The sequence below is a fragment of the Paramisgurnus dabryanus genome, chromosome 24 (genome assembly GCF_030506205.2).
Source record: "Paramisgurnus dabryanus chromosome 24, PD_genome_1.1, whole genome shotgun sequence".
NCBI lineage: Eukaryota > Metazoa > Chordata > Actinopteri > Cypriniformes > Cobitidae > Paramisgurnus > Paramisgurnus dabryanus.
Window position 1 is genome coordinate 30024004 of NC_133360.1, and position 58732 is coordinate 30082735.

At 36.6% G+C, this 58732-nt stretch overlaps 2 protein-coding genes across 4 annotated transcripts; both read left to right on the forward strand.

Moving 5' to 3' along the window:
• The first annotated feature begins 4489 nt into the window (after nucleotides 1-4489).
• LOC135741188 (snRNA-activating protein complex subunit 4-like) lies at nucleotides 4490-26369 on the forward strand. 3 transcript variants are annotated; one of them, XM_065259863.2, is made up of 25 exons: nucleotides 4490-4611; nucleotides 4797-4944; nucleotides 6043-6083; nucleotides 6161-6263; nucleotides 6700-6725; nucleotides 6811-6948; nucleotides 7081-7209; nucleotides 7323-7401; nucleotides 7497-7578; nucleotides 7740-7841; nucleotides 7918-7990; nucleotides 8074-8238; nucleotides 9707-9857; nucleotides 10985-11091; nucleotides 11642-11736; nucleotides 13588-13682; nucleotides 14043-14125; nucleotides 16078-16572; nucleotides 16661-16747; nucleotides 18009-18156; nucleotides 18503-18573; nucleotides 18665-18730; nucleotides 18932-18962; nucleotides 19111-20738; nucleotides 21015-25590. In XM_065259863.2, the coding sequence occupies exons 2-25, from the start codon at nucleotides 4821-4823 to the stop codon at nucleotides 21141-21143; spliced, it is 4248 nt and encodes a 1415-aa protein (XP_065115935.1). In that variant the 5' UTR covers nucleotides 4490-4611; nucleotides 4797-4820; the 3' UTR covers nucleotides 21144-25590. The 3 variants fall into 3 exon arrangements, with proteins under 3 accessions (XP_065115935.1, XP_065115936.1, XP_065115937.1); XM_065259864.2 differs by lacking the exon at nucleotides 21015-25590 and adding an exon at nucleotides 25598-26369 and having other exon boundaries at nucleotides 4525-4944; XM_065259865.2 differs by lacking the exons at nucleotides 4490-4611; nucleotides 4797-4944; nucleotides 6043-6083; ... (1 more) ...; nucleotides 6700-6725; nucleotides 6811-6948 and having other exon boundaries at nucleotides 7157-7209; nucleotides 7323-7385.
• A 511-nt stretch (nucleotides 26370-26880) lies between these two features.
• card9 (caspase recruitment domain family, member 9) lies at nucleotides 26881-45908 on the forward strand. The gene is made up of 10 exons (XM_065259866.2): nucleotides 26881-27148; nucleotides 27347-27484; nucleotides 27652-27977; nucleotides 36919-37098; nucleotides 37184-37324; nucleotides 37890-38015; nucleotides 38139-38327; nucleotides 38436-38471; nucleotides 43357-43445; nucleotides 43555-45908. Exons 1-10 carry the CDS (start codon nucleotides 26947-26949, stop codon nucleotides 43646-43648), a joined length of 1521 nt encoding a protein of 506 aa, XP_065115938.1. The 5' UTR covers nucleotides 26881-26946; the 3' UTR covers nucleotides 43649-45908.
• The last annotated feature ends 12824 nt before the right edge of the window (nucleotides 45909-58732 follow it).

A 58732-nucleotide genomic window follows, 5' to 3' on the forward strand; every position in this document is an offset into this window, starting at 1 on the left:
TTTACCCAACATAAAAAGATCACTTCTTATTTACCCACCATAATAACAACATGACAAAGCTCATACACTCGTTTCTAAAAGTAATTTAAAGGGATAGTTCACTCAAAAATAATAATGCTGTCATCATTTATTCACCCTCATGTTGTTACAAGCCTGTATATATTTCTTTGTTCTGATGAACACAATGGGAGATATTTTGAGAAATGTTTGTAACTAAACCGTTTGTGGACCCCATTCACTTCCATACTATTCTTTTCTCCTACTTTGAAAGTCAATGGGGTCCACGAACATTTTGGTTACAAACGTTCCTCAAAATATCTGCCTTCGTGTTCATCAGAACAAAGAAATGTATATGGGTTTGTAACAGCATGAAAATTAGCAAATGATGACAGATTTTTTATTTTTGGGTGAACTAAACCTCTCCTAAATAAATCTCTTCTAAAACAAAATAATAAGGGTGTGTGTGTGTGAAATAAATAATTTACACTTTGAGCTTACAGAAAACAAAATTGAAATGGTTTTGCTACACAGATTTAAAATATAAAATGTTTTCTTGAATTTATTGTTTCTCTTCAGCAGATATGAACTTTATTAACCCACTGGAGAGATTTGATTTGGTTTTAAAATGAATGCTTTTGTTCATGAAGCTTTAATGTCCCACATAATGACGGCGTACATTGTTATAAAAGTCTTGTTATAAAAGTCAGATCAAGAAAGGAAGTCACGTACATCTGGGACTGCGTGAAGATAAGAAAATTAGGAAAGAGGAATCTGAGTATAAGGTTTATGACCGCTTTCTCCAACAGGCCTTTCTCTCCAGTATGAACTCGCTCGTGAATCTCTTTTCACAGTGTGAACACACGTATGGTTTTTCTCCAGTGTGGATTCTTCAGTGCTCCTTCAGAGCTTCAGTTGACATAAATGATTTTCCACATGAGGGCACAAACTGTATGTGACCCTCGACCACAAAACCAGTTGTAAGTCACACGGGTATATTTGTAGAAATACATTGCATGGGTCAAAATTATCAATTATATATATTTTGTGAAGATCATATTCCATAAAAATATTTTGTCAATTTTCTACCATACTTTATCTGCTCACAAAAATAAACAAAATTGGCCTGAAACTCGCTTACAAACGTCACATTCAGGTTTTTATGTAAAAACTTACAACTTTCCCAATTCAGTCCACGAGGTCATTTCAGCAGTAAGCCTGTAGGGAGCTAATATTCATTAGTAATAATATGATTTGTTAAGGACTTCATTTGGACTTTGAACTTTAAATATGATCTGAATATTTTTATTTTTTTATTCTATTTTTAAATAGTTGTATCTCTGCAAAATATTGTCCAATCCTGACAAAGCTTTCCATCAATGGTCTTTCTTCAAAGTGATATTGATGCTTTTGTGAAACTCTTTCCACATGGCAAAGTTTTTATCCCAAATTAATTCTCAAGTGTTCTTCAAGGACTGATTTTCGTAAAAAACCTTTTCCACACTGAAGGCAAGTGAAAGGTTTCTATCCAGTATGGTTTGTTATGTGACTCTTAAGCTGTCTTCTCTCTTTAAAACTCTCTCCACACTGAGGGCAGGTGTAAGGTTTCTCTCCAGTGTGAGTTCTTACATGAGACATAAGGCTCTCTTTACGTCTAAAAGTCCTTTCACACTGAGAGCAACTGAAAGGTCTCTCTCCAGTGTGATGTGTTATGTGGATCTTAAGATGATCTTTCTGTGTAAAACGCTTTTCACATTGAGGGCAGATGAAAGGTTTCTCTCCAGTGTGAATCCTAACATGAGCTATAAGGGTTTTTTTTCGCGTAAAACTCTTTCCACACTGCTGGCACGTGTAACGTCTCCCTTTATTGGTAAAGTTGATGTCATCACTATGGTGTCCAGGTATTGTACAACCGTCACCACATAGATGGGAAACATAACTTTTAGTTCCTCTTTTTTTAGTTGATGTTTGTAAACAATCAGAAGATTTGTCTTCAGTGATGACATCACGAGGCTCCTCCACTTCATTCAGTACCCGTGTTTCCTCCTTTGCTTCCATCGCATCTAAAACAAACAACACTAAATCATCAGTGATGTTTTTAAAAACATTTTTGTAATGTTTTAGAAATGGATAACACTTTACAGTTCCCTTTTGAGGGAATTCAACGGTACGCCATGAAATGACACTTTGGAGAACAGTGTGCAGCGTTCACACATCTGAATGAAACTAGTCCCTCTTATAGGCGGCGATAGATGACTTTACAACCGCGACAGACCCTGGAAGGCATAAAGGGGGAGTCGCACAGCACCCTACAGCTTCTGTCACTCTGCGAAGCGCTGTGATATGGTCTGTTAAAATGGTATCTGCCAATCTGTGTATCAGTCATAAAGCTAGTTTAAAATAGTTTAATGGCTAGTGAGCAGTTAAAACGATGTCTTGTCCCCTATCGCTGAAGTCGCTCCGCTCCTGGGCAGCTTTGTTTGATTATGAGGGCAATATAAGCACTCCTCACGGGGCAGGCCCAGAGTCTGCCGAGGCAACGCAGCGTCTCACATCGTGGGGACTACAAATGGAGGTAGCTGAGGTGTCTGAGATGGCTTTAGCCCTCGCTATCTAGTTTCTTTGGGCCCGGGAGGGGTTTGGATACCTGCACTGGGCCTTCTTCCGCCCCGACCGTGAGCCCTTTGCGACACTCAAGCTCTGAGGAGGTGGAAATTGTAAATGTAGACGAATCACAGCCATATGATGAGACATGCACACACAGAAAATATCATTTAAATCATCCAGCAAACTGGGTGAGAGATAAAAAATGGGTGCAGCCTCAGCGCCGGGGGCTTCTCTTTATTTCTGATCTACACCATGACGGCAAGCGTCATCATTTAAACCTCCAACTTTATCCACTTAATTATGTCATACTAAATCTAGTTTAGTAGTTTAAATAGCCGCAGGTCGGACTGGTGCATCCCTGCATACTATGGGTATCCTTTAGGCATACCAGGCTGACCTTCAGAGGTGGAGTTAATACACTGGGTCTATTAGTAATAATATTTTATTACAAGCTAAGTTTAAATTGATGATTGTATCAAAACACCAACTACATGACTCATTTTACAATCTTATCATGTTATTTAGACAAAAATATTTTAAGTTGCATGAGGAAGCTGGCGTCTTGATTTACACACACTTTCATGTCACTGCAGTAAAGGCTTATTGCACTATTATAGTTAACAATTATTACTGATTGACTGATGGTTCATTTAAACAAGCATCGAATTTGGGGAATTGTATAAACCGATATCCCTAGTTTCACTACAGAGCTTAACCATAGGATTTGTATTAAAACTATATTTATGCAAATGTTAAAAAACATTTACTATACTAAAACAAACATGTTTGCAAAACTTTTAAACACTATATATTAAAACTATGGTTAATTTCCTAGGAAAAGAAGGCAGAACCAAATAATTAAGTTCATCCTAATGTGGCACTTAAAAAATTTCTTTGCCAGCGGCTGCTTAGTTGATTATTTTGTCTGGAGCCCTGGAAACAAACAGGAGATAGTCGGCTGTTAAGATTATCTTGTTTTCGTTTTGCATTCATTCATACTTTACTCAGTACATAAACAAACATGATTGTAACTATTGTGTACTTTTCCTTGTAAACAAACTGACTTTAACTAACAAGTGAAGTAGGACATTGAGACGCTTTAAAAATAAGAGTGCAGTAAACAAAGTGATTTGAAGTATAAACGAGTGAAATGTAAATAATAAAGCAGATGATGATGATAATCTTTGTTGTACACATCCTCGTTTTAAACTAAAGACTGAATTAATTTCCTCTTCTTTCTCTATAAGATTAGCAGTAAATAAATTCATGTTTGTCCTAATCTTTATATCTGATCTGATCACAGTCTGCAGTGTTTCAGTCAGGATCACACATATAACGTTAGTACAGAACTTAACGATATATTGTCATTTAAAATACTCGTGCACACCTCATGTGAAAGTGTACTGAAATATTACCACTTGTTTAAATAATGATAAAGAGTGAAAGTATAATTATTACCAATGCTTGTATGTGGATTTATTTTCCTGCTCTGCTCGCTGCTGTCAGTCCGTCTCTTCTTCTTCTTCTTGAGTTTTAATGGCGGTTGGCAAACAACTTTTGGTTTCATTACCGTAACCTAGTGATCAGGAGTGTGGGTCAGGATCTATCAATCTATATTCTTTCTTTTATATAATCCTGTATCTTTTAAATAGCCTATGTAGGAAAATGTTACAAATATTTTTGAATGTGCGTAAAAGAGACAGGCAGTAATTATTTATTTGATTTCTTAAAGGCTGGACTAAACTGTAAGACAAAGTTAGAACAGAAGGTGGCAGTAATGCAACAAATTGGATGCAAGCTGCCTTTAACAAGAAGATGAAGAAGAAGAGTCGAACAAAAGTAGTCGAACTTTTATTTTGAAATCAGAATTGATGACGCACTATTAACGCGCGATTGACAGGACGCAAACATAACGTTAATGCTGAGTTTTATGAAGTGCCAGATTTTTCTTAACAGTTAAAAAGAATGTTATTACTCGCTGCTGCTATGTTGAAATGGTCGCTATAGGTAGGTTTTCGGTATCGTTTGTCAGTAATGTGTAAACGGTTTGCACTTGATGGCTACACATGATAAAAGTTGTGATGTCTTTATTGCTTGCATGACAACAGCAGCCGTCCGTACTGAATCTACCAGCAGGACAAGAAGTTAAAAGTCTGTGGTTCAGTGTTGTAATTCAGTCATTTTAAATCCAGTTTTTAGCTTTCACGTTGTCTATCATGGCATCAAATGACTTGCTGGTAGAGAGAGACAAAATCCAAAGGGAGATTTTTGCTCTTGAGAATTCTCTGCGGTCAGACGGAGGAAACATCACAGACCTGCTGTCACTCGATTCTAGTAGCGGTAAGTCACAGAGATTAACTTATGTGTTAAATTACCTGACATTTTAATTACACCGTTACACTAAAATTGTGTATGCAGTAATATAGAGTTTTCTGAAACGGTTTATTTCAGACTGTTCTTTATTAACACGATAACATTTTAAGGTAACACTTTACAAAAAGGTTGTATTTGTTAACATTAATACAGTTCGTGAAAAAAACAAGTTACCAATTTTAATTAAAATAAATGCATTGGTAAAGGCTGAAATTAAGCATGAACTAAAATTAATAAATTGTACAATTATTGTTGAAATGTTAGTTTATGTTGGTTAATCCTTTAACTAATGTAAACTACTATGGTAGGGAAGGCAATTTAAGAGAGGCTAGCCATAGTTTTAAAAGATTTCATCCTAGCTTTACAAAAGCCATGCCTCCTCCAAAACACATGAACTGGCTTTTAGCTATTTCTTGGTCCAGACATCTCATCTTTAGTGTACAAATGCAAGACGTCACATTATGCTGTTTAGTTTGTTTAGTTTTGTAAGGAATGGATATGGAAATGTGCAGATGTGAATGTGTGTTGTTTGTAAGGTTTTACGATTTGTCACTGATTACACAAGAGCACATATTACAATAAGTTAAAAGTGCCCATAGTTACTAAATGACCATTATTAGTGTTCAAAATAGGCATCACTTTGACACTTACCACTGCGTTCTAAAACCCTCAGACCCCAGGGGGTTAAACGAGATTTAAAAAATTATTCTGGAATACTAACGGTTAAATATTTAACTGGTAATCGTTACATCTTAATAGTGGAAATATGGATTGCCGTAAAAACTTGTCTTTGGGAGAGAAGCGTTTTCTGTTAATTGAGAAACTGTCAGTGGAGGGGAAAGAGTTAAATAGAGACTGACTGTAAACATGCAGAAGTAGTATTCAAAAACAGTGCACTATAGACAGTGGAAAAGCTAGGGCTGTGCAAAAAATTGATAAAGCGAACTATCGTGGTACTTATTTCCACGTTACCGTATCGGTATTTCAATCTCTACTATCGATATTTGGTAAATATAACCATTGTTGTTTGTATTTATACTGTAACATGAATTTTTTTTATGACAGATGATGAATCTGTTGACAGTGGACCTGCAGTTGATGAAGCGGTGAGAATCTAGAAATATCACCCATTAGATGTTACCTTTTTTATTGTTTCTAACTTCTGATTGCTTCTAAATTCAAGGTGCACGATGATCTAGAGACAGAGCGCCAACGGATTCAGAGAGAGATCGAGGAATTAGAGAATACACTTGGTGTTAATGCAGAACTGTTTGATATTGAGGCAGGTAAGTCATTTTTGGTTAATTATTTAGTTTATTTGAATTGCCGATGCTGACAATGAGAAAGAGATGTAGCATATATAAAATTCTGATGAATGAAAGAAAATGAATATTTATTATGCACAATATTTACAAATTCAATTTAATTTATTCAGTTTTAAATTTTTCAAAAAATTGATCAATACAGAGTCCAAGTCAGATACTCGTATATTTCTGTTGGTGTAGTTCAAGTACATTAAGGAACACATTATGATATCGGTGAGGAACATTTGTGTTGTTTTCCTGCTTAAAATAAGGAACTAACATTATCAATAAACATATTTGTTATATTTAATTATGTATTTAAAAACTGCAAGGCAACATTGGACCACAAAGACAGATTGAAACCTTGGACTTTTTTCTGAATTATCATGGATAATTTGTCTTATTTCTTCCTGTTAAGGAGAGAGTGAACACGACAGTGATTTTGTAAGTTACACCTTCATTTCTTTGATGTGTGTATGCGTTTCACATTTAAAACCGTAATATGAATATATTGTTTTGTCCTCCTCAGAGCAATGAGGACAGAGTTGAATTGAATCTTCCTCAAAATATAGACACTTGCCTACAAATGAATTTGGTCTATCAGGAGGTGCTTAAAGAAAAACTATCTGAGCTGGAGAAGCTTCTGAGAGACAACCAGCAGCAGCAGGTGAAGAACAAACACATCTAGACTGTGGTTTATTTAAACTGAGACGTAATGAAATAATAATAAGAAGAAGTCCTTGAAGAAGATCACATCTCAGTGCCCGGGCCGTTAATGAAATAAAGTTTATCTCCACAGAAAGAGATTGAATGTCAGTTGTCTGGTCCAACCAGCTGTAGCTCTTCTTCGCCTGGAGGAATCCCTATTCAGAAACTATTTCTTGGATATTTCATGAAGCCTTATTTCAAAGACAAACTCACTGGTTTGGTATGTAACAATAAGACTGGAAAACATAAACATGTCTGCTAGGAGAAGAACTGTTGGTGAAGTAAAGTGACATCTAAGAAATAATTACTGGTTATTTATCTGTTTGCGTCAAGGGACCTCCATCAAATGATGAAACCAAAGAGAGGTTGAGTCATGGCACCAGACCCATTTGTGAGGTGAAAATAAGGAGATGTATGTTTTGAGAGATCATGTACTTCAAATCACTATTCATTAACGTAATGATTTTTGATTCAAATAAAGTTGATCTTTGTGGTTTTGTCTTTCAGGGGAGGTTTGGCAGAAGGCTTTGCTGACCAATGCTGTGGCCACAGACACTATGAAACAAATGCTAAAGCCCAAACTTTCCAAGTTAGTTCTGGTGGAAGAAAACAAAACAAAAAAAAAACCTAAATATATGGACATTTAGATGATTTCCTCTTAATACTATTAAAACAGGATTATACTTGTATAATGTATGTGTTAGGATTTTTTAAATTTTAAAAGCAATGGTGTTTTGGCTGTTTTCATAGGCTGGACTACCTGAGTGGCAAAATGTCTAAAGCTAATGATGAGGAAAAAGAGGAGATGAAAAAACAAATAGATTTAATACAACAAGATATTGCAGAGATTAGGTAAGGACTCGTCTCAGAGGAACATCTTTATCAAAAGTGTAACGTGTAATTGATCAAACTCGCATTTATACCTTAGTGCAATGAGAGAAGAACAGCTGCTGGGTGATCGCAATGACGACCACGACTGGGAGAAAATATCCAACGTTGATGTAAGTGACACAAATACTTAATTCACATTTGATACTGCTCAATACAATTTGGCAATTTTCACAAAAAACTTTTTGTTTAATAGTTTGAAGGTTTGCGCCATGCTGAGGATTTGAAAAGATTCTGGCAAAACTACTTGCACCCCTCCATTAACAAGACCGTATGGAAACAAGAGGAAATTGATCAGCTGAGAGAAGTTGTACAAGAATACAACTGTTGTCATTGGGATGAAATTGCAGAGGCTCTTGGGGTAAAGCCGACCAAATGCATGCATGCACCTTTCATAATGCTTGCTGGGCAATAAAACATTTATACTAAACTATGTATAAGGATGAAACTCTCACTCATATGATAATAGAACATATATGGCTGTCATGATTATAAGATTTACCTGACAATTAACTGTATAATAAAATGTAATTGGCCCCAGTACATACTGCAGCTTAATTCAGTTATTGCTTCACCTTTTAGGGGCGGTTTCCCAGACAGGGTTTAGTTAGGGCTTAGTTATATAAAGAGATTTAAGTAAAGTTATTGCTGTTTAAAACACACTTGGCATCACACACATGATTTTATGGTAAAATGAAAATTCTCCGCGTCAGTCCACGAGCTTTTAAACCATAAACAAAGCACTGTCACTATAATTGAGCGTGAGCAGCGCAGCAAAAATAGAACCGACCCGAAACGATCGCAGCACTGCTGCTTCAGTGCCACTCCTGCTACGCAAGCATACGCTTCTCACGTGCATGCTCTAACTTGTTAACATTGGCGCTGAAAAAAACACGCGTTCTGTTAACGTCTAACGAATTGTTGGATAGTGTTTCATGAAGCTTTAATAAAGCGAATATACTTGTTTGTTGATCACCTTTTTATATTTTTAGAAAATATTATAAAATGCAAAACAATTGAAAAAAAAAATGGTTTATGAACGACCCATCACTTACAGTTGTCTAGTTATTAAAGGAACAGTATGTAAGAAATTTATATCAATTAATCATAAAATGGCCCTGATATGTCACTAGACATTAAGAAATCATTTTATATACTAATATCACTCACAACAGTGGTCTGGTCAGGATATTGTCATTTAAAAAGTGGAGTTGTAGCCCTCAACTGATGTTTATGTTGTCATTTTGTGTATTGGCCACCAGCTGTGTGATTGCAGTACCAGTTTTAGCCACAATCCTACATACTGTTCCTTTAAAAAAAAATGTGAGTTTTGAGAAAATACGTTTTTTTTTTTCTGTTGTAAGGGACTCTGTGGTGCACTTTAAAAGACCAAAATAATGCGAGCAGGACACTTTAACCAATTTAAATGCGGTTGTTACCGCCCAAACCTTGCTTTGTGAATGGGGCCATTGTCCTTTTTCAAGCTTTGATAATTCTCAAGGACTTGTCATACATGGTTTTTCTGTGCATCTTTCTTTAACTAATTGTCACAAATAATTGGGATTATTTAATTTACTCCATTGTAAATTATCTTTGCAGATAAAAAAGCTTATAACTTAAAAGCTTATAATTTATGTATTCTACGAGTAATTTATTCTGACAAGAAAATATACTGCAGAGCAAAAAGTGGATGTAGGGTTGTTGCAGATACTACACATCCCCATGTTTTTTTTTTATATAATTTTGTTTATCTGAAATAATCATAACAAAGTAACTACATAATTGTCACAGCCCTAATAACATTTGTTAAATTTTTCTTTGATCCCTAGACCAAGAGAACAGCTTTCATGTGTTTCCAGACTTATCAACGCTACATTTCAAAGACTTTCAGAAGGAGAGAGTGGACTACAGAGGAAGACGAGATCCTGAGAGAACTTGTGAACAAAATGAGAGTCGGCAACTTCATTCCTTACATGCAGAGTGAGTCTCATCTAGTGGTGTTGTATAGAAACAGTAAATAATGACAATAGTTTTTATTTTTGGGTGCACTATCACTTTAAGTAGAAAATTTTATTACTTCACTACTGTCCACCTCTGCTCCAGTCACTGTTTACTTTCCTTTTTTGAATAAAGTTAAGGTTCAATTGTTTGGTTAACGACCTTACGGTATTTTCCAGACTATAAGATGCTCCGGAGTATAAGTGGCATCAATCAAAAATGCGTCGTGAAGACGAAAAACATTTATTTAGAAATGTATTTCACAAAATCCAAGACGTAGAACAGAAATTTAGTCTAGAAGGGGCAAGTTATTTAACTAAGCAATAGCAGACAGAACAGCAGGGTGAATAGATGTCAATACATTAACGTAACATTATTAGTTATTTAAATGATACAAAAAAGCATACAGAAACTTACCTGGAAGGCTGAATAGGCCGAATGAACAGAACAAGACAATGCGCATGAAGTTCGCAGGCTCGTCATTCCACATCACTGAATTCATTGAATTACATAAATACAGGAGCAGCGTATAGCGGATGTCTCTTAATGATGTCTCTTGGTTCATATATGTCAAAATTAATTCACACTGATTTACAAGTCGCGCCTGACAAGAAGTTGATAGACAAACTATGAAAAAAATTGCGACTTCTAGTCTAGAAAATATGGTGTATATTCAGTGATCCTCCACCAAGTAAAAAATTCTTGCAGTGTTGAATTAATTCTGCCAACAAACCAGTATTTCTGAATGGCTTGGATTAAGCGGATTTGATGTATTTGATAACCTGGCTTATTCTACGTGCTTTTCCATGTGAACACTTTATATACAGGTCTGTAAGCAGAAAGTGATTGTTTGAGAATCAGATTATGGTTAGTGACCAATTACAGTTAAGAGAATTCATTTTGTGCTTGCGAAAAATTGTTTATTGTGGTTGTTGATAGTAGTAAATCAAAGTAATTTAACCCATTCTCAGAGATTTTCTAGGGAGGAGAAAACTAAGATACAATAACATTTTAAATTGACAGACATCATTTACTTTGGATTTTTGGTATTTGTAAATTTTATCTTGCATTTTGGAAAGCGTAAATCGTGGTATTTTTGATTTCCGTAGTGTCGTACTTCATGATGGGTCGTGATGCATCACAACTATCATACCGCTGGACCTCTACTCTCGATCCATCTATAAAGAAAGGCCCTTGGTCAAAGGAAGAAGACCAGGTATAAAGTAGCATCTTTTTGGGTAGTTCTACTCTAATTTAAAGCTACTAAGTTAAAAAGTGAATTAATAATATCTTCCCATTTGCCTAATGTCTTCGATAGAAGACAAAATTATATTTTTTTCAGAAGTTGTTTGAATCTCATAAACATGTCTTTTTGCATTTTAATGTGTCAGAATTAGGGATGTGATGAGTAATGGCGTTTCCCATTAAAAATATCGGTCTGAAATCGATTCTAAATCGCAAGGCTCTGATTCTGCGTTTCACGCATAGCGTGTACTTTTCATGAAATACCTGAAACAATTTGAGTAACGGCAATACAAATACGCTTATAGACATTTCCTGGAATAGCGTTTGTAATGGTACTTCTTATGTGCAAATGTAGTTTCTGCACAAGAGCGCCCTCTGGCTTTTGGATGTGCCGGCATTTTACCGTAATTCATTTAAATTCATTTATTGAGAAAATGAGCATTTGCACCATTAATCGTCCCAGCCCTAGCCACAGCCTAAACCACAATTTCACAACTTTAGTAAACTTCTCTTGTTATCAGTTGTTGAGGAATGCTGTCGCTAAGTACGGCGCCAAAGAATGGGGGAAAATCAGAGCGGAAGTGCCAGGCAGGACAGACGGCGCTTGTCGTGACAGGTATGGCTCTTTTTAACTTAAAATAATACATTGATTACTTTTTTTTTTTGGAAAAATATCGCCACCTTGAAAAGTTTTGTCTGCATTCTGAGTAGTTTTCAGCTACTCCGCTTCAAAGTTTTTGCATTCAATATAGCAAAAACAATTTGGGGGAACAATCTCTTTTATATATAATTATGACAGAGACCCTTAATCTATTCCAAATATAAAATATTAAAATTCTTTTAGATTTGTAAATGTTTTTTTTTTTTTTAAGAAGACGTCATCTGCAGATAAAACCTTTTAATTCTAAAATCACTTTCTGCTTAGATTATAAAGTTATATATGGCATAACATTCATTGAATTCATTTAATATCAAATTTTCATTCACATCATATTTAAGAAACACAAACAGTTTACTTATGATTTGGTTTTAAAACATAAAATTAGTATTGGCATTTGCCTTTAAAGCTTAATATTTAAATTTAAGACTATAACCTGCAAAAAAATCCAACCGTTTCTGCATAGTTATTTTATAAAGTTAACTAAGTACAAGTACACAGGACGGATTAAGTTTAAATATAACATTCCTGGTACAAAGCAAATGGACTACAAAGCTGAAATATATAAAAACAAGTATGTGTGAGAAAGAAAGCTGATCCTGATTGGTCCTCTTGTGTGCATTCAAAGTGTTGATTTGATCACACTTATAAAACCAAGTTAGAGTTTGACTTTGTAGATAGAAATCAAAAAAGGTTTTATGTACACAAAATTTACACTGCTTGTAATAAACATCACAAAGTTAATAAGTCACAGAATAAGAATATATGAATAACTTAAATTTGACTAAAATGTCAGCTAGAACAGTTTATTATTCCAAGATGACCATAAAAACATCTATAGACACTGTATGTCTAAGAAGGCTATGTAAAATAAAAATAAATCAGTGGAAAAAGTAATAGACATATTTTAAACGGTTCATTTAATTGTTTTGAAATGTAGTTAAATAAAACAATACATTTTAAATGAAACCATTAATACTGCATACATATTTAAAATGGTTTATTTAATTTATGTTCTAAAACATAAATAAATAAAACAATAAAAAGGTACATTAATAAATCATTTTCAATGCAAGTTTAAATCGCATTTTATTAAAGCATTTGCAATTTTTTGTCTTTGTTTGTCAGTTGCTTTTCTCTGTTTTGTCAATTCAGTTGAAAAATGCCATTGGACAGTAGGGCTGCACGATAAATTGCATGTGATAGTCATGGGCATTTCGTCAGTAAAGCCGGTTCCTTGATTATTAGTAAATCTACATGAACTGCTTTCAGATGGAGCAGCATTTACTACACAAAGCTAGTTTACTCATTCACTGACAAGCTGGGCCATGTTGCATACAAATCACAGACGATATGTCAGAAAACTGCAACTTGACTTTTGTCTTGGTTACAAATAAAGTTCATATTTACAGATGAACTGTGTTTGTATGTCCATTAGGTAACAGTGACAAATGCATGGAAGCGCTGTTTTAATCTCATTCATTCATGAGCTGCTGTATGGTGGTGATTTGAATGTTTAATGAGCGAAAAGAGCAGACGCCAGTTCACTCGTCTGCATTTCAACTGTGAAAGCTAAAGCAGGAGCATGCATGTGTATGTGCATTCATACGTGATGTGTGATGTGCTGAAGCAAAGATGACAATTGACGTCGAATAGTGGTGCAACAATGAAGAAATGGTGCAAAACGCAACGTTAGAGATCTTTCTGTTGTAAGAAGTCTGAGACTATTGTGGAACAAATAAGACTGTAGTAATGCACGGGAAACATTACTTGGGCCATTCAGTAATTCAAATCTTTGATTTATCTCAGGTATCTTGATTGTCTTCAGGCGAATGTCAAAAAGGGTGCTTGGAGCAGAGAGGAGGTGGAGCTACTAAAAGAAAAAGTTGAGAAATATGGCGTTGGTAAGTTGTAAGTGTTTTGTTGGGAAGGTGTTTTACGCTGGCCTGTCTACACTGTTACAACATCCTATCAGCTTGAAGAAGTCCTGTTTGTATCTTTTATTATTACACTTCAGACATTTTTATATTTGGTTATTTTATTTTGTTAAGTAATAAAATAACTTCATTGCATTGCAGTTTTTGGTCCTATAAAAATGTCTTAAATAGCACATGCTGCTAAAGTCATAATTTTGATACTCAGATTCTGCAAAAAACAATCAAGTAACATTTAGTTTTAGACTAAATTTTGTATGGATTTGTATTTAAAGATCATCCTGAGGTGACGTTCAGCTCTGTTTCTCTTTCTCTTGTTTTAAACCTTAGGCAAGTGGACAAAAATTGCTTCAGAGATCCCAAACCGTGTTGATGCCCAGTGCCTGAACAAGTGGAAGCAACTAACCCAACCTGTAGGCTCATTACATTACATTGATATATATATAATAGGGCTGGAGCTATAGTTTATTTTGCCGTATGGAATAGATGATTGATTTCTAGGGCCTGCGCTTTTATCAAAATAAACTCTTAGAGCAGCTCTGGAGATTAGGTTTATATGTTCACCTACTCGTATAATAAAGCCATGAGTGTCACACGTGTAGTATTTATGCCTGGTATGACCGTATATTACGTTACCGTGAAATAAAATGTCAGACATTACCGATTTTTCTATTCCAGCTATACAGTGGAATGTAAATGTAAGTGGGCGTGGCTAACTCTGTCCTCCCGCATTTTAGACTGAGTGTGACGGAGAAACGTGTAAAATAATTCACTCATAACAAGTTATTTGTGTAATTTCATAATGAACACCGGTGAATCCACCACAGGTCTCTCTCTTTCTCTCTCTCTCTCTCTCTCTCTCTCTCTCTCTCTCTCTCTCTCTCTCGCGCGCTCTCTCTATCTCTCTCTCTCTCTCTATCTCTGTGCTTATACAGCAGCGGGTCTCTCGTGTAAGGTCTCTCGAGGCACGCACAAGAAGCTACTTCTCTACATGAAAAAAGCTCTTCTCGCACATAACGCTAATAGGTGTAAAGGTTTCTCAACTTTAATCAAGCTAAGACAAAACTCGCATTTATGTCAGTGACACGTGCGCTACTGGAGTGATGTAGTTTGACGCACTATTTGCTTATAGTACAAACATCTTTGATGTTTAAGTCTAACAGACAGTAAAGAGCAACAAGATTTTAAAACCAACTCCGTGGTCATCACATCATAGTCCCTGTAATATTTATAATATCTATATCTAGAGATCTGTCTCTCATATACGGTTTGTGCATACATTCATACCTGTTCATTTGGCATATTGCCTACTCATATTGCCAACTTTTTTTAATAGTCCATAAAATTAATAACTCAATTAAAAACAAGTTTTTGTCTATCAAGACTTAATCTGTTGTTATACCACGGGTCTGTTGAACCCTTTATTCTGATCCATATTATTTTTCTGTAAACCACACACCTAACCTTTTAAATGTCTTAAAAATAGACACCAGACCAATGTTTGTGGTAACTGAGGTAAAAGAGGAATAATTGATTCTGGTCCTTTGAATTATTTAAAAATAATGCACACCTGCGCTTTAACTCAGCTTCATGTTGTGCCGCATTAACACCTTGGTGGGCATTATTATTTAATTTAATGGCCTGTCATCAGTTATTCCTTACTTATCTGCTGGCTAATTTCACTTCAACACTAACTTTAACTTACCCATATTTTAAAACTGTGGTCAGTATTTAGTTAAAAGCTATAGTGATTGACAAATTTCTATAATTTAAAAACAATATAAAATGAAAAACGTATATACTATGAAATATATCATTACCGTGAAATAAAATGACTGTGAAATAAATTTTTGGTCATACCGCCCACCCCTAGTAGTATGTTAAAACGCAAAACTTGTTCACTGAATAGACACACAGCACACGCAGATGACACATTTTAAAAAGCAGACTTTAATCCATAACCCAACTAAGGCATCAATTCTGCTGTGGAAATTTAAGGCTTTAAATATATGAACTCAATGCAGGGAGGAAACAAGATTGAAGGGCAAAAATAGTGAAGTAGTGTTGATCCATTGATTATCATAACCACACACACACACACACACACACACACACACACACACACACACACACACACACACACACACACACACACACACATGCAGTGATAAAGTATTGTGCGTCAGTAATAATGTTGTGTGGGGAAACACAGTAATCCCTCTGTAATTTAAGGGACTAAACCTCCAGTACAAAAAAATCTAGACTCATTATTTGCCTCAATGATTTTTTGTATTCAAATTACTAGAGAAATGGTTAGAGCCCAACAATAAAATAATCAACACTTTGTTGTTGTTTTTTTGTTTAGAATCTAGGCAATAGCAGAAAAAGGAAACGAGTTCGAAAAGTGAAGTTAGTAGTTAAACCAGAAACAAAGAGACGAAAGGTGACACAGAAAAAAAGTAAAGATCTTGAAATCACTTCAAGCTCCGAGGATGAAAAGAAGGTGAAAGTTGAATATATGGATAGTGATGCTGAAGCAGAAGTCCCTTCAGATGAGGATCTACCAGAGGAAACACAAGTCAAGGACTACATACAGCCAGACATAAAGGATTGGATTCCTTTAAATACAAATCCATCGGTTTGTCCTGTAGGAACTGTTAGGACTATATGGGTGAGTCTGTCCACCAATGTGGATGATATAAAGGAACCTAATAAACCAACTACCAGTGGCCGCAATCGATCACAGAACAGCATCTGTCCTCCAGTCAAGCCCAGTCCGGTCCGCAACACCAGTTTAGACCATTTTGGAAACGTGGAGAGAACTTACGTGGGGATTGATACTAACGTCTTGCTAAACCCGGTATGATTTGTTTTATTCCACTTTTAAGTTAAATTAGTGCCAGCTATATGTTATTGTACTAATACTGAATCTTATTTTATAAATGTAGGCTGACAATGAGAAAACCTTGATTAAGGTGCCTGTGAATGATGTTAAACACTTAATGCAGTGGAAGGCAACACCTGTAAATAAGAAGGTATAGTATGTTTATCACAGGATGATCACTGATATAATATTAAAATATGAGACATTACATTATAATTATAAAGGGACAAACACAGAAAAGTGCAGATGAAAGTGAGGTACATTGGTGGTTTTCCAGACATGGCTTAAAGCGCACCTATTCCTAAAACAGTGTTATTTTGTGCATTTAGTATAATACATTGTGTTCCCATGATTTATGGTAATAAACTCGTTATTTTCAATATACCGTACATTTTTGTAGCTCCAGATTTCACTCTCTTCTTGAAATGCACGGATTTGAAAATCTCTGTGTCCCTGATTGGCCAGCTAATCTGTATGTTGTGATTGGCCTGAAAACCTCGTCAGCCAGAAATGTGAAGCTCCTTACCGTGTTTGAAAGATTTGTGCACGATGCAACAAGAAAACTGTCGTATACAATTCATGTGTTTATTGTAGTGAAAGAAAAGAGATTTACGTTGGAGACTATCCTTTTTTTTTTTTGCATATCATTTACTAATACACACTTAGACGCCAAAGGAAATGTAAAATCTTTATATATCACTTTTAATATATATATAAAACGTTTATTTATATCTTTGTTCTACCTCATTGTAAGAAAAAATTATGTGGATGTAGAAAATCTTTAGTTTATTGTACTAAATAAACATTGACAAAGCACATCATACTTTGGGTCCAGCGGAGTAAGATTGAACCCTGAGCAAAGTCAGTCTTAACACTTTATACCGTTTCAAACCTGTTTACCCACTCCTAATGCTAATAAGGTATCTCTTTTAAACGTAAACCAAACTGTGTGTAAAAAACCCATGTCTTTTATTATCATAGACCCTCTTTGACCCGTGTTGGTTCTCAAATTCTCACCTTGGCTCCCATACTACTATTAAGAAATATCACTTCAGGTTATATTATTAGTATATTGATTAAACTGAGATTAACTCTATGATTATTAAGCCTTTTAGAGGGATGAGCTTGATTTAACAGCTGAGTTGGAGTTGAATCTGTGTCAAGGCGTGGTAATGGCACAGTGGATAAGACACACGCCTTTTGTGTGAGAGACCTGGGTTTGAATCCACTGTGACACACCATTGTGTCCATGAGCAAGACACTTAACCCATAGTTGATCCAGAGGCGTGCGATCTCTGACATATATAGCAATTTTAATGAATAAATGTAAATGTAAGGCAGACTTTAAATTCTTACACTCATTGTTCTTCATACTGTAATATTAATGCTATACTTATTTTCATGGTCTAAAGGACAAAAGGAAATTTCCAGAAGATAAGAAGAAAAGAAGACGAGCCCAGAACTGTTCCAGCATTAACTGTGAGCTGCTTAAAGCGATCACCCCATGGATTGGTAATGTGATACTGCCTGTGGAAGCAAATAAAAAGAAGCTTTGTGAAGGTACAGACCATCGTTCAGTTCATTTATCACAAACTTGATCATTTTTATTTATGACCTGAAACTGGACAATTACACAGAATTTAAATAACCATCATTCACAAAGTTATTTTGTTTTTTTATATTATTAGGAATTCATTTTTCTTTGTTTAAAAGTTGCCAGTTGTCTCCTTTTCTACTGCAATTTACAGAAAAAAGGGTCACTGCATTTTAGGCATAAAATCAATCGTTTGATGTTATTTTCATGTTATTTTTCCAGCTCTGTTTAGCACATAATTCACATAATTTCTGTGAGAATCAGTTTATACCTTTTGTCATATTATATTTCTATATGTATATCATTTTACAGCTGATATCATTGGAACAAAAGCAGCCGAGATCCTTCTCCAGAAGACACCAGTGTTTTCATTTTTCATCAAAGTAAATCTAAACTCTTTTGTTGTCTTTTTTGTCTCCTTGTAATTGTGATTGTTCATGTTGAGTTTTATATGGCTGTGTTGTCTCTAAACAGGTTCTCCACATTGATGCAGAGGGTTGCAAGAATGTCATTAAAGTTCGACAAAAGAGAAGACTGCGGGTATTTCTCTAAAAATAATGTTTTAAGCACAGATGTATTTTTAATCAAGCATTGTAAAATCACCTCCATGTTAATCTAAGTTTCTTGCCATAGAAGACAAAATTTTGTAAATTTCTTCATTGTTTTAAATGTGATTATTTCATTGGTCTAAACTTTTCACTCCATCCTGCTAACAGTTTTTTCCATTTTTATTTTTTCCAGATGCCAGGGTCTGAATCCAAACCCAAAACAGGTATTTTAGGTTACACTTTTCCTTGTTATATTTTTATATGCATATTTTTTTTAAATTGTTTTAAATTTAAACTTCATAGAAAACCTTAAGAACTTTCTGACAAAATATACACTTGTTTTTAAAGAGAAATATTTTTTTGTATGTTTAGTTCTTCCTAACACAGTGTTAGCGACACTTCAGGAGCGAAAATGTATGAAAAATGGGAGCAAGGAACATGCAGGACTTCTTCAACATCCACCGTCTTTGCCTTCTGTTCGCCCTCAGGAGATGACAACACCTGCTTCGATTTATCCCAGCTCGATTGTCATCGCGCAGCCAAACATGCAGGGGACCGAGCAGCCTTTACTGCTTAATGGACAAAAAATATCTGTATTACCAAAGTCGCCACCGCAAGCTATTCTTCTGCCATTAATACAGTTGGCAGCACCAGTGCAACCTGTCGCAACCACAACCTCCAGATCGCCGAAACGAGTGATCCAACGTCAATGTAAACCCACAAAAAAAGCACAAGCCTTAATGGAAGAAGCTAAAGCTAAAAGTTGTAAAAAGGAGGCACTGCAACAAGTCTGGTCCAATAAGAGTACTGGGCTTTCTACTGTTAAATTCCAGACACAGCCGGTTAATTGGATTTTCACTCCTGGAACGTCGATACAGGTGACTGAAATGCTTTCTGCTAACTTACCAGGCAACCAGATGTTGATCGTGCCAAAAAACTCCCCCATAAATGCCAGCACTCTTCCAGGCACATTAACCAATCTATGTCTAAACCCATTACCTAACCCCTGTATCAATTCCCCTTTCCTAAAGCCTTCTTCCTCCATAAACATTACCTCTGCAGGCATCCAGACACCTCTTACTAATACCTCAGTGGAAAACAAAACTATGCATAGCAGTGCCCTTCAGATGTCACCCCAAGCTTCTGTCTCTGTGCACCACAAAGATTTGATTGTACATAATGAAGTCCTTGGGCCAACGGTCTCTTCAAATGACTCTGGTGTAGATCTGCCGCCTTCATCCTCTTCTAAAGGAACCGTTTTAGGACACCATCTATCATCAACCTTACCCAGCTACTCTTCTGCTGCCACAAATGTTTTTAGTCTTGTGCCTTCGCCATCTGACTTGAATGTACCAAGTTTGGTTAGTGCACCAGTTGTGTCAAAGCCTCAAGTTCTTTCTGAAAGTATCTGTGCTCCTACAACTGTTCAACAGTCAGCTGTCATTCAACAGCAGTCTACTTCTCTTCACCATGTATCTCAATCAACAGTGCCTCAAGTTGGAAAACCAAGTGAACCATCAATCTCTAATCCTGATCTTCCCTCTGATACTTTGAGCTTGGATACAAACTTATTATTTTTTGATCCTCAATCTGAAGTAAATGACTGGATGAATGGAAACGGTGGAATTTCACTGCCACATCTAGAGATCACTTTGCCTTACCTCCCACCATCTGCTGCCAGTGTCAAAAAACTGACTTCATTGCTCAAGGCTAAACAATCTCTGCTTACAGCTGCAGCACATATCTTACCGCACGACTACCAGAATGGCAAAGGAGAGAAAGAACAAGAAGAGGCCATTCGCAAACTGATTTCAGAAAGGTTTGCCACAAATCCAGCATACCTGTGGTTAAAAGCTCGATTCTTGTCATGCTTTACTTTACCTGCCCTTTTAGCCACCATAAACCCATACAAGGATTGGGAATTGCCCGATTCACTTCTACGTAACGATGATCGAGTTGTGGACAAGCATGTGGGAGAAAATAATGAGGCACCAGCTGCAGTAAGTTAACACTTTAAATGACGATTCTTCTAAAAAAAAATAACATTTTGTCACTATTTACTCACGCCTGCACATTTACTGTAAAAAAAAAGATTTTTTTGGTTCAACCTAAAAAAAATATTTGTTTGTGCTGCCTTAAAAAAAATCTATTTAAGTCAAAAAACTGAGATTTTTTAATTAAATTAACTCAAAATTGTAAGTTTAATTGAAATTGAATTTTTAGGAAGAATGAACACTTACTTTTTTAGGTTGAACAAACAAATCGTTTTGTTACAGTGTTCATACCCCTTTTGGCTTTCTTTTTCTTGGGATCCAAAGCAGGGAATTTTCAAAAACTGTTGTTTTGGGACAGATGTGGCTATTGTGCGTCAGGATCCTGTCATTTCACTTGATGTAATAACATGACTGGGATAAGGAAGATAAGTAAAGTTACCAGGATTAAGTTCAGTCCAGATGCGTAACAACGACAACAGGCGTGCTTCCTCAACCTCCTCAAATATATAATACAACAGTAATTAAAAAAACTTAGATCTCCACACATGGACATTCAATTCGTAACACATCTCCACTCCTTATCATCATGAAACAAAGTTTTATTATCGTATATATTTCACTTTGCATTCACAGTATACTCTAAAACACAATAAAAACATGCAATAGTTTTAAAACAATCTTTTATTGGAGTGCCTTTTTATAGTGTACAAATGTTTTTTTACCAACAGCCATTCATTTTACCTATAGTCATGATGTAGTGTTTAAGATTTTTACTTCTACATTGCTTACAATTGGAGTGAATTGTGACCGTTTCTTTGTTATTAAATGGTTTAATTCCATTACAACTTACTCAGCTTAACTCATGTGCCGCCAGCCTTTTTCACAAAACCCATTCCGGGAAAAAAATTCTTCTAAAAATATATAAACATACAAATATATCAAATGAAAAGAACAGACTTTCTGCTTTCAATCAAACAAACAAAACAGGAAAAGCGTTTCATTCTATCTTTATTTTTTTCTCTTCTTTTACATATGGATATTTTTTTTAAAAGCTAAAATATTTGCATTTTTGTGAAGGAATTTTGTTAGATATCAGATTCAGAGCGATTATCAGAACATACACAGAGTTTAAAATTAGTAAATAAAGTTTTGACTTCAGTTTTTTATAAATGGGTAAGTGTGCCGTCTAGTGGATAATCAAAGAATTACAGATAACCATAAGAACTCATCAGGAACGCGTTTTTTATGCAAATGTTTTCTTTTAATTGACGAGATAACTCATCAATGGCGGGGATAACCATGGAATACCTAAGTTTTTTTTAGGTCAAGTAGTAATAATAAACACATTAATTCAGCTCCTGCGCATGTGCACAGTTTAGCAAACGACTCCATATACAGACCCTTCCCCGGAGAGTTTTTATCCATTGATGATTGATTCTTTTAACTGTGCTCAATCTTGTTTTCCAATATCTTTGATTACGGTAAATAATAACTAAATTATAAGGCAATTTGCATTTTTTTGTAAACTATTACTTTAAAACTTTAAAAGTACACTTAAAACTTACATTTAAATAAATCCATGCATCATATTATGTAAATTTATACAACAGGTCTGTTGAATGCTTTATTCTGATGACAATACCACCTTTGGTGTGCATTATTTTCGAATTAATTCATTGGACTGTCGTCATTTTTTTCTTACTTACACTTAAGAAACTTTAATTCCAAGACTTACACAAAATAATACATTTCAATTTTTAAACAAAAAATACAATGTTTTGGCTCAGAAGAAAAAAAAGAGGAAGTGTGAGTAAATAATGGTGTATTTTCAATGTTTTGGTTAATCAACTTTTAACATTAAAGAAACTTACCCCTGGTTTCACAAACAAGGGTTTAGCCTGTAGTCCTAAACTAAGACACATGTTTGGGCTGTCTCAAATGAAAATGGCTTATTTTAAGATCTGTCAGTGCAAGTTAGTGTCACCAAATCAGTGGCGTAGCGTCTGGGCATGCAGGGTATGCACGTGCAAATGGGCCCGGGCCAATAGGGGCAGGGACGTGCACAGGGGGGTTGCTCAGGTTGCCCTGGCAACTGCCCATATGCCCTTCTCGACTCAAGTTGCCCTTCCGAGGTGGAATTTTTTTTACTTTTACTTCGTTTACATTGTGCAGCGTTCCTTCGTTACTGTATTTTAATTAATTACGAAATATATATTTTATTTTTAAATTGCTGTCTCGTGTTTCTGAGGCATTCGCGAATTAATGAGTCGTTTGAGTCGATTCCTTACAAAGTGTTGCAAATAAATGAGTCTTTTGAATCGATTCTTTACAAAGCAAATGGGCCAAACGTTTTGAATTGGTTCGCGAATCAGTTTGAATAAATTGTTCAGATCGCTGCAAACACGGAATCGTCTGATGCTGTTTTACTCGTAGCCTAAGTAGAAACACGCAGAATATAAACAGTTTTGGGTGACGTGGATATGAATTTACCAATCTTTTAACTAAAAGCAAAACTTCACACATGTACCCGCCATTACATACACGCAACCTGTTCGTCGTCAGACACAGTTAAACGCGTGCAACCTCCAGAAGCATTGTAGCACAGACTGAAGAAAATCCATTGATGATTGACGTCTGATTCGCTGTATACTGTACTGATGTAAGTGATTCTCACAACACACACGTGACATGACAACGTAAACATGAGTTTTGTTTAAAATCATTTTTATGTAAGTGGAAACTGTCAATGTCCTCAGACCATCTTAGGAGATTTCTAACTTTATACATATGCAAAACTGTTGTCAGTTTACTTGTCTGATATTTCAGCTATAAGCTACATCAACATTGAGACTAGAGTTAATTTGTAATGCTTGTCTATTCTGTGTTTGTATTCTTTTTTCTGTACTGTTTGTGTATGTTGCAGTTTTACACATACTGTATAAGTGCCCTTCATCCTCTGTTTGCTGTGGAGTCAAGAAATGTCTAAACATTAAAAGATGAACAATATACAAAAGTACAGAATCTGTCACATTTTTTTTTTTAATGGGCACTGAGCTGTGTCCTGATTGGTTACACATGAAAAGCATAAAATGTGTAGGATCAGTTTGATTCACTTATGTGCATTTGTGTACAACACACATAAGTCAGCATTTAATCCTGTTGTTCTTTGTTGTTAAAGCATGTATGTGTTGAAACATAAACAAAGGTTAATAAAATGTGACATTCTAAACTTCTGACATACTGATATTTATCTTACCAATATCTGGTCTCCACAGCAAAAAGAAAAATCTTGTCTTTACAGTTCTGATACTTATGGAGGGCACTGTATTGTGTGTGTGTGTGTGTGTGTGTGTGTGTGTGTGCGCATGCATGTATGTATACCTAGATTTATTTTTTCATGAGTAACTAGTAACTCGCTACTTGAGTATTATTTTCATTGCATACTTTTTACTTCTACTTGAGTAATTATTTCTTTACTCACTTGTACTTTTACTTAAGTAAAGTTACTGACTACTCTTTCCACCTCTGTTAAAATCTTCATAAACCCATGCTGAGTTTGCCATGTTAGCCTAAATAATCAGACAGATAGCAGCTAGCTATCATAGCTTGCAGACAAGCAGCCGAGGCTACTATTTTTTTGGTAGGCATTAGGCAAACATGTTTGGTGATTTTAATAAAGACCCTGTTATTCTCAGTACTTCATATAGGCCGTACGTTTTTTTTTCAGGGGGGTGCCCTTTTTTTTAGGACAGAGCAACTGCCCCAAAAAATTCTTGTGCACGTCCCTGAATAGGGGGCCCGGCCCTGGGCCCGCCCCAGCTTTTCATTAAATTTTTTTTCAATTAAATTTTTTTTGGCAGCAATGAATATATTTTTGTATGCATATCATGTGTAGTGATTTCTTATTTCTCCGTAATGTCTAATTTCTACGTCATTTCTTGTTTGCGTTTATTATTATTTTTGCACTCCGCGGCTGCCATAGACTACTTCGCCATAATTTTTTTACATGACACCGTGCCAAAAAAGACAAGAAAACACAGTGTGAGAGGTTACTACAGTATAGCGGCTATCTACATGAACATTATACCCAGCAAGCAATTTGGGCTAAAACCAGGCTAAATTTGGGCTGTCAGTGAAAATCTAATAGACGTCTACCATAGCCCAAGAGTAGACAATATGTATAAGTTTAAAACAAATGAAAGCAAACACCTTGAACACCTGTTGACTTTGCCTACATGTTGGAATATCATACATCTTCAAGTTTTTTTGGCAAAAATGGCATGTAACCAAATTCAAGGCTATTTAGGGTAGAAGTGGGTTACTCATAGCCGGTCTATATCGGGTCTATAGTTAGCCGTCATTTCAACGTCTTGGTTTTTGCTTGCTGGGTAAGGATGGACAAATATAAACATAAAAGTGGGGTCTCAAATAGAAGGCGGAGAAGTTAGTCACGAGTCAAAAACTACCCAAAACATTTAGTTTTTCTTTATTTAAATCTACCCTTTAAAGTAAAAAGTAAAGTAAAAATATTTGACTACCTTATTAAAAGTATATGTTGTTAACAGACCTACGCGCCACAGTTAACAGTGCCAACAGGCAAGGTTGGGGGGGCTTTGGCTTAAGGGGGACCGTACATTTTTTTTGCATATTGGCCTGGGACTCACTTGCTACGCCACTGCACCAAATTGTCTGAAGATACACACTAGCAACACACTTCTTTTTCTAAGGCATGTTAATAAAAGATGCTTAAACATCTTAATTAAGTCCTAATCCTGGCTGTAGCCAAGCCTTGTCTGTGAAACCAAGCCTTAGTTTTGTTTCTTGTTTGTTTGGTTTATTTTTGTGTTTGTTTTTTTCTCTTTCAGAAGAATGATCTGACTTCAAATGAAACTGAAGCTTTGGAAACATAATTCTCAGGAATCTATACAAACAGGCAAATGTTCAAAAGGTTGATCACTTCTTCAGCCTTAATGCTAGGGTAATTGTTAGGATTAAAGCAAAGTTGTGTAATGCTTTTAACATTTCTTTTCCTAGTTATCAGAGACCAATTAGAAGCATGTTTTGTTAGGGAAATTAAAAATATGTTCTGGCTATTCTGACTCAAGAAAAAATAGGGTCATGGTTTTGTACATACTGTAATCACATTAAATGGTTTTTAAATTGTGTTAAAGTTTTTGCTCCTGTTATGTTTTGTTTTTAAATAAAAGGATTTTATTTTGAATGATTGCTGTGCTTTTGTATTATATGATCATGATGTTGTTTCCCATACAGAGCTTAAGCTTAGTGCCAGACTAAATGCATGTTTAAACTGTCTGATTGAAAACATCTTGCACTGGCAAATCCCCCAAAACAACATGACAATAAATATTTTAATTATAAAGCATATTATTCGGTAACACAAAAAATGTTCTTCATTAACATAATTGTGTTCTCTACCTTTCACAAATAATTATTTTAACTTATTTTTTATTATTGCCTTTTTTTGCTGAAAATCGCATATTTGTAAAATGTGCTGCTATGTCTGAGTGCATTATATGTTGTTATTTAAACAGAGTAAAAAATATCTTCTAATAGTCATATAAATGAATAAATGTCTAAGTTTGATTTTTTTTAATAAACACATCAGTGATTACCTTTCTTATGGCTACCAGGTTAACAGTTTTCTCTATTTTTCTATTTACCACACAGAGGTAGTTTTCCACACAAAAAAAGACATTTTCATTCTTAAAATATACATCCTTAATGTCTAATCATGTATGATTAATTAAAAATTAGCTTGGGCATCGTGGCTTCTCTTTGCTATGGTTTTGACCGTTTCAAATGGTTATGGTAATAAGATTTTTTTTTTTAAATATTCAAAATTGTGGTAAATTGTCAGGAAAAAGTTTGAAATGTATGCCTTTAAACATATCAGACTGTGTTTTAATGAATAAAAAGAATAAAAAAAATCATGTTTGACATCTTAAAACCAAGATTTAATGAGAATCACCCGTCTGTATGTTTATGTTCACTGGAAACCAAAAGTTTACAAGTGTGACAGTTTATTGTGAAATTAAGGGACATTTAAGGAACTGAAATGCCAACTGGAAAAGGGAACTTCTGCAACCACAAGGTATAGCGAACTTCATTTCCTTTTTGGGTTTCCAGTCAAGCTCTTCTAACGTTCGTTAGACCTTAACCTTCCTATCAAACAGTCCTATTGACAGTACTGGTCATGTCTGATGACCCAGTGCATTTTAATTTGGAGGATGAGGATGAGTGCTGGGTACGGCTGGAAGACTACAGAATGCTTCTCATCAAGACAATCGAGCCGTCAAGAATAACACCTTATTTGAGGCAGTGTAAGGTGCTGAGCAGTGAGGATGAGGAGCAAATCTACAACGACCCCAATCTGGTTATAAGACGCCGAAAAGTTGGTAAGAGATTTTAGACGGCTTGAAGTTCTGGTAAACTGTTGCACAATTACAAACATGCATGTGGGAAACGACAAAGTAAGAATCCTTATAATGTATAGCCTAAAATGTCATTTGTAATTATTTTAACAGCATCAAACAGGGTTTGTTTTGTTATGGAATAGTACTTGAGTACTAGCTACTGTTTACGTTTGGTCATAGGGGTTCTGCTGGACATTTTACAAAGAACCGGTCTCAAAGGGTATGAAGCTTTTCTAGAGAGCTTGGAGCTAGACTATCCAGACCTTTATCGCAAAATCACCGGCAAAGAGCCGGCTCGGGTCTTCTCTGTACTTATTGGTGAGTTGTACTATAAATAATTCTAGTAAATGTATGAGTAATAACGATAACTCTTTACATCTATAATAATAAAGTAAGAGTTAGGAAGTATTTTTACACACATTGTCTTTGGTTGTAAACGTTTGTTGAACTAGCTATGAGGAAGTCAACCTTTTCTGTCCTTTTAGACACTGCAGGTGAATGTGGCCTCACTCAGTTCCTCATGAATGAGGTGTCTCGCCTACAGAAGCTCATACATGATGAGCGAAAGGCGAGGCTGGAGGTATCTGCACAGGCCGCAGAGCAGCTTGACACCATCCGCCAGCTGAAACATTGCGAGAGTGAGCTTCACAAACAGCAGGAGCGAGGGCAGCGCATCCGAGAGGAGCGTGAGCGTGTTAGTGAGGAGGCGCGTCGATTGAGAGATGAGAATTACAGTCTGATGCACAGTCTGACTCGACTGAGCGAAGAGAAAAACTGTGCGCAAATGTGTAACAGGGACCTCCAGCTAGAGGTGATCCAGCTCACTTAATCTGTCACATATAGCCTTGAACTACAGAAATTGTATTTTGCCTAAAATGATTAGGTATAGCATTATTGGTTAGTCATTAACAGTTATTTCCCAAACAAAATTTCCCCTAAAATTAATTGCAGCAGGGGTGTAGTCAGAAGGTCAAAGGTGGCGGCGTCACATTTTCCATGCAGTTTTAGACCCGGAATGTTAAGCGCCCCATATTCAGCTTATTCATCAAACCATTGTAGGTATTACAACTCGTGAGATCAACCAATAAGAGGTGCTTCCAAATTTCAAAAGCGTTTTGATTTAAATTATTAGAGCATATCTGCCGTTTTTTCGTGGGTGCTCAAGACAAAATTACTCCGTTGAGTGTGTTTATTTAATTTTCACCGGCATTTGCAACTAAAAATAAATGAGTTGTCAAATGAAAAGCTAACATAAAATTACTCTAAAAAGATAACATTTATCCGGAATAGCAGAAGATGCTCCCGTGGCTCACTTTTAAGGAGAACACTAAAACAAGAAACAATGCATTAGCCGGATTCAGATATTCTACTTTGATGAAACATTGTGTTGCTTATGAAATTTGTGTTCCTTTACGAATTAGCGTAACGATATACTATACGTCTGCACAACTAAAAACGTGTTTTAACTAATTCTGATCTTGTTTATGTTGGTTATTTTGGTTATGTTATTCACTTTGTACTGCAAAGTTTTCTCAATTGTGAATGAGACATGGGATGTGGATGGATGTCTGGTCTGTGCGTGTTCATGTGCTTTGGAGGAGGTGTGGCTTTGGATAGGGATTTGAATGGAGAGTGGGATCGTGATTTCAGTGCTAGTAGGCTACCGCTAGCATTTTTCAAAATCATATACCCTGCCATTAACGCTTGTTCGGGACAAGAGATTTTTTTGGATGGGCTAGTGATAGAGAATTTTACTTGAGTAACTTGAAAATGCCTACCACAAAATCTCAAACTTACTGCCACAAATAGATTTTTGAACAATTTGTTTTTCACTCTCTCACATGACATGTACACACACCTGTGGCATCAGTCACACCGATGTGACTCTGTCCCCTCATTTAAGCCTGATTATACTTGATGGACTTATGGTCAATTTCAGGTGTGGAGCCTCGTGTTTGTGCTCAGTACGCGTCGTGGTGTACACGGAATTTTTGTAACATGCAAGGCTCTGCATCTTACCTGACTGCGCTTTAGTTACCCGCTATTCACCGATCCCCCCATCGGATGTGCTGCTACAAATAAACTCTAACTGTGCGTTCACACCAGCCACTGTAGAGGTGGCAAAAACGCGCTGTTCGCGTGTTGTTGGATGCTTGAACATTTTGAGTACTCAAGACATTTATACGGAAATTCGCGTCATGGGAGGGGCTTCTGTGACTTCGCTCGCTCCCTGTAATCACGTCACTAGTAGAGCAAAGCAAGCTCCTGATTGGTTAACGCTGCGCCAATATCCACCAAAGTGCAGATTTTTTATCTTACGCATTTCCCGCGGCAACGCTCAATTCACGCGGAACGCGCCATCCGCTGCGCGCCCTATGGAAGGTATTTTTGGACTTTTTTAAATTAATTAATTAAATTATAAAATAATTAATTAAATTATAAAATAAAAAATAAAATCGCAAAATATGTCCCAAATTTGAAAATGAAATGCTAAAATAAAAACTAAAACATTATATTAAATTATTTCATTTTCATTTTTAACGTGATGAAGCATCATTCCGGCCAAATTGAAAAATTAAATTAAATTGATGATTTGACATTTCATTTTCAATATAATCTTGAGTCAAGACAGACAATATTAAAATAAAAAGGCAAGCTTGAAAAGGAATCTGTAAATAAATTTTTTTAAAGGCTTTTTATTCATGCCCAAGCAATAATAGGGACAAAATTAAAATGTAAAGTTCAGTTTTAATTCTATGTTCTGTTTTTCTTTTTCATTTTCATTTTCGTGTTCACTTTTATTTTCAACTTGTATGCAAATTCAATGTTAATCAGTGGGTGGGGTTTACTTGCTAAAAAAAAATGGGATTGGCTGAAGTGTTGCCAACTCAGCGACTGTGTTGCTTCCCAACTTAGCGACCTTATTGCTACAATTTTTTTCAATTTAAAGAACTTTATTGGCATGATTGTGTCACTTACAATATTGCCAAAGCATTATACATAAAACGAGAAACATACAATAACACAATATTAACAAACATTAAGGTGCAAATAAGCTAAGGTGCTGGGTGATGGATGAAGTACTACTGCAAAATAAAATAAAATAGAATCAGAGGATATTTACAATATAAAGTAGACTTTGAAATATAAACATATGAAGTATACAAATGTACATTTATGGAGGCACATGAGAGGTAAAATAAAAGTAGGGGAGAGTGGGGTAAAGTGAGACATTTTTTACATTTGCTCCCCTCTAAGCGAGCTAAAATGATATATCAGTCAAATTTACACATTTCCCCCACTACATCTAGCGACTTTTAAACCATTTAGACAAACTTAGCGACTGTTTGGATGAATCTTAGCTTCATATCTGCACATATAGGCTACTGTGTCGCTTGTACCGGCCCACGATTGCTGGGTGGCGCGGTCACGGTGAAATGTGCGCCTGGCGTCTACCCTCTGTGCATTTTCTGAGCAGTGAACAATTTACGAACTGACGCGTGGATGAGATTCGCATGCATTGTTTACATTTCAAACACTAAAAGTGTCTGGTCCGCTGTTATGTATGTGTGTATTTTCACACATCTGATCCAGTGAGGCATCAGTTTAACGAGCTGAAGACATACACCGACCAGTCACTTACTTTTATATGAACATTATCTGTTTATTCAGCCTATGTGTTGTCTTTACAAGTATCGTATCAGGACTTGCGTCCTCTGTGAAATGCAAGTCTTTCAGGGTCTACCCTGTACACTGCACTGGACACAACATACAGTTCTGACCGCTGAAGCAAGCACATAAAGGCTGTGACGATAACGCGTTACTGCATCACCGCAGTAGCCGTTTCACATGGTACGCGGCAACCGCGAGTGTTTAGTTCTTTTTCAATAGGAGACGTGCGGAAAGCGGCAAAACGGGGGCGGTTACAGAGGGGAAGCGGAGTTGGTCCACACGCCTTGCTCGTGCACCCAAAATCCTATTCCTTCTCCGGACATGGTACTTCATGACAGGCACCGTTGAAGATAAACATATTTGCACTAAATGCTGCACAAAACGCTTCCAATACAAGAGAAAAGCTGAAGCCGCTCGGCGATTTTGCCGCTTACCGCGTACGGCCATACGTGAGATGCCAGCTGCGGTGATGTCACGGCCGCAACCTTCTTAAACATGAAGCGTGTCATGCACAGGTGCTCTGATTTCTTGAACGGTACCGACTCACTCCCTGGTTTTAAACCCCTGCGCGAATAACATCATCTCTGCAAGGAAATGTCAGTGCAATGCAAGTTCATGTGCAAGGAGTCCGAGCCACGCGCATTATTTCTTGTTCAAGGAGAAGCAGGCACTGTGTGTTGGTGATGATAATAATAGCATAATAATAATTTGAAACTATAATGGGCAAACATGACAACTATCGTTATGAAGGCAGGTGAGCGCTTACCGACAGCGCGACTCGTTATTTGGTTGAATGCTGTGTTTATATCTGGAGCTGCTGTAAGTGAATTTCTCCAGCTCGGGTTAAAAAAAAGTCTTCTTGATGATGTAAATGGACAGCTGAAATTGAAAGCATTGATTGGAGTATCCATAAGTTTTGCGCAGTTATTTACGGAATGATGCAATAGGCTATTTCGTTTTGTATCCACTTTGAAAAAATCGAATTAAACATACTAATCATAGGTATGTGACAAAAAAAAAAAATTCTAGAAAATTCATATATAATAACCATATGATAGATAATAAAACAAACTTTAAATTTTTTTTAATGATTAAAATCGGATAATTATTAAGAAAGTTATGGCATTTTTAAACTCGAAAATTGGGGGTCATTTTTGTACCCAATTAACACAGGAAAACTATGAAAAACTGTGACCTCTTCCGCTTGACCAAACACTTCAAAATATCATAACTTCCTCATATCTTGGCCTATTTGCATAATTCAAACACAAAATTGTAGGTAATTAACAGCCCAACAAAGTTAAGATGACATCTTTTTAAAAGGTATATATAAGAATTTTATTATTTATGATTAACCACTAATTAATGAAACCGAGAGCATCAATTCTTTCATATGAAATCAAAGCCCTCTCAAATAAAAGCTATATTTTTATATATTAAAGAAACATTTCATTGTTTCTTTAATATTTCTTAATTGACTAATAATGCTGGCGAGCAATTTAAATGGTCAGATGTTATTAATACATTAATTGATGATTATGTTATTTATCATTAATAAATCAATAAATGCATGCATGTTGCATGCATGTATTTATTTATATGTTTGACAAAATCATGCCAATAATGTAATCTAGAGATTCTAATCCTTCGTTCTGTATGATTACTTTGAAAAATACTGCACGGATTGATGAAAACGGAGAAGTTTTGGAAGCGGGCGATTCTGCTTTTGAACAACGTCACTTGCGGATCTTAAAAAAGCACATGCGAATGTTACAATCAATCCCAAACTTCACCTAATTCAAGTTAAATGTATATTCTATAAAAAGTATTTGGTTTGAAACAAAAAATACTCGCCTTCATAAAGGATTTAAATGCCAAACACGAGACAAATTTTGCTTCGCTTATAACTTTTTTCTTACGACAGCAATCTTGGAAATTCGAACGTGAGAATCAACGTGAGGAAGTAATTTATGTCACTAGTATATGGGCTTTAGAGGTATTCACAAAGCAAAGATATGACAGATTTCCTAAGTCACCAACGCGTCTGGCGCTGAATACCTGCTGGGAACACAGCCGTGGGAACAAAGCGCTCGTGCGTATTACGTAATTTTGTCACATACCTACTAATCATAATAACATTAAAAACTATTTATTTTCGATATCTTTTGAGTTTAATATCAATTATGGAACCGTTTTTGTCATTGTTTTTAACCCATTTTTTGTACAATAAATTATTCAGCGTTTCAACAAGTTTGGAGAAGTGCGTTTCTATCCACGGAAAGTTAACCGAAAAACTATGTCTAAAGAAATAGGAATCAGGTTTTGCACAACTCACCAGAAACAATCTTAAACTGCATATTCTTTCTACAGCTTTTCAGGTTGTTATTCTATGAAATGTATTGTATAAAATGGGCTATAAACGGTGACATAAAAGTTCTATAATCAATAGTATATTCAAAAGATATAAAAAACAAAAGTTAACATAAAGAAATACATATTATTTCATGCTGTTATTGCTAATATAATTTGTCGTTTTAATGATATATAAGATTACTGCTTTCCTGGGGTGGGTTGTTGTGCTGTAACCGCGTGATTTTGTTGCTTCTTCACCGCGGTAAAACAAAATCCTGTACGGTCACAGCCCTACTCACAAATCAGCGTAACACATGAGGATGAAGGGTTTAAATTGGGCCGAAGCTGAGCCCCGTCACAAAGGCTGAAGGTCTGTTCTGTACCAGTGTGCCCGCTGCAAAAGTAAGTGACGTGTCTATGTATGTCCATTCTCATGAAATGCATACAAATAACACGCAGTGTGATTATCGTGCTATACATAAGCCAAATTCCAATTTTGCGAGCATATGATACGCCAATACTTTCCGGAATTTGGCATATGTATTGCACGATAATCACACTGTGCTATGTGTATGCATTTGATGAGAATGACTGACGCCTCACCGGATCAAATGTGTGAAAATACGCACATATATAACAGTGGACCAGCCCCTTTTTATTGTTTGTTCCTCCTTTGACATGTAAACAATGTTCGCGAATCTCATCCACGCGTCAGCTCGTACAGTCTAATATGTTGCTGCTCAGCATGTACAGAGACACCAGACGCACATTTCACCGAGACAGCGCCACCCAGCACTCGTGGGCCGGTACATGCGACACAGTAGCTTCTCTGTACAGATGTGAAGCTAGGATTAATCCAAACAGTCGCTAAGTTTGTCTAAATGGGTCTAAAAGTCGCTAGATGTAGTCGCTAAGTTGGCAAAACAGTCGCTGACTTGGCAACACTGCTTCACATATATGCTGCTTCAGCCATTCCCCTTTTTATGAGCAAGTAAACCCCACCCACTGATTAACATTGAATTTGCATACAAGTTGAAAACGAAAATGAAAACGAAAACGAAAATGAAAAAGAAAATGAAAACCAATAAATAAAAGAGAACATAAAATTAAAACTGAACTTTATTTTAATTTTGTCCCTATTATTGCTTGGGCATGAATAAAAAGCCCTTAAAAAAATATATTTACAGATTCCTTTTCAAGCTTGCCTTTTTATTTTAATATTGTCAGTCTTGACTGAAGATTATATTGAAAATGAAATGTGAAATCATCAATTTAATTTAATTTTTCAATTTGGCCGGAATGATGCTTCATCACGTTAAAAATGAAAATTAAATAATTTAATATAATGTTTAAATTTTTATTTTAGCATTTCATTTTCAAATTTGGGACATATTTTGCGATTTTATTTTTTATTTTATAATTTAATTAATTATTTTATAATTTAATTAATTATTTTATAATTTAATTAATTATTTTATAATTTAATTAATTAATTTAAAAAAGACCAAAAAAACCTTCCATACCGCGCCTACCGTGTTGCCGAATGCCTATTCACGTCTTTGCATTGATTTAACAGGTAAATCACCCGCACTTGCCGCATCTTTCCGTGTCTGGTGTGAATGCCACATAAATCTGTGTTGAAATTTTTTTATATCAATACAAAAAAATAAATAATAAAAACAACAGTTTTTATTTATGATATAGCTTTGTTCAATGTCATATGTCAATCATGATATATCTGTTACAGAGCCCCCTGTCATGCCCATGTACCAGCCTAATGGCCCATGACTTTTACATGTGTGCCAATTTTAGAATTTAAATTTATCGGTTTTATGTCTACAATTTGATTTTAGTTTTGTTAATGTCTTATTTTAACACATTGGGATTTTTCCATAATGTGTTTTTTTTCCAAAATATCCAAGAATTTCAACCAAATCTTTAAGAATAGTTTAAAAAGTGTGTAACAAAACAACATGTGAGATCATGTTGCATGCAACACTTAACAAGATGCATACTATGTTAATTAGCTCCTTACTATTACTTTTTATGTTGAGATATCAATGAAGCCTTTATCTTGCCAATTTTATCTTTTAGGCCATATGTCCGATCATGTCATGTAAGGTCATTCAACCAAATTTCATGACAAAATAAAGTCTCAACCAGAGTTCACAAGAGTTAATGGAAATATATTATTAAAATAGTTTGAAAAAGTTTACTGAAAATGCACAAATTCCAAAAAGACTGACTTCCTCTTGGGCGGATGTGGTGTCTTGTGCATATACACTTGTAATGGTTATACTTCTGTTAAAGGGAAAATTCACAATTTTGTCATCATTTCCTCACTCTCATGTTTTCACAAACCTGTATAAATGTCTTTGTTCTGATGAACATCAATTAAGATATTTTGATGAATGTTCGTAATCAAACACTTTTGATGTGTACCCAGCATTAAGTAAATAGTTGTTTCCGATCTGACTTGCCTTACTACTAATGCTACACAATACCACAGCAGTGATAGATATTGATATTGATATTGATACCTAACCCTACTGAGCCAATCAGGACTACATTTTAGATTTTTTCTTTTAAATGAAACGTTGTCTTAAGTGAAACGTGTGAAATTTCATAATTTTCAACTACAGTATCGTATGCCCCTTAAATCACTGTGGGAACATTCCATGAAAAGCCCATATTCCATCAAACATGGTCAACTTACTGTTGTCAACCACAGTCTGGTAATCTTGACTCTTCATGATGTGGACAATGATCATTCAACTACAGTGCAAATTCAAGCAACTTTACACTAACCATTGCCTGCGTTTGGTGGCATTGCTCAGGTCCATTTATACTCCCAAGCCTGTTCGCTACAGAACTTTAATTTAACTTTAATTTTTCACCTGGGTCTGGGGTAGCGTTCAGTCACTGCTGTGTTGACACTGAACGATGGATCGTGACAGGGGGTTTATCACTGCATGACTTTACCATAGGAAAAATTGCCGACAACTTTTTCCCGGTCCTCAAACTACAACTAAAAAACCAAATGCATGCGAGAAGAGACAAGAAAACAACGAGAAGGCACGCGTGCAAGAATTATTATTAAAAATGGTAGCCAGCAAGAAGCTTGCAATACAACTTACATGTGTGCACATTTGTGGCGAAAAGAAGAAAAATAAAATAGAAGCTCTTTTCTGAACCAAAGCTTATATTATGGTCTGTACCTTCATAACTTCTCCCTGAACTTCCAGCTGTCATGTACTGTATGTTGCTCTCTCATTGGTTGTAGGTAAACGCCAATGTTATTTTCAGTCAGAACACACGGCACTATTTTGAATTGCCGACAGGACCAGATATCTAGCTTGAAAGATATCTCAGGAGTGTCTGCGATTCCCTCGCGTGTTTGATAATTCACACTGTGTGATTGTCACTTGCTTACAGGAGCACCGATTTGCCTATGATTTTGGGCATTTGTCTGCGATTTCTCAAAACATGTCAACAAGTTAAAACCAGGGATAAAATCTTGCAGTCTGAACTTGTAATAAGGAAACAATAGGACTTCGCACCTATGGAGCTTAGGTCCAAATAATGATCCTTAAAAAAACACCAGGGGCTTTCAGCCTTTTTCAGGGGCTTGTTATTGTTTATTTATTTATTAGTTGGTATGTTAGAGCAATGTTTAAAGTAAAGCATTTAAAGTAATAAAAATATTCGCTCTGTTTTCTTTTCATAAGATTGAAAGACTCAAGCACAGCTTAATGAATGCAGAGAGCGATTCAAAGATACAGCGGAAAAAGACAATAACTTTGAAAAATGCCATGGAGCAGAGGCCGAGTCAAGAGATGATTTGGCAGCTGCAAAGAGAAAATGATCTTCTTACAGCACGTATCCAAGAGCTTGAAAGTGCTTCCAAAGTAAATCGATGTCACTAATTCACTTCTGTGCATAACACAAGACGAATCAAAATAAATAAGATAATATACACTTTTTTCCCCACAGGCAACTCCAGCACATGTAAAACTTGATGAACAGTCACTAGCAGATTTCAAGCAACAAAATCAGGCACAATACCAGAAGCTGGTGAATGATCTCTACAATGTACGCAAAGATCTGCATGATACGCAAGAGCTACGTGATAAGGTGGTTATACTTTTATACATGCTGGATCTTAACTCTTTACCTGCCAGCATTTTTTTTAAAGTTGCCAGCCAGCGGCAGCATTTTTCATGATTTTAATTAAAGTTTAATGCCTTCCAGAAACTGTTCTTCTTAAAATATATAAATAAACAATATATCAAATGAAAGAACAGACCCTCTGCTTTAAAACAAAAAAGTTTCATCATAACTTCATTAGATCTCTCTTTATCACCTCTCAAATATGGGTAGGTTTCTTTAAAAACAACAAATTTTGAGCAAAAAGCTGAGATAATTGCATTTTTGTGAAGGACTTTTGATAGAGACCAGATGCAGAGCGATCCTCAAAACTTGAACGGACATACAGCCGTTTGCCCTAGGGCGATACTTCAGGGTTTTATAAGTTGTGGAAGAGCATGGATTGGCATGGATGCGTTATCTCTTAATTGACGAGTTAACTTGTCAATGGCGAGGACAGAGTTAATGACATTTATTTTGATTTATTTTTTATAGTATGTATCAATTTTAATATAAATAAAGTTATGAGATAAATAAAATTTTGGAATTGTAGTTTCAAGAGGAGAAGGATGAGTTGGCATTGATGTGCACCATGCTAAAAAAGGATTCCAAAATGTATTGTGACCGAATGGAAGACATCCTGAAGCAGCTGGAAGAGGTCATTAAAGAAAGAGACAGGGTATCAAACTACTTTATTTTTGCCTGGCAATGAATAGCATTTGTATGCTGTAAATATTCTATTGTATGTGAAAGATGAAATGAGGCCAGTGTGTGGGACATGAACTTGATCTCTTTTTGATAGGCTATTGCTACAAGAGAGGAGTACCATTTGGAGAGCTCAAAAAATCTCCATGAGAAGGACAATTACCGGAAACAGATCCGAGAGATGGGAGAACGTTATGATGAACTTCAAGTCCAGTTGTTCCATGCTCAAGGAGAAGTTCTTGGCCTCCAAGCAAAACTACGCAAACAAAACAATCTAATTCATTTGGTATGTGCAGTGCAAAGAAATGTACATGAATGACACAGATTTTCAAAGGGGTTCAGATTTATTCATATTAGGATGTTTTACTATTATTATGATTTTTTTATTTCTCAGAACTCAGAAGAAAGCCCTTTGATGAGTTCATTTGAGGTAATGTAATTAGTTTTTATTAGTTTTAAATGAAAATACACTCTTTAGAATTCCCTGAAAATTTTGATTACCAGACATTACATCCTGCAAAAACTAATTTCAGGGAGGTACCTCACTGCCCCCCCAAAATAATCTTCCTACGGGAGCCGAGAAAGGACATGGACTTTTATTTTTTTATAGTCTTTATGCATGGTGGAAAGTGCGCTCGGATGAGGCCACGGAGATGGGTAGGCACCAGGCCCGGTACTAGGCTTGCTGGACTGGGCAACCCAGTCTCACCCCATTTCATCAATATTTGACGACACTTGACCATTCGTCAATATGTGACGCGGAGGGTATACCTTTCGCGTCATTTTTTGACGAACTGGGGACTTCAATACTATTACGTCCGTTGCATTCTCTTCTCCTATTTTCTTACCAATTTCGCGTCGGTTTAGGGTTAGATTTACATAATGACATCCCTACCCAAACCTAACTCTAACCCCAACGCCAGGTGACAACTGTTTCTAACCCCAACGCCAGGTGACAACTGTTTAATTTCGCGTACACTGTTTAATTTCGCGTACACGGTTTAATTTTGCGTAATCTAACCCTAAACCGACGCGAAATTGGTAAGAAAATAGGAGAAGAGAATGCAACGGACGTAATAGTATTGAAGTCCCCAGTTCGTCAAAAAATGACGCGAAAGGTATACCCTCCGCGTCACATATTGACGAATGGTCAAGTGTCGTCAAATATTGACGAAATGGGGTGAGACTGTGTTAGACTGGGGGGGCAGTCAGGATTTTTGGGTGGGCAGCCATTTCTCGACTAAAATGATTCATACACTAAAATTATGGATGTTTCAATCCAATATTACTTTGCATGTCTTATAATAAAAGGCAATTTATATGTCATTTTGCACGTTCACATTTTAAAAGTAGATGCAATTAGATTAATGATTTATAATGTTATAATGATTAAACTAGTTTGACACATTTAGTCACAGTTAATGAAATCAGGCAAGCAGGTGATATAAATATAAAGCTGTACATATAGCTATATTTTATTAATGTTTACACTGCATTTAATCTATTATTTTACTTATAGATAAATTAAAGCCATTCTTATACCTACCCTACCCAACATATGCCTTTATTCTAAATAAACACTTGTTAGGAACTTTATTTCCACTTCTCAAACATTTTCTTCATGTAAAATAATGTATTTTCAATGTGATATATGTGATAAGCTGTATTGTCATTAATTCCTGACCCTATCATTGCTGTTGCAGCAACCTCAAATATCACAACAAAGCACAATGCTTTAAATAATATATTGTTGCATCATGTAAGCAATTTGACATGCATGACAAATTCGTCAAAGGTTATCCTGTTTGCCTATAACAGCACCAGACAAAAGCACAAGCCCTAAAATACTGTAAGTGTGATTTGCGACCAGACCAAAGATAAATCACACTGCTTTGTTTATAACACAGCAAATTAGATATTATAATACAACGCAACATTATAAAATACAATGTTTTACCTTACGATGACCTTGCGGAGTGAAAGCTCCTCTTGAACTTAAAAGTCTGTAGATTTTTGCGTGTGAAGTTTTTCTCAAACGCGAGCTGAATGAGCTGATGAATGACGATGACACAACCGCTAAAATTTGATTTTAAAACTGAACTGCACGCGATGCTCAGCTGTTACAATACTGTATATTTACTGTATAACCATCTTATATAATTTATATCTACTATATAGTATGCCACAACCAAACTGCATATTCTAATTTTAATAAACAGAACTACGTCTAAAACAAACACATTAAATGCTGCTGGAGACTTGCCATTGGCTGTTGTATTTGCATGAATAAATAATGAGGTGAGTCTAAGAAAGGATAAGGGGCTATTTTGGGCATGTTTTACTATAAAAAAAGTTTTAATTTAATATGTGTTGGGTTATTACGTTTATGTAATACTAAATTGCATTGTTTTTGATATATACTTTAAAGATGCGTTTTTTTTTAGTTACCGTCATAAAGAACAGTAGTACTTTTCCTGTGACTTAAATAATGCTGAAAAGACCTCCAATGTTTGAATAAGCTAATCAGACGTTAGTGGGCGGGAGCTGTAAAGAGCGATAGCGCTTGCCTAAAGAAGACGTTTTTTGTGTAAAGAGACTCCGTTATTTTAAGGTTGGCTGGACATTTTTGGGGGGGCACAAGGAAAATCTGGGGGGCAATGCCCCCCCAGCCCCCCTGTAGACCCGGCCCTGGTAGGCACAGAGAGTAATGAAATTAAAGTCCAAAATTCACGTCCCTCTTGCCAATAGGGGGTGCTGCAGCAGCCCCACTTCCCGTGACCATGCACCTGGACCAGATAGTGACAGCAGCTCTTGAAGGCTGAAATCAGGACGATCACATTAACCAGCATCAGACCATAATAATAAACACGATACATATCAAAGCACTATTAAATGAATTAATAAACTTTAATTACGTTTTACATTGCATTGCTAAATTGACGTTAGCCTACATTTTTACCGTAGTTGAAGCAGACGGATATACCTGTATAGCTAGCTAAGAATTTGTCAGCCTCCCATCTGCGGCGCATTAGTTTGACTTCAAGACGGACACATTATTAATTAATTTGTTATCTCGATAAAAACAATATTTGTTATGTCATTATAACAAATTAATTATTTCGTTATCTTTTCATTATCAACAAAGTTTGTTTTCTCGAGATAACTAATTAATTACTTTGTAATAACACTGCTGCTGTGTGTGTGTGTATGATAACCTTGATTAGTTCATTACTGATAACAAACCCACATTATACTCAAATTCACAGTCACATATATATAGTACATTTCATGCTTTAAGAACAGTTATATGCACAGTTCTGATCATGCTTACGCAGAGAATCTACTGGTAGAATATCAATACTATACAGGACCATCCTCAGTGCTAAATAAACACTTTGTATATTTATTATCCACAACCAGGTGTTAAAAACGATTAGTAATAATATAATACGACTCTGAATAACAAAACACAGACTTAACGTTACGATGGGTTCCAGTGTTAAGAGAGTGATTTTCCTCCTGCTTTGCTCAAAACAAATGCATTCTAATGACAAAAGCTCGCCCGGAGTAGCATGCGTGCATGGAGTTGGGAGGGGGGACTATCGTGCTGGGGCATGATTTGGATAATGTGGGCATGCAGTGTTATCTCCTAAATGCATTCAAGTTCATCATAATGCACAGCTGCCAATAGATGCCAGTAGCTACATTGAGGTCTCATTTAATGCTAGTGACGGACTTTTCAACAACCTTGAAAAAATATACTGTTAAAATTAATGATCTCTATCCACTAGAACGCTATCGCTTTTAATGTAATGGCTAATTTGAAACAATTATTTATCAAACAGATGGAATTTGAAATAAAGGCCTGTCTCTAATAAAAGCCTGCTTCAAATAAAAGCCTGTTACCTTCGGCAGTTTAGGTAAATAAAAGCCCCGGTCTTTATTTGAGGAATTACGCTATAATATAATATAATATAATATAATATAATATAATATAATATAATATAATATAATATAATATAATATAATATAATATAATATATATAACAGCAAAATCAGTGTTGAAGTTAATGAAGTTAATTTTTTATGATTTGTCTTAAAATTGGTGTTTACCCTATAAAAGAAAACTCAGACTAATGCTTGATACAGTGTTATTGGAAGACTTCACAAATCAGAGCATTTTCAAAGATCGCGCTGATGATGCTGGCTATATGCGGCTGTCCAAGGTGGAAAGTTCTGTCATTGTCTCTCCTCCTCCAGTTGCACTGATTTGTGAACTTTGGTGTGCTATGACCCGTTTTTTAGACGATAATTTAATGTTGAACAATTTTTTGATTTCTGGATGTGTTTTTTTCTCAGACACAACTGAATTCCACTGGTAACATGTTCTCATGCAGATTTTTTCTTTTGTAAGTCATTCCTCCCGCACTAATTAAACCAAACAGTATGTGTTACTTGGATTCAACCTCATCCACCAGTAACTCAATTTCTGTGACTGTACAGTTCCTCTTTTTTCGCTCTCATTTTTGCGTTGAAGGAAAAAGCACAACCATGTGACTTTTAAAAAGAGGTGTTGTCACCATATATGGTTCATTGGAGGACGTTTCGGGAAGCAAATGACCATGAACGTGCACGAGCATTGTACTTAAGAACACGCGGGATTTATCAACAATGATTACTTACTGATGTTCGTAAGAACCAAGTGCGCACATTTGATAAATATTTATAAATACTTGTTGGAAAATTATACATTGGCTAAAAGCAAGATATTTGAGTGATTGTCTTTTTGCTTTATGAATATTAACTCTCAACTTAAACACATTGAAATTTACAAAGGCAATGAACTTAAATAGTTATAGTAATCCAACAAACAGCGTAGAGTGTTAATGTAGCAATGAAGTAAATTTGACAAAGGGTAAACTTAATTTTTCAGTGACCTTTTGTTGTGGAATTTTTACCTTGTTGAACACATGAATAATTATAGTCAGAACCCAACACAGTTTGAAATGATTTTAATAACTTGCAAGAGGCACTTCCGTCTGCACAATTCAGACTGTGCAGAGAAAAGGCAAACTTCAACTCTGCGTTCACACTTTTATACTTAGCTGCTAGACATTTTCACATCCATATCACTATATGTAATGTAGCTGACTAAACTTAAGGTCAAGAAAGATACAAATTTGCTTAGTTAACTTATGCAGCTTATACAATAAAACTCTTTATAAACTGCAATAATTGCTCAAATCATAAAACAGTAGAAATAAGTAAAGATACAATTTTCCATGACACTTTTTGTGTTTTTTTTTTTCCTGCAGCCTAGCATCTTTCCGAAAACTGTGTCCTCTGAGGAGGACATCCCAAATAACTGCATACTTAAAGGACGATACAACATCTATAATGGGAGGTGGGTTTTTTTTATTATACCCTTAAATAATGTAACCATTACATGGCAGTCATTTCAATTAAATAATCACTGTATTTTATATTATCTTGATTTGGTCTTATGATGACAGGAAACGTGCTGTAAGAACAAAAAGGTTCACAGTTAAAGAGAATGTGCAGTGCATCCTGGACAACACTACCGGGAGTGATACAGATGGGTTGTGACATACAGCTGTGGACAAGACAAAGAACTGTAACTTTCTTTAAAAGGCATGTGTGCAGTTTGAAGGGAATCTGGCATGGCTTTGCATTCAGAGACCATAAAAAGTTTCACTGCTTTGTTTACTGTAATTTTCATGATTATAAACTGCCACAGTTGCTGTTGTTCACTAAAAAATTTGAATGACATGCATTAAATATTAAATCGATGCATTAGCTTTTGTTTTGCCCTTATCAATAGCAAAAAAAAAAAAAAAAAATTCAACTAAATACTAGGGGTTAGTTTTGCAAAAACGATGCAGGGTTAATAGTAACTCTTATTTAGTCATGTGTGTATTCACTTGTGCGGCACATTTCAGAAGCATCGATTTGCTAAAGATAAGTGCCTCGTTTATTTATGAGCTGCATGCAAGTGTCCGCTTTCAGGTAATATCACATTATTTGACTGCTTTAAACATGATAAAGGTCCCGAAAACGTAGAAGACACATTAGCGATTATGTGAATAATTTCATTAGAACACTTTTAAAATAACTTAAAAAATAAAAACTATTCCAAAAAAACTCTCTTACACTATATCTGTTTACATGTTTCTTTGGTCTTGGTCATAATAGAGTTGCACCACCTGCAGGGTGAAATTCAGGCTTCCAAGGGTCCCTCCTTGACATTGAGAAACACCTCACATTTGCTCAGTTCACTACTCCAACGAATTCTTATTCTGATTTCTCTTAGATCCTTATCTTTGTATATATATAACAAAATGTTGCCACCTACAGGACATATCATGAATTACAATGTCACCACATCACTATTTTTTCATGAGAGCCACACTGATAGGTCAGGGTCAATAGGAGAGCCGCCTTTACCACAAAGTATAAAAAGTTACCAGTCAGTCCAGTCATAAATAGCATGTCTGCTTATCAATCTGTCAATCTTTTGCAATGCAATAAATACAAGGGCAAATCATTCTTTGTCATTTACCAGTCAAATTTGTAACTGAGACAATATGATTTGATCCTTTATTGACAAAAACAGGATTTTAATGCTAAGCATTCTTATAATATGCTTATGCAGTAATCCCCAAACCACCAGGGGTCACATTTCTCGTAATTTCATCCGGTGCTGCACAGAACGGTTGGCGACCATGTATGATCTTGGACGACAGCTTTCCTGTCCCAGTAGTTTGAATATCCAAATCTCACAATGTCATCCTTTGATAATTGGTTACATTTTTTGGTTGTCTTATCATAGTTTGCCTTCTGTCTTTATTCATGATAAAAGAAAATAGAGCAATGTTCTATAGACAGTTACATTTGCAGACTCCATATATCATTAAGATCATTATTTCAGTTAACTGAGCATTACATTCCAGAAAACTTGTCAGATTCTACAAGCATGTAACTATTTTCATGTTTTTGTATAACAATACTCCCCTCAGCAACAATGTTTTTTTCTCTTTTAAGTTATCTAATTTTGTGTTCTTTTTTGGACAGTTTACAGTGCTGTATTATCTATATTACTGTCAATTTCAATAAAAAACTGAGGATTACATTTCCAAGCCATTCATATATTACAATGATGTACACAAAAATAACAATCAACTTTACACTGCGTTCCAAATTATTATGCACATGCCCTTTTTGTTTATTTTTCAAATACATTCAGTAAGTTTACAAATTTTATTTTACCCTCAACAGTAATAATACATTGTGGATGTTATTCTATTTAAATTAAATAAAAATGTCGAAAGATACTTTAATACTTTGAAAAATATGCAACATGTGCAATTTATCAAATTTATAATGATATAATGGATAATTTCTGGGTTGTTTCCTTTGTCTTAAGACAACGTTTGCGGTTTGATCCAAAAACAGATATTTCTCAAATGTGCTGCATGCACAAACATTGTCCAAAAAACAAAAATGTAAAATAAATAATGCATTTACACAAGTTACATAATAATATATGAGCATATCTTTGACATGACTTTAACTCTCCCATTTATTAAACTTAGTGATACAAATATAGGTTTTGTCTTTATTTCACTTGAAGACGCTAGTATTACATCCCTTAGTTTATGTTTCGAATTATAGGGCTGTCCATCTCACAGATCTTTCATATAAGGATGCTCCACAGGCTCTTAATAGAACTAAGGTCAGAGGATGATGGTGGTAATACCTTGATTTCCTTCTTATTTTATGCCCATATGAATTCAAATAGTCAGTGATGGTTTTTGCAGCAGGGGGTGGCAGGGTGGTCATTATAATGGGTAATTTTTTAAAAATGTGTTAGGATATCAATAAAACACACACTGTGCAAAATTTTTAATTTTTCCTACAAATTCAAGAGGTTGCACCTTTGAATATTTCCGAAATCACATATTTTTGTAAAAACTGTACCATTTAAAAACGCACAACACACACAAAACTTGTTTCTTGGAGGGTAACTTTGTTCCAGTTATTTCATTCTCTTTTAATCCAAGTTACCATATAGGGGACTTGCTTTGTGTTGCTTCAGCCATTGTCTCAGTGTATGTTGTCTATTGTGCTTCATTCACATTGAATTTTTATTGCATTGAAAGACATATCACAACTAAAACAGGAGTTTTAATTGCATGGAGCATGGTCAAATAAGTCCATTGCTGCCATAAGTATATATTATTAAATAATTATACATTCTAGCACAATGTATCACATAACACGAGAATGTGTTAAACTTCACTTGTAGATGTCTTTTTGACACCATCATGGACCCTAAAGGCACCTACCATCTTACTAATATTCCAGTCCCACCTCCTCCTAATGTTTTATTCTTGTTTGAACATAGTGGCTATTCACCAACAATCCAGAATGGCATTAATCTATACTAATCAGTGTATTATGGCATGTCAATGAATAGAACTGTTTGAAAATAGTTTTTTTTTTGTATTCTGAGCTCACAGCAAATGTTTCATTTTTGCAAGTTTTGGTTTGGGGGAGGGGCAGAAATACAGCTTTATGCATTGAAGGATCCTGTATTGAGGTTTTTTTTGGGATTACAGACACCAGCAGGTTTAAATACATGTTTGCTTTTTAACTGTGGCTTTTTATTGCTGCATTTTCATATTTTTTTCCTAAAACGCCTTTATATTGTCAAATCTTTCTGTACTGTGAATCACTCTTGAATGTTATAATAGTTCAATGATTTTTGTTTAGGTCCACCAAATAGAAATAATATGCTTTTTTAATATAATGCACAATTTTTTTTATTTAGAAAGGTGGTTTTTCATACCCATATTGTATGAGAACTACAACTAATTTGGTACAACATATTTAGCTTATTTTTCAAAGTATTAAAGTATTAAATCTTTTGACATTTTTACTTCATGTAAATAGAATAACATCCACACTGTCATACAACTGTTGAGGGTAAAATCAAATTGTAAACTTACTGACTGTATTAGAAAAATAAACAAAAATGGCATGTACATAAAATTACATTATCTGGAAAACTTTATTGTGGGGCAATGATTCGAGTCAGATCAATTAAATCCTCACATCATAACACAACTCAAACCCCAATGCCAGGAAACCTAAAATGGTACAACCCTTGGCTCACTAACCACAGATTTGGATTTTGTATATAGTTCTACAATGAAAAAGTGAGCGCTTGTGTATTACTCGTATGATGGTGTTGATTGATCTGAGATGGCCAGTTGGGCACATGGCATGCGCACAACCAAGTTGGATGTCTGGACTGTTATTTGTACCCTGGCTTTGGACTAATCTAACACCTAACACCTGGGCCAGTGCTGCCTGAAAAGGCCTTTATTTTCCTAACCCAAACTTACAGTTATATTCTAACCATAATCTCCTGAGCCCCGTCCTATCCTAAATCTAAACCCTAACCCTTGTGGGGACCAACACGCCCTTGTGAAATCACCCAACCCAAAAGTTCATTTGGGTATCTATACATAGCTCTGCCCAGTAATGTCGTAGAGACTTAAAGGTAATGTTTTTTGAAAGCTCTCTACGCCCCCTTTACAATGCCCACAAGTCTTTAGGACCTCCCCTTTCGTAAATATAAAACAACTAACCTTTATATTCAAATGCCTGTAGCTCCGCTCCTGAAAGTGCCACACCCTCTACCTTGAGCTTGTTTGAATGGTCTAGTCAAGGGCAAGTCTCCCTGACCCTCTTATGCTGAGTTTACACCAAACGCGGTTTGGGCGTCAAAATCGCGTCTACCGCGCGTGGTTTGCCGCTTGAACAATTTGGATGCATTCGCGCGTGTAGAGCGGAGTAGACGCGCGGAAAAAGCAAGCATTTGACGCGCGTCAGAGGCAAACTCCGCTTCTTGTGGGAGGGGCAAGTGTCTGTTTGCAAAATGACTGACGTTGATTGTGCATTTATCGAGAGAGTTACCAGTTTGTATTTTGTAACCTTACTATGGGGAAAATAAACGACACGGGTCGATAAACGTCACGTGACTCAAAAGTGAAGTGTGTATTACAATTACCAGGTTGCCCAATGTCCTCACTGACACTCTTCCAAGCGAGGTCCTTTTTATTCCTGTCTCCTCTATAGAAATAAGAACTTGTGTCATATAGCTCTGGGTGTCTGCTTATGGACAATGTCAAGCCTTGGTTGAGTGAGTGACTCCGGGCGGGGCTGCCACCACAGCAGCAAGCAGGCTCCTGATTGGTTAACGTGGCACGAAATTCCGCCAAAGTTCACATTTTTCAACTCGGGCGTCAGCCGCAAATTCGCGTGAACCGCTAGATGCACAAAAAGCACCATTCGCGCTTACCGCGCGTACCGCGCACAACGCTCAATTCGCGCCTTTCGCCCGAGCTTCATGCGCGAAAGCCTCTTCCGCGCCGCGGGACCTCCTGACGCGCGTCAACGCGTCTTCACATTGACTTAACATTGAAATCACTCGCGCTTCACGCCCTTACCGCGGTTGGTGTAAATGCAGCATTAGGCTGAGAAAAATAGCCTTAAAAATTAACATTTTTACCATTTTCACAAAAAAAGTCCAGACTCAAAATCCTTCTCACAGAAACAGTACTAGGTGAATCATCGTTGTCTGAAACGCTTAGAAAGCAGCTCAGAAAGTGCCCACCATCGAAAAACATGATTACTTGCCCAGAAGAACGAGCAGCTGCTAAGGCATTAAGACTAGTTAAAGATAGAGAGAAGAATTTCCAAAAAAACATCCACGAAAATTGACAATTGTTTTGTGATAATTATTTTTATTTTTATCTATTAAATTACAAAGTAGATTGCATGAATTAACTCATTACTGTTCAACTTTAAAAATGTAAATTTATGTATTTAATTATTTTAGGGGATACAGCTTTTATATGTAGAAGGCAACTGACACACATGCAGCAGGAAAATTTATCATATGTGGATTTGCTTTGTATTTGGATTAACACTTATGACAGAAAGTGTAGAACTTTTTTGGTTTAACTCTTTCACCGCCAGCGTTTTTAAAAAAAGTTGCCAGACAGCGTCAGCGTTTTTCATGATTTTCACCAAAGTTTAATGCCTTCCAGAAAATGTTCTTCTTTAAATATATAAACATACAATATACCAAATGAAAGAACAGACCCTCTGCTTTCAAACAAAAAAAACAGTTTCATCCTACCTTTAGTGGTTCTTTTGCAATCAGCTTTTGAATATGGGTAGGTTTTTGCATAAACACCATATTTTGAGCAAAAAGCAGAGATAATTCCATTTTTGTGACGGACTTTTCATAGAGATCCCAATCAGAGCGATCTTTTAAACAGACACGGACATGCAGCAGCTTGCCATAGGGCAATACTTCCGGTTTTAAAAAGTTGCGGAATAATAGCGGTATTGCGGAAAGACGGAAAATCTCGTCATTGGCGGGGAAGCGTTTTATCTTAATTGACGAGATATCTCGTCAATGGCGGGGAAAGAGTTAAAAACAGCACTTATTTTTTAAACAGCTATTTTATTTGATCCTCTCTGGATGATCACTAATAAACACCCAGTGTTAGCATATAGCCTGCTAGCATCCACACGGTGGAGGCTGAAGCTAGCATTTTCCGATCTAATGGCGGATTCATCTGATATATGCTTTTCTGACCTATCCTCACCTGAGCGGGAAGCTGTGGAGGAGTTGTTTCCCGGTTTTAGCAGATCCAAGGCGAGGTACAGCGCCCACTTCACCCTGCCTTCCGACGTCCACAAGCGAGCAACAAACATGCATTCCACGCGATGCAGCTTCACGGACCGTGAACGACATGAAAGCGATCGGGAAGCTGTTGAGGAACCGCTGCCCGGCCTTCGCAGATTCAGCAAGCCAAACATCACCCTGGCCCCAGACGTTCGCAGGCGACCGAGGCGTGTCACAACCGAACACCCCACGCGATGCAGCTCCGGAGACCGCGTTCGGGTAAACGAAGACGCCATCGCCCAGCATGAAAGCGGTAAGACTCCGCTTGTTATTGTAACATGTACTACTTGCCACATGTATAGTTTAGCTTCTGCTGTTAGCATAGAGGGGTTTACATGCACTAAGTGTATTGAAGTATTAAGGTTAACTGAGAAGGTTGCTGAACTAGAATCGCGCATCCGAACGCTAGTTGAGGATAGCAAAACCGCTAATGTTACTGTCGCAAATAATCTATCGAGCGAAAAGACTAATGGCTCGGTTCCGACATCAGATGCTAATATAAATATTACAAATACTGTATCGAGCGCGCATAGTGTTTATCAAAATACACATGGCTCGGTTCCGTCATCAGAGTCAAGTCGGCGGTCAAACTGGGTGACTGTTAGGCGGCATAGTCATATAAGGCGTCCTTCTAAGACCCATAACGTAACGACAATTTCTAACAGATTCGATCCCCTAAGGAGTATACCAGCAGAAACACCTTTTAAAAGTGCCCTGGTCATTGGAGATTCTATACTCAGGAACACTAACATTGAGGCACCAAACACCATAGTCGACTGTATACCGGGAGCCAGAACGTCTGACATTAGATCCAAACTTAAAGTGCTGGCTAATGCTAAGCGGAAGTTTTCTAAGATTGTTATTCACGCCGGCACGAATGACACTAGGCTCCGCCAGTCGGAAATCACCAAAGATAATATTAAGGAGATGTGTGAAATTGCAAAAACAATGTCAGACAATGTAATATGCTCTGGTCCCCTCCCCGCCTACCGGGGAGATGAAACACATAGTAGATTAGTGTCTCTCAATGGATGGATGTCAAAGTGGTGCCCTCAGCATAACGTAGGGTTTATAGACAATTGGAAGCATTTCTGGGGAAGACCATTTCTCCTAACCCGAGATGGCCTTCATCCGTCATCGGAAGGAAGTGCTATACTCACTAAAAATCTGATTAATAGTCTTAATTCTGATATAGTCTGACTATCCAGGGCCCAGGTCAGGAAACAGACGGATCGGCTTAACCGTCCATCTGTTAGCTGCCGTGATATGTCAAGACCACTTATATCCCAGCACTTCGAGTCAATCTTACCGAAATATCAGCACATTTCAACTGTATCTGTTCCCCGAACAAATAAATACAGGGCACCGCTTGTTACATCTGGTACAAATCTGATTCAAATAAAATTAGAAAACAATACATTAACAGATGAATCTCGAATGTTAAAATTCGGCCTTCTTAACATTAGATCGCTTACCAATAAAGAACCTATTGTCAATGAAATAATTACAGACCAAAACTTAGATGTACTCTGTTTAACAGAAACCTGGCTTAAAGCAGACGACTACATTAGTTTAAATGAATCCACCCCACAAGACTATTATTATAAACACGAACCTCGATTAAAGGGGAGAGGGGGTGGTGTAGCTACAATATACAACACAATTTTTAAAGTAAACCAAAAATCTGAGCTAAAATTTAAATCATTTGAAGTAATGTTGTTAAATATGGAAATAACTGATCGTAACCACAAACAGCTTTCTTTTGCTTTAGCGACAATCTATAGACCACCGGGCCACCATGCAGATTTCCTTAATGAAATAGCAGATTTCCTATCTGAGCTTGTAGTCACTGTAGATAAAGCTCTTATTGTTGGTGATTTTAATGTCCATGTGGACAACCCAAACGACGCATTAGGACGTGCGTTTATAGATGTTCTAAATTCTCTCAATATTAGACAAAACGTGACAGGGCCAACGCATACTCGTAATCACACATTAGACTTAATTCTGTCACTCGGACTCAATATTAATGACGTCGAAATATCACCTCAGAGTGATGCAGTTTCTGACCATTACCTTGTGTCATACACTGTACTTCTAGATAGGATCACTCAATCTACAACATGCTACCGACTAGCCAGAACAATAATTTCCACCACTAAAGAAAGCTTTATTAGCACTCTTCCAGACCTGTCCCAAATGAAACATGTAGCAGATAACTGTGACGATCTAGATATTGAAATAGAAAACCTAAACAATGTCTGTTCTAAAACATTGGATGTCGTTGCTCCCTTTCGAAAAAAGAGATTCAAAGAAAAACCGCCAGCTCCATGGTATGACCATCACACAGCAGCCCTTAAAAAGGCAGCTAGAAAAATGGAAAGAAATTATAGAAGCACAAAGTTAGAAGTATGGCGCGCAGCATGGAAACAGAGTGTTAAACACTACAGACAGGCTATTAAAACCGCCAGATCTACATATCTTAGCAAGCTTATAAATGAGAATCATAATAACCCTTGTTTCCTCTTTAGCACAGTTGCGAAACTGACTAGAAACAAAGAACAAACAGAAACCAATAGTAAACTTCAACACAATAGTAACGACTTCATGAACTTCTTTTCTAACAAAATTTCGGCTATTAGGGAAAACATCGTAGCTACCCAGGCAGCCACCACTCTACCCATTAGTTCACTTAACACTAGACTACCATACGAACATCTTGATTCATTTAACCTACTACAATAGATGAGCTCTCTAAACTAGTCACATCATCCAAATCATCGTCCTGTATATTAGACCCCGTTCCCACAAAACTACTTAAAGAAGTATTCCCTGTAGTGTCAACCCCAGTTCTAAACATCTTTAACTCATCGCTAGAAATAGGATACGTTCCAACAGCTTTCAAACTAGCAGTTATTAAACCGCTGATTAAAAAACCACAACTTGACCAAGGAGAACTTAATAACTTTAGACCAATCTCAAATCTCCCTTTTCTTTCGAAAATATTAGAAAAGGTAGTGGCAAGCCAGTTACGCACATTCTTGACAAATAATAGTACATATGAAAAGTTCCAATCAGGATTCAGGCCCCACCATAGCACAGAGACAGCGTTGCTTAGAGTTACAAATGACCTCCTATTAACATCCGATCGTGGTGAAATCTCAATTCTTATATTACTAGACCTTAGTGCAGCATTTGACACAATAGACCACAGAATCCTACTCAATAGACTAGAAAACTATGTTGGTATCAGTGGTCAGGCGCTAGCCTGGTTAAGGTCATATCTAACCAATCGCTATCACTTTGTTTATGTAAATGAGGAAGAGTCATATCACTCCCTGGTTAAATACGGTGTACCGCAGGGATCAGTTTTAGGTCCTATCCTGTTCTCGTTATACATGTTACCCCTAGGAGACATTATCAGGAAACATAACATAAGTTTTCACTGCTATGCGGATGATACCCAGCTTTACATCTCCTCGCATCCCAGCGAAACACACACGTTTTCTAAGCTAAAAGACTGCATTAGCGATGTTAGTGACTGGATGGCACATAACTTTCTTAAGCTCAACTCCAATAAGACAGAGGTACTTATTATTGAACCAAATCGCTACAAACATAATATGTCAGATTACAAATTGCACATAGATGGCTGTACTGTGGTGCCATCTTCCACGGTTAGGAACTTAGGTGTGATGTTCGACAGCAACTTATCCTTTGATAGTCATATCGCCAACGTCTGCCGCACACCATTCTTCCATCTTAGAAATATCTCAAAAATACGCCATATACTGTCTACATCTGACGCAGAGAAGCTTATTCATGCTTTTATGACCTCTAGAATAGACTATTGTAAATCGCTACTCGGGGGATGCCATTCAAATCAGATCAACAAGCTTCAGCTAGTTCAAAACGCTTCTGCAAGGGTACTTACTCGATCTAAGAAGTATGACCACATAAGCCCAATTCTGGCATCTTTACACTGGCTACCAGTTAAATATCGCATCCAATTTAAAATATCACTAATCACCTACAAAGCTTTAAATGGCTTAGCCCCCTCATATCTTAGAGAATTACTATCAGAATACAATCCATCACGCACACTACGGTCGCAAAATTCTGGCCTATTGATTATCCCTAGACTATCAAAAGTGTCTAAAAGTGGAAGATCCTTTTCCTACTTAGCCCCTAAGCTCTGGAATGATTTACCAACCGATGTCCGAGAATCAGACACAGTCGATCATTTTAAATCTAGACTTAAAACTTTTCTCTTCAACAAAGCATTCGCATAATTTGTCTAGTAAAGGTTCTTAACTCGCAATAGTTATTTTCACGGAACAAAGCACTCACGGTCATAACACAGACCAACCAAATAAATAAATAAAAACCTTTTCTGCATGAACACTTAAAATGAATTGCATTAAATAGTTTGCCACCGTTTGCCACTGAACCTGCATTAACAACGACAGTGGGGCTTCCGGCCTTAGTCAAACGGTTTGGCACGTATGGTCTGGTTGCGATTTTGGTGCTTTCGTGTGTCTTGTGAATAGTATGCCATACAGACCCGTTTGCCACTGAACCTGCATTAACGACGACAGTGGGGCCTCCAGCTTTAGTCAAACGGGTTGGTATGTATGGTCGGGTTGCGTTTTTCGTGCTTTCGTGTGTCTTGTGAATAGTATGCCATACATACCCGTTTGCCACTGAACCTGCATTAACGACGACAGTGGGGCCTCCAGCCTTAGTCAAACGGGTTGGCACGTATGGTCGGGTTGCGATTTTGGCGCTATCGTAAGTCTTATGAATAGTATGCCATACAGACCCGTTTGCCACTGAACCTGCATTAACGACGACAGTGGGGCCTCCAGCCTTAGTCAAACGGGTTGGTATGTATGGTCGGGTTGCGTTTTTCGCGCTTTCGTGTGTCTTGTGAATAGTATGCCATACAGACCCGTTTGCCACTGAACCTGCATTAACGACGACAGTGGGGCCTCTCAGCCTTAGTCAAACGGGTTGGCACGTATGGTCGGGTTGCGATTTTGGCGCTATCGTAAGTCTTATGAATAGTATGCCATACAGACCCGTTTGCCACTGAACCTGCATTAACGACGACAGTGGGGCTTCCGGCCCTAGTCAAACGGGTTAACACGTATGGTAGGGTTGCGATGTTTTTGGCGTTTTCTCCTGGTCCTGTAAATGGTATACAATATAGACCCGTTTGCCACTGAACCTGCATTAACGACGACAGTGGGGCTTTAGGCCTTAGTCAAACGGGTCGTCAGGTTTCATTTTCTCTTAAAGATCGGAAGGTGACCCTTATTTACCATATATACCCTCGCATTGGGCCCCCAATTTGCTAAATCCTCAACTGTGGATAACATAATTATGCCGCAATATTTAGTCTGTCTGGAACTAAGCTGAGTTAAACCACATCACTGTGTGACACTTCAATACATATGAACGGCCGCTACGCTAATACGATTTTGTTTTTCTCTCCCTGTCTCGTCCTCGACCCGAGACAAACAGACCCAGTCCCGGTAGATGTGAAAGTCGGCACACCTCTGATCTACTGGCTGTCCTTCAACGTTATGCCCAGCTGATACCTGACCAACGATCACCGGCAGAACCGCTTAATCTCCGCTAAATCTCCATTTCCGTTCTTCCAAGGGTTTTTTCCTCCTAGGACTTATTTTTCCTCGAATAAAAGCCCGGGGTTTTTTTTCTCCTAGGGGGTTTTTCACCCCGGGGAGGCAGCCTTTTTGGGCTTTACCTAGCTTCCTCTTCTATACGTTGCTTTAGTAATACGTGCAATTATAATATTGAGTCATAGCCGCAGCAAATTTAACTGCTCATGCTATCATGTATTTTGTTGTGCTATCTGTCGTTTTCTGTGCTTTTCACTGCTTCTATTTATGTAAAGCTGCTTTGAAACAATTGACTTTTGTGAAAAGCGCTATATAAATAAAACTGAATTGAATTAAATGATGTTTCCAGTTGCCCCTAAATAAATTACTTTTTAAACAAATGTTTGAGCAATGGGTTATATCTTATTGTATTATACTACCACCGCCCTAACCCTAACCCTAACCCTAACCCTAACCCTTCATTCCCCTAACCTAACCCTAACCTAACCTAACCCTAACCTAACCCTAACCCTAACCCTAACCCTAACCCCAACCTAACCCATATATTTTTTTTTTGTCACCAGGGACCTATTTTTCTAGGCGTTTCAGACGACGCTGATTCTCCTGGTATGGTTTCTGGGAGAAGGAATTTTTTTTTTTGAGTTTGGACGGTGTTTTTTTGTGATTTTTGAATGTTTTTTTGTGATTTTTGAGTTAGGGTTAGGGTTAGGTTAGAGTTAGGCCAAAGCCAGACCCAAGGTCCAACTTGGAAGCACTGGCCATCGTTCAACTGGCCGCCTCAGGTAAGTTCCCATTATCACACCAACAGCCCAAAATAGTATGCACAAGCACTCACAATATCCTACTTTTTGGAAAATAAATCCACCTTGGTGGTTAGTGAGCTTAGGGCTGCTTTTTGCAGGGTTTGTGACGTTGGGGTTAGGGTTTGTGTTCAGGTGAGAGGATCTAAATGGATCTACTTCAATCACCATCCACAATAAAGGTTTCCAGATGATGTTATGCTGGTGTTCGAGAGAAGACTTGGTCTGTAAGCCTGTATCACGCGACGTTTCGACAGCTTTTCGTGTCTTCTTCAGGCAAGGCTTGATTTTTGTAATTATTAAAGAGGACTCAACACCGTTCTTCTTGTGGAGACTGACTCAAATTGGGCCCAACACTATTCCAAAATTTTCAGAAGGACATTCAACATCGTCCAATGACAGAGACTAATACCAGAACGGTTTTCTACACTGTGTTCCTGACATAAGACCATCACACACCGTCCCAAAGTGTGCCTCCATCTTATTTTAGACGTGAGATCTACCTTAAAAATCCATCCTATACTTACTTTCCCTATTTTGGGCCGATAGGAGATTTTTAGGTGGGTCTTTAATGTCTCTTTTTCAGTGGAAACCAGTTCTAAAACGAGTTAGGGTTAGGGTTAGGGTGTGTTAGGGTTAGGTTAGGGTTAGGGTTAGGGTTAGGTTAGGCTATAGGCTTAAAACGAATATGTCTCCTCCAGATATGTCTCCTCTGAATGGGTTTTTTCTCCATATCTCTTTCAAAATGTATAGTAGAGTCTCGAAACTTGGTATATATACTAATTGGAGGACGCCCGATCGATTGGGCGTGGTTTCGACTCGATAGCGCCACCACCGGCCGAGATATGTTACTGCAAAGTTTTTTTTTTTTTTTTTTTTAAGAGTTGTGTACAAATTTCATGTCTATATATACTATTTCGAGGGTGCCAAACATGATGGTGGTGTTTTTGAGTCGATCGGACTTTCCGTTTTCGAATGCACCCCTTCTAGAAGTTGTGCACTCCAAATTTTTTTAGTTTTAAATACAAATTTGTCAGCTATATATACTATTTCGAGGGTGCTAAACATGATGGTGGTGTTTTTGAGTCGATTGAAATGGTTGTTTTTTCAGTATGGGTCTGAAAATTTTGTCACCAGGGACCAAGTTTTCTAGGCGTTTCAGGTGACGCTGATTCTCCTGGTATGATTTCTGTGAGAAGTGTTTTTGCCTTTGGACTTAGTGATTTTTTGAAAATTTTTAATACGGGTCTGAAAATATTTTCACCAGGGACCTATTTTTCTAGGCGTTTCAGACGACGCTGATTCTCCTGGTATGGTTTCTGGGTGAATGATTTTTGAATTTCGACTTGGTGTTTTTTTGTGATTTTTTTAATTATTTTATTTTGTTTTAGGTTGAATGTAGTATTTTTGAGTTTGGAAGGTAATTATTTGTCATTTCAGATGATCTGGCGGGTAAGTATTTTTTTGTGTTTCATGTTGTACATGTTTATTCCCCCACAAACGGTAGGGTTTGAGTAAAGGTTAGGGTGGGGGGTAGTGTATTTCAAAAATTAAAAAGATGATAACAGTAGAAATTGCATTCTTCAGAACTTTATTGAACAATTAGAGAAAAACAAAACATAAAAGTAGTCAGTGCAAAAAGCCATGATTATTTAAGGCCAGTTCAATAGTAACAAAAATAATATCTCACAGTATAAGTTTTAAATAAATAAATACACAAACATAAATAAAATATCAAGATATTATGAAGAAATAAGGAGTTTTCTCCCAAAATGTGGGTCAGGTTAAGGTATTGTTTGGCCTGTAAAGAAATGAATTGTATCATTTCATATGCAGTAGTATAGACATGACAGTGAATGTTTAAAAAGGATAATTAGCTTACCTTTTTCAATTAACAAAAGCTGTGTAAATTATCTTCCAGTTAGTTAGCTGTTTTCGATTCCTGTTAGACATAAATGGTATATAAGATTCAGTAATCAAAAATGTGAAAATTAAGTGTATGAAAGAACAGTTACCTCAATCATTCGCACTCTCTTTTTCTTGATGGCAGCAAATGTTCTTGCTGGTTTCATGAACTGTTTGCATTTCTTAAGGTATTCTTTGTACGCATTGCCAGCACTGAGTTTTAGTCCAGCTGCAATCCACTGTAGCTCCTCTTCTGTCCACCTTTGTTTCATGTTGGCTGGGACAGTGTTTGTTGTAGCTCTGTCTATTAGCTGTTCATCAGGGTGATCTTGTTCTTCTGGTTGTGGGTTAGGGTTAGGTTAGGGTTAGGTTAGGGGTTAGGGTTAGGTTAGGTTAGGGGAACTGAATGCCTCATGGGCTAGCTCTGGCACAGGTACACTTTAAAACTTTATGTTAGGGATAAAAGAAGGAAGAGGAAGAAATTGTACAATCCAATATAAAATTAAACCATACTTATAATAAAAAATCCATACCTCTCAGTTCTAATAAAACAACA

Bases quoted from the DNA above. Each gene is read 5' to 3' on its own strand.
- LOC135741188 (XM_065259863.2), top strand. From the start codon at position 4,821: ATGGCATCAAATGACTTGCTGGTAGAGAGAGACAAAATCCAAAGGGAG. The intron at 4,945-6,042 runs GTAAGTCACAGA...TTTTTATGACAG, and splicing joins GTCACTCGATTCTAGTAGCG to ATGATGAATCTGTTGACAGT. The intron at 6,949-7,080 runs GTGAAGAACAAA...TTATCTCCACAG, and splicing joins GAGACAACCAGCAGCAGCAG to AAAGAGATTGAATGTCAGTT.
- card9 (XM_065259866.2), top strand. From the start codon at position 26,947: ATGTCTGATGACCCAGTGCATTTTAATTTGGAGGATGAGGATGAGTGC. The intron at 27,149-27,346 runs GTAAGAGATTTT...GTTTGGTCATAG, and splicing joins TATAAGACGCCGAAAAGTTG to GGGTTCTGCTGGACATTTTA. The intron at 37,099-37,183 runs GTAAATCGATGT...TTTTCCCCACAG, and splicing joins AGCTTGAAAGTGCTTCCAAA to GCAACTCCAGCACATGTAAA.